This window comes from Onychostruthus taczanowskii, unplaced genomic scaffold, assembly GCF_017590055.1.
Source record: "Onychostruthus taczanowskii isolate IOZ18803 unplaced genomic scaffold, ASM1759005v1 scaffold4, whole genome shotgun sequence".
Taxonomy (NCBI): Eukaryota; Metazoa; Chordata; class Aves; order Passeriformes; family Passeridae; genus Onychostruthus; species Onychostruthus taczanowskii.
In genome coordinates, this window is record NW_024501459.1 from 15,764,346 (window position 1) to 15,836,434 (window position 72,089).

The 72,089-nt window shown below is 40.3% G+C and overlaps 1 protein-coding gene across 1 annotated transcript; it reads left to right on the forward strand.

The window, feature by feature from the left end:
• The first annotated feature begins 37,194 nt into the window (after positions 1–37,194).
• LOC121340283 (carbonic anhydrase 2) lies at positions 37,195–54,133 on the forward strand. The gene is made up of 7 exons (XM_041412945.1): positions 37,195–37,413; positions 37,907–38,104; positions 47,455–47,573; positions 49,000–49,092; positions 49,846–49,908; positions 50,900–51,055; positions 53,276–54,133. The coding sequence occupies exons 1-7, from the start codon at positions 37,380–37,382 to the stop codon at positions 53,393–53,395; spliced, it is 783 nt and encodes a 260-aa protein (XP_041268879.1). The 5' UTR covers positions 37,195–37,379; the 3' UTR covers positions 53,396–54,133.
• Positions 54,134–72,089: the final 17,956 nt, after the last annotated feature.

The window sequence follows — 72,089 nt, forward strand, 5'->3', positions numbered from 1 at the left end:
TGCAGAGGTTACCCCTTGCTTTGCAGCTTTCCCCAAGTACAAGAAAAATTAATCACTGGTATTTCTGAATTCAGATCACATAGTAGTAACATCTGTCATACCTCACTTCTTACCTGCACATTCCCACTATGTGGTCTAACTCTGCACTTCAGGAATAGGGAGCACTGGCTTCAGAACTACCTGGTAAAAAGGAAAGACACACAGTTTTCATCTTGGTGGGGTAGAACACAATGAATTACTACTGTATTTGGCTTCCATGTGTACCTACACTACACTTGGCGACATCAGTGCTAATTAGGAGCAGCCCCTCTGAAACAAAAATGAGACATGCAGCCACACTGCACAGCTCATTTGCAGCCCCATCTCCAAACCACTTTTCATCTACTGCAGTGGTTAGAAATGACATAGCCATGCTCTGTGGTGCTGCAAGTCTTCCCAAAACTTGAAACATTTTATGGTATGGCTGTACCTGCATCCATGTCACTGACAGTCTTGATTGAGCATGAGCAAGAAAGTGCCGTGGAATGAATTGGCAGCTGCAGTAGCACCAAAGATATGATTATGTTCTTCCACAATCAACTTTAGGTAGGATCTCCCCTTCTAAACTTCATTAAACTAAAAGATAACCATGGTAAATGTGTGGGGAGTCCACTTTGTTATGTTTCTCATTGGGAGCATTTTTTCTAGCCCAAACATGCCGATCAAGAAGTTATCTGTGGGTTACCTGCCTGCAGCTGGGCAGGAGACCATCAACCTGCAGTCTCACTTTGTGGAGCTCTCTGAGGTGGGTAAGAGGAGGTAGATATAAACTAAAATTTTATATAAAAAAATACATAGGTTTTAGTGTTGAAGCAGAGTCAAAATTCAGGTGTTGGATATTTCTGAAGAATTTACTCATCAAACCTTTAGAACAGGATGAAACTTGATTAAATCTGATTTATTTCCAAATTTATGCCTATTGCCTATTTCATTAGAGTAATTATAGGAAAATGAACAGATCTTAATACCCTTTGTTAAAATAATAAATAAGACAGTATTTTGCAACCTATATGCAGAGCTGTTAATACCATGAGAAGAAATCAGAATTGTTTTGCTCAAGTTTCAGATCTGGGATCACAAACAATTATTGGGACAGATGCTCTGTCCTGTTGCCCAGCTGTGTGGCAGCAGTGGCAGCTCACTGGAGCTGAACTCCAGTCTAACAGCTGGGGAAAACCACCCATCTGGAAGGACATACAGGAAATCCCTTGTCATGGTCATCAGGATGCATCAAGTTTGGCTTGGTTTGGAAAATGTTTAGTTCCCTTGCCTCAAAGCCTTTTTGCCACTGAACAGACCTATGCCTCAGTGTTTTTACAGCTTACTGTCTGTCTGTGTATATGTATACATATGTGTGTATCAATATAGACACACAACATATGTGCTGTATAAATACACATTCTGCCGCTGATTTTGGTTAATGTGTGATAGTATTTTGACTGAAACTATGGCTAATTTCAGACTCAGGAGAAAAAGCATCCTTCTAGAGAAGTTAGTGTGCTTTTAACAAACCTGTCTTTGTTTGGCTGCCTGCCACACCTAGCTGTCTTCCAGAATAAAGCAGCAGAGGAAACAGCTCCCTTTCCCTCCTTTTCCAAGAATAAAAGAACTCCTTAGTCTGGAGCAGGTATGCTTCTTTCTTAGATCACTGAGGCCATTAATCACTTTGTCTTGCTTGAAAATGCTTGCTTAGAAGCCTAAGAGCACACTTGCTGGTCAGAGACTAGAGCTGGCACTTGGATTCCCAGTTTCAGATAACAGGTCTAGAGACAGAAGTCCGTGAATGGCCTTGAAAGTCAAAGTGAATTATGTGTGTTTAATGTGACAAAAAAAAGACAGCCAGGAGTCATAGAGGTGGTGACACAATCCAAAGGACAGAACAAGAAAATTATGTTAGCAGACAGTGGAAAGGTTATGTTTGCTGGTGCTGGAGAAAGGACATGGCAACAGTGAGGGTATGAGACACTGAAATCCTCAGATGATTTTAAGATGGTTGCAATAACAGACTTTGTACCCAATGTTTTCTAAACACCTGTGCTGTTGCTAAATAGTATTTGGTTCTTTGCTCCCTTTAATTTCAGAGTTGCCCTTCTGACTTGGTTGTTCTTTGGTTTTTTTCAGTTTGTGCTTCTGTTGTAGCAGTTCCAACCTATCCTTCAATTAGATTTTATTATTCTCTAGAACTAAATCTTACCACGCCTTCAAAATACACTTCTTAGGATGTTATTACTTGGCATTACTATACAGAATTATGTTCTTAGGCATCATCTTCTGTTCAAGGAAGTAATCCTTGGTATTCCTTTATTTACTGTTCCACTGCTTTCTTCTGCATTCCCACAAAAATTACATGTAGGAGGGGCATTCAAAATCATGAGTTCATTTAGCCAGTCTTTAAAATACCTCTAAATTACTTTTTCATTCCCATTCAAATGCTGCGAAGGGCATGGAAATACTGTCAGTTGAGAAGGAGCTTCTTGCTTTAATGACTGTATCTGGACCAGGAATACTAGGAGGTAAGTCAGTTAATAAATTGAAAGTCCATGAACCTTTCAACAGTGGTCCTGTTCCTACTTGAAATGCTCTGACCTTTGCTATCATGTTTCTTCTGCAAGGTGCCTTATGAGATAAGTTCCTACTTTAAATCCTTGATGGATTTATTGAAACAAGCAAAGTGCTTCGAGTAGATGTGAACCCTTGACATATCTAGTTTCTACTTAAATTGACTATTTTGGTTCACATGCAGAACGGTATTCCTAAGTGTCTTTATTAAAACTGGTTAAAGTAGGTTGTCTGCTAATGTTAATCCTACAGTAAAATGACATGCAGAATGGTATTCCTAAGTGTCTTTATTAAAACTGGTTAAAGTAGGTTGCAGTTCCAAAGTAATTTGTAAGCTTCAGAAAGAGTAGTTGAAGAGATACTTGCACAGATACAGTAGGAGAAAAACTGTAGCTACCTGTGTATACAATTTGAAGTGTTATGTCTTTATTTTGCCCTTTTAATGATAAAGGCAAAACCAGAGACAGACAAACAGGTAAACACTCTGTCAGTGCTTGCCCACAGTGACCAACCAGCCCTTATAAACTTCCTCACTGCTTAGGTATTGGTTGGCTTTTTGGACATCTTCAATGAAAGCTAACACTATTATTCCATCTGTAAGTAACGCATTTTGTAGTGAGTCAGGGTAAAATCCATCACACACAAATTTCAGAAGCCTCTGTGACCTGTGAGAATTGTCAGTGGGAATGATTGCTCTGTTCTCTTTGAAATGGTTGTGCAGCAAACCCATGGAAAGTCATAGCCCTTCCCCAGAGGGGGCATGGATGGGTCTTCTCCCATCTTCTTGGCTGCTCCATGCCACCTGCAGGAGAGAAAACTTTGAAGATTATTTTTTACTTTACCAAATTTGACCTATAGATTCAAACAAGGAGGGGCCAACTGCCAGACACATGCACATATGGATATGCAAAAGAACATTTTGTTTTGCTAAGCAAAATGGTCAGATAGTAAAAATCAAAATGGCCTTTATAAAGAATAGAAAAATACAAGCCTGTCCACCTGAAATTTCATGATTGCAAATATTTTTCTATCTCTCATAAGATGATAAAGACACTATTTCTGTGGGCTTACTGTTTTACTAAAATCTATGAATAAAGACAGTAATAATACAATTTCTGTAGATATGAGCTGAACACAAAGCATGAGATAATGCATTTAATTTATGACATATAATAAAGAGTGAGCTTGGTTTGCTTAGTGGTTGTTATTTGAAACTAGTAAATTAGTGTTCTTTTTTACTGAGATTTTAAATCACTCTCATCTCCCCTCTGCCTGGTTCTCTTGTAAGGAAATCTCTTCCATTCTCTTTAGAAGAGATTGATAGTAGGCAGCTCTTTGTAGGTCAGTGTTTCAGGAGATGATACTTTCCAATATAGATATTTTTTAATAATAAAAATAAAATCAGTGCAAATTCTTAGCTGAAGCACATATTTCAGCAATATGAAAGTGTGATTGGAATTATTAACTTTTTGTGAGGGTCACCTATTTTTTACTTTTTAATTAAAAAAAAATCTGACTATTTGCGTCTGTGTAAGGCCATTAAGAAAGAGGAATGAATATCAGTAGCTACACTCTTTCCTATTACATGCCTTTCCAGGCTGCTATTTGACCCTCCAATCTGGCAGACCAACTCTTTTATAGCTTTTTACTCATGACATTGGTGTGGGAGGTTTCGGAGGCCAGGGCCCAATGTGTCTGAGCAGCTGTTCTTCTAGGGATCACTGATGATCTTTGTGTGAAAAAAGGTGATTTACTAGAAGATTAAGTGTATATTTGCCCTACATACAAGTCACATAACTGACATCTATCCCTTTGTTTATTCTGGCAGACATAGGAAGAGATGCTGATGGGTTTCACCTCAAATACTTCAGTGTCTCCCCAGTGCCTTGCTCTGTCCAGCCAGGCCAGGATGAGTTTCCCACAGTGACATTATGGAGTGTAACATAGCCCTGAGGCTAACACTGGTACTAGTCTTGCCTTGCAAAAGTATCCAGTCAAGGAGTGGAATCCAGTGGCTCAAGCCACTAAGGTACTTCATGGCCTTTGGCAGGTTCTTCTTTCTGTCTTTCCATTGGAATACAGAAACTAGTCCTAGGAGAAGGCATGCAGAGTTCTGCTGGTTCTTGGCCCAAGCAATTACTTAGGATAAGCACCACTTATAAATGCAGTGTCTCTGGGACTGGGAGGTGGGTCTCATATCCATGTGAAAATCACAACTGTCCTGCTAAGAGAGTTGAGCATCCTTTTTTCTCCTCTCACTCTAGACCCCTGAATATTTCAAATTTTTCTTCAGGAACTCACCAGCTTCAGCTCTTGGAGGACAAAGAATCTCCAGGATCTAGTTAATAGCATATGAACCTTGGCTGGCAAAAATCTTATGTCTGAACACTCTTTGGCCAGACAGCTGCAAGGCTCACATATGCAGAGTGTCCAAGCAAAACTTTTTAAAGAAGAATTTTTAGAGAATTTTGTTCTGCATCTTTTATTAGTTTGACTTGAAAAAAAAAAAAGTTTACTATATGGTTGCTTCTTGGGTCTATCAAGAAATACAGCAAAATTTCGAGCATGGGGTAGGTTTATTAGCTTGCATGCTTTTGAAACATTCGGGGCCAGAGCAGCTGTCAGTCCAGACATGAAGGCTTCTCTGTTTGCTTTGAAGAATTATTTTGATTTAATTTTTTTTTTACTTCTGCAGCTGTATTTAGCAAATATTTGTTGGATTTTTAGCTGTAAACAACAAATATATGAGAAGAAACTTTATCTTGGATCTGATAGCAAATAATCTCATGTACTAGAATTGGAATTGTATTTTTCAAGGTGTTATAAATTTTAGTTAATGGATCTGTATTCAGTTAATATTCTATATTTATATTATATATATATTTAGTTAAAGTTCTGTATGTCTAGGCAAGGTGTGCACTTAAAACTGTTTGCCTCGTGAATACAGTTGAGATATTAGCACCCATTGTTTGGGTCCAACCCCTTTCTCCCGAGCAAAGTCCCACTGACAGTGTAAGTAGAAAAGCTATTTCAGGGTTTCAAGGAGTGTTCTTCTGCTCCACTCTGCAGTAGTGAGCTCTGAAGGTGCAATGAATTTCAGGGATATCCACCCTGTGATCATTTGTTGAAAATAGTTTCTCAGTAACAATAACACACACAGTAGACATTTTCACCTCTAGAAACACTGGGGCTTAGCTTTTCTGTTCCTAGTTTCTTCAGGGGTGCTCTACATTGAGTGGTTTTCCACAGCAAGTAGCAAGTAAGGAATGTGGATTTACTTTCTTGTTACCAGCTAGGCTAGAACTGAGATCTGATACATTATAGCCTTCTGCATTAAAAAAAAAAAAAAAAAGTCATGAATTGGTGTGCTTTTCCGGAAAAAGTAGCTTTTATGTTTGCATATAAATTCTGTGTGTCTCCTGAAAAATCTTGCACTAAAGATTACCAGCTACACTCCTTCTGGTAGAATATACGGATACTGGCAAATTATAGAAATAGGTTAAAATTTCTGATCATTTCTTGAGTGTATAAAAGTATATAATGCCTTCTATTAGTCTCAGTAAGCAGCATGGTATTAAGCCTGTTCTGACAAATTAATTGGTTGTAAGGATTGTGAAGAAATTATAGAAATTATAGCAATTATAGCCTTGCTCACATTAGTAGCCTTGAAGTTTCATCCCAGTTCTTTGCATCCTTAATTTCCTATTTTCTTTAAGCTGTTCCAGTGTGACTCCATATTCTCTTCAGACTTCAAGGCAAAGTCAGTATCTGTCAAACTTAAACTTTGCCTTGGGAGACTCATCAATCTGCTGGAATTTCACAGTGAGTCTGGAGTTGATAAATAAGCTTAGGTCAAACTTTCAATCCTGGATCACTCCAAGCAGGCTGTGCCAGAGCACATTTGTGCAGACAGATCAGATCAGATTTTCATTCTTGACTGGAGACTTGAGTTTCAGCAAGCACATCATTCAAGTGAGTTCATATGAAAGCATGGCAGTAATCACCTAAAGAAAGAGAGTACGCACTATGCACAAGCCCTGCATGCTTTTGTTTTAAAGGAAGCAACTAGAACTGGAGTGCAAAATTGTTTAATAGAAAGGTTGGAGGTCAAGGACCCCCATGGAAGAGAATGAGACTGAATAAATGTTTAACTATAATTTGGGTCTTTGGGAGGGTTACCTGGTACTGACATGTACAGTGATTTATGTAGTGCATGCCATAACAAACCCCAGACATAAATTTTCTTCTCAGACACTTATCAACATAGCAATGAGAGATCATGTTATTGCCAGCAGAATTGCCACATTGGGATGGCAACATTTATCATCTCAGATTGCAATTAAAACATTTAATACAAACATATATATATATATAAACACAGACATGCATATTAAAGCACATAATCTCATTGAAATCCATTATTTTTAAAAGATTAAAAGTACCTAGTACCTCTAGTATCTTTTATAATAATTTTATTTACTTGTTTAAGGTCAGGTTTAAGGTATTGAGCAACAGTTACACCTGCCTTTCTTTCTAATTTATAGATCCCATATCCAGAGAGAGAAGAGATGGAGGGAGGCAAGGAGATTCAAACTCAGATAATTATAACATGTAAGCTGAAGAATTGAATTCTCTTGGATGATTTTCAAGGACCTGGTGTAGCTGGATCAGAAAATGGGGTACCAAAAAAAAAAAAAAAAGAATAATGGTTTTCATTTCCCCGTTACATTCAAAACTCATAAGGAAAATCCAGCAGAGAAACAGAGAAGGTTCCACTGTCTGAGCTGGCTGGAAAGATCATTGTGCAGATGGGATCCGGTGTTTCTTCTTTACACATGGAAACAAAGGGAACCACTGGGCTTATGAGGTCGCTTAGCTGCTAGTCTGAAATCTGTTGCCTGGCATCTCCCTTTTTATGTTCACAGCTTGGTTGTTGCACCACTTTGAGCCCTCATCATTAAGAGTCCCAGCACCAAACCCCTTCAGTCACTAAGATATCCCCACCATGTAGATTCTTTGCATATCACAGTCCTGATATTCCTGCCACATGTGTTGCAAATCTCACTACAGGTCACGTAAAAAAAAAAAAAAAAAAAAAAAAAAAGTGATTCAGATTGTGAGTAGTCTTTGAGCATTTTATCTAGGATGAGGCAGCTAGCTTGAGTTGGTTATTAATTACTCACATCTGTTTCTGCAATATGTGGACCTACCAGAGGTCTCCAACACTTGAATATGAGAGGCAACTTTCATGCCTGCTTGCCTCCAGTATTTTGGTTAGGTTCATGCCATCTCTCATTTCTCCGACACAAATAATTGTATCTCAAAACAGAAAATTCCATCTGCTGAATGGAAAACAGGATCATAAGGTAATGTCAATGCTATGGCTCTTGTCCATATTCAGGGAGGGAACTACCATTTGAGAAGTACTGTTGCAGGCCTAGAGAAATCCAGATAGGCTGGTGGTACTTCTCAGAATCCTGTGCACTAAAAGTTAGTAACAACAGAGGAAAAGCAGTTGGTACCGCCACGAGTCCCACGCAAGCACCCCTTTGGGACCTCTGATGTCCCAGGGGTATGTGGCCAGGCAGGTCCATGGAGTGACTCTCACTGACTTCAGAAAATCTGGATCAAGCCTGAGCACTGTGCACAACGTCCCTGATGATCAGTTTTCCACAGAGCTGCCTGGAGGAGACAAGCATGCTGGTACAGGACAACACAAGGCTGTCCTAGGGACTTCACTGCAAAAGCTTAGACATTGCACTTCTAAGAGCTCACCAAAGGAATACAGATCCCACACTGTGATAACCTCCTTTGGTGACTCACTTGTAGCAACAGCTCATTAGTTTGTCCAGTATTTTCCATTTTCTGCACTCCCAGTCTCTCTGGCTCTTCTCACTTGCACACATCTACCCAGACACGTTCCCACAGAGCCAGGCATGAGGCTGCTGTGAGCTGGGGAAGCTGGTGGTGGGGAGAGGGTGCCATGACCATGTGTCAGAGTGGAACGGCCTTTTCCCTGCCCCTGGCAGGCAGGAGTGTCTGGCAGAGGGGGGCAAGATGCCAGGAGTGGGCAACACACGGAGCCTGTCTGGGATGTCAGCAGTGTGCTGGGTCATCAGGGAAAAAACCCTACAGTTGCAGGAGTAGTATCCCCTCAATAAATTAATAAAAAAAGCAAAACCCCTAAATCATTTGTTACCATACTGCAGAACTAGACAAAGACTCCACAGGATTCAAAGTAAAGGAGCTCAAACCAAAGAAACCAGTAACTAGTGGAGATCAGCTGGGAAATAGACCTTTCTGCAAACACAAGATGAAGAATAAATCTGACAACTTAATATTTTATTCCAGGGCTTCAAGAAACCTACCTAGTGCCTGACATCCAAAATATTAAAAAACTTAAGAGATTTCAGATAAAACAGCAAAATACAATCAGTGAATTTTTTGTCAGAATATCAAAGCTGCTTTTTAATAAATTCCTTGACACTGCAGCATTTTTATGATCCTTTTAGTGACCTTGTATCTACACTTGGGTTTTTTCTTCTGGTGCATATCTGGGAAGAGATGAGGAAAAAAAGCCTCTACGTTCACCACATAGCTCACAAGGTTTACTAAGTACTACTGTTACTGTAGAAACAGAAAAAGTACCAGATTTCCATTTTCCCTGGTTTAAGAAAAGTACATCAAGAACACCAAATAAATACTTAATTTGTTACTTTTCTTAAATTAAGATTAATGAGAAAATAGTTTAGCGCATGAAAAATTAGTTTTCAGGCCTTGACAGATACCGGAGAAATTTCTGTTACCTTATGAAAAGCTTTCTTCATTGGTATTCTTGGTATAAATTTTATTTCTTAGTATTTTCTCTCTTTTATTTCTATGTAAAAAAAATGATGGTGAGATGAGGGAATCATACCATCTTTGGTAGGCATTATTAACCTGGACTTTGGGAAGCTGCAGATCAGTCACTGAGCCATCTCTCATCTGTTCATGGAGCTTTTGATTCAGCCAGCTAAGCCTCCTGCCAGGGCTGGGATGCATTTTGCAACCCCGGCACCCCAGTACAAGGCAGAGGACAAGCAGCTCAGGCTTCAGTGCTTCACTCATTAAGTGCTGAATGAGGAACTTTTTTACTCTTACACATGAGTGGACCTGAGGCCAGCCTGGGCTGCCCCAGAGTGACAGAAGTTCCCAGCTGCCATGGCCAGGGGTGCCCTTTTTCATTACATCTCAGTCTTGTGTGAGTGAAATCTGCTGGCAAGGACACCTCACTTTCCTCACCTCTGCCAAAAGAGATGCCTGGTCCACATCATATCCCTGGTAGCCCAGGAGTCACAGGCCAGCAGGAAATCCAGCCAAAAAAATAAACTGGCACTTACAGTGATAAGAGTCACAAAGCAGCAATGGAACCATAAAGGCAGGAATAAGCATGATCCTTTTGCCCTTTCAATTTTGACTGCTGATCCCTGAAAGGTATTTTCTCTTTTTTTCCCTCTCTGTTTCCCAGGTTTCTATTCAGTCCCCTCTTCACATGTCTGTTTTATCTTTCTGTTTCCGTGGTTTCCGCCTTTCTGAAAAGAGCCTGCAGGCCTTTCAACAGTATTGTTAGATACATAAAGCCATGGTAAATCTCAATTACTTCTTATTTTAGTCAAAGCTATTCATTTTACTCTCTTTCTGCTGGTAAGTAATTCAGTTCAAGACATGTGAGGGAGTCTGCCATGCCTTCTGCAGTGACCCGAGGCAAAGCTACAGGGATTTAAAAGGAAAATATAGAAATTAGCTGGTGGCAAAGACCTCTCTGAAGTATGATTCTGCTTGCCAAATTCCTACCAAGCAGATCACCTGAACTGGTCTGCATTATTGTCATTTTGCACAGTCCTATGTCCCAGAACAGACTTCCTGAAGCTCTGCTGAAGTAGGATTTCAGCTCCATGTTTCTGAAGTGGACAGCTGTGAACAGCACTGTGGAAAGAGCAGAGGCAAACCTCCAGGAGCCTTACTCTGAATGCCTGCAGAGCTGAGATCAATGGCTTTGTTTGGTCAGCAAGAATGAAGTCAGTCCTTAACACAAGGGCAAAGCACCATCTCTGCAAAGGACTGACTGTTTCTGGCCCATGTTTTTATTAACGTGGCACTTAGACTTCCCAGTCCATACTCTTCTGTTATCTTTGTGTTCTGAAAGCACAAGTTTGGGCCATTCAGCATCTCCTCTGCCAATGTAAATGCTCATTTTCTACCTCACTTTCTGCGACTTCAGCAACGACAGACACCCATCCCCTTCTTCTGAAGGGGCCTCACTTCAGAAATATGACCAGACCTTAAAAAGAGTCAAGTGCAGTGCGTGAAGGGAGCCCGGGCGTGCCCCGAGTGTTTCTGTGACGGTGAATGCCCCGGTGCCCGCCCAGCCCGGCTGCCCTCGCTCGCTGCCCCGCTTCCCGCAGCGTGTCCTGCCCCGCTTCCCGCAGCCCGTCCTGCCCCGCTTCCAGCAGCCTTCCCGCTGCCCGTCCTGCCCCGCTTCCCGCAGCCCGTCCTGCCCCGCTTCCCGCAGCGTGTCCTGCCCCGCTTCCCGCAGCCTGTCCTGCCCCGCTTCCCGCAGCCTGTCCTGCCCTCTAGTGCCGGCCGGTGCTCCTGTGCCCGCCTCGCCCGCTGAACCACACACTCCCCGGGGCTCTGCGCCGGGACGAGGAGCCAGAAACATCGGGAAGCGTCCCAGCAGAGCCCAGGGTGCGCTGCTGTGAACCCCTGAGGGGTGCTGTGAACCCTGGCCCAGGAGGATTGTGGCGTCTCCATCCTTGAAGCCATTCGAAAACCTGAGCGGACGTGGTCCGGGACAACCTGCACTGCCTTGTACGGCTTCAGCAGGGGGACTGGACTAGATGGTCTGAAGAGACCACATCCAACCTAAATGATTCTGTTCTTCCTGGCCTTAAGCGCGCTAAATTTATCAACATCTATTAAAAACAATTTCTCTAATTCCATTTGCTTGGAAAAAATCTATCAGCAGCATTTGTATATTTGTAGATGCCTTTGACTTTTTGTGCATGCTTGTATATTTTTGAGACACTCCTTTTAGCTTTAGACTTGGTGAAGTATGAGGAAGCTTTTGATGTCTTTTCTTGATTATCTGGTTTCTTTTGAGCTTTGTACTAAAGACATAACTAAGATCAAGAATTTTAGTGGAGAAAATCAACATTATGCCTTTAGGAACTAGAATAATTTGTTTGGGGATTTTTTTTTTTTTTTGGTTGTTTGGTTTTTTTTTTTTTTTTGGGATTTTTTTGGGGTTTTTTTTTTGGGGGGGGGGGGGATGGGTTGTTTTTTTCTTTTAATTGCAGGTTTAATTAATGAGGTATTTTCATCATTGATGGCTGCAGTATCTTCCTCATGGGCTACAGCTGAAATCACTGTAGAAGGATGCAGCTCTTCAGCCTCATGACTCTATGCTGAGGCAGGAGCAATCATACTTTTTTTCTTCAGATTAAAAAAAAAACCAAAAAACCTCCAGAACAGATGGATACAAGTAGACCAGACTATTTGGATCTTGTTGGATAGTATATTTTTATTTTCCCCCCTCATATGTCAGACATTGGGCACATCTAGGGATATGATGACAGATTTGATGTATCACTAGTGTTTTGGTGAGACACAAACAATTTCCAGTGCTGTCTCTTGAGCACATCCATTTGAACTATATCTGTAATCTGTATACAGTGCAATAACCCGTGAAACAATCACTATAAAGCTATAAAATTATACAACATTACACCAAAATCAAGTCTGTAATAAGGATTTTTTGTTGTTTACAGCTAAGAAAAGCAGTAATCTCAAAAACAGGTCACAAAGTCCTCAGTAAACCTATATTGCTTTTGTCTGAAAACAAAGTAAATAGTGGCCCATGAGGAGTGAGTAAACACATACGCAAGATGATTAACCACATAAATAATTTGTATCATTCTTTGCACTTTTTATCAACAGCAAAATTTATATCTAGCTAGTGTTGCTTGCATATGATCAGTGGCAAAAAAATACTCCATTATCACAGGACACAAGGTCATGTGTTCATTTCAATGGAACAGTGTATTATGCTCATTTGTTCCTGCTTTGATTACTTATGACCCCAATGCAGCCAGGGCCATACTGAACCAGAGGAAATGTGAAGAATTGCATTTACTCCTCTGACTTTTCTAGTTACTTTATCTTTACTATCAAATTTTTATAATAACTTTGTGAGACAAAGTGCCTGCTCTGTGTTCATTATTACAACAGAACTATGGTGAGTCAAAGCTTATTAATTTCTACAGTTTAATTGTACCACATAAATTTTTTAACTCCACAGCTTCTTTTTCATATGGAACAGCACAAATACAACATTTAAGACATTGAATAATTGGGATGTTTATTTCAAACTGTGAATTTGAAAACTCCAGCTTGCAGAACTGATATCTGCTGGGAGTTTTAATGCTTTCTCATAAGGACAGACACTGGTTTTCAAGTCTGCTTGACATCCTTCTACTGCTGCTGAACACTCAATATAGAAGGCCACTAAGGAATCCTGTCTTTATTGTTTCACCTTAATAAATCCTTCTTTTGGGAACATTGTTTTCTGCTACCTCAAATGCTTCCTCCAGATGCTCAGAAAACAACTTGCACTGTCCTTGCATGGCTGGTGTGATCTCATCAGCTTCTGGCTACTTCTGAAGCAATAAATTCTGAAAGCCATTTCTAGGCACATTAGGGACAAGAAAATAATCAGGAGTAGTCAGCATGGCTTCACCAAGGGGAAGGCTTGACCAAGGAAGGGCTTGACCAACTTGGTAAAGTTCTACAATGACTCAAGTGACCTGACAGATGAGGAAAGTGCAGCAGATGTTGTCTACCTGGACTTCAGTGAGGCTTTGACAATGTCTCCCATAAGATCCTCACAGAAAATCTGTTGATATACAGGCTGGATGAGTAGACATTAAGATGGAACAAAAACTGGGTGAATGGCCAGGTCCAGAGGGTGGTCTTGAGAAGCATGTCACCTAGCTGGAAGCCAGTAACTGCTGTGAGTTGAGACTGTGTTCAGTCCTATTTAACATCTTCTTTAATGATCTGGATGATGGGCAGTGTACCAACAGCAATTGTGCTGATGACTCAAAACTGGGAGGAGTGACTGAAACACCCAAGGGTCATGCTGCCATCCAGAGGGACAGAATGGGTCAATAGGAATGTCATGAAGTTCAACAAGGAGAAGTATGAAGTGGTGCCCTTGGAGAGGAACAACCCTCTGCACCAGTGTATGATGGGGATCATTGTAAGCAAAGGGTTAATGACATTTGCATTTTGTGCCTTAAACAAGCACTGGATGGGGATATCTGTTGCAGAAAATATCATGAGTGCCTATGCACAAGCTGCAAGTGGAACAAAATCTTAGATCTGGCCTTGCTGAGGCAGGACCAAAACTGGCGTTTTTCATCACAACTTTCCTTGAAACCCTCAGTGTAGATCCCTCACAACCACCAAACTGAGACCCGAGCAGGCAGAGAAGTAAAACACATTCTCTCACCTCTCATGCTAATGAGGGACTGTATAAAGAAACTCAGGGAATTAACTGGGTAAGACCCCACCAGCAAGAAGAGCAGGAGACTGAAGGACCAGTGGGATGGTACTGGATCTACAGTGGTGATTATCTTCTGCTTACAGTGTCTGTCTCCTACTCCCTTTCTCTCACTATTTCTGTCTTTTTCTCTTGTCTCCCTGTAAAAACATTTTTACAAATAAAGCAGGTATTGTTGAACCACCATTTGGTCTCACTTATTCCCTAATTTAGACAGAGGATTTTAACACTGAATTGCAGCCATTAATCTGAGAATACCTAAAAATACATGCAGGACAGAGTGTTTCAAGGTCTCCCATGTTGTACAAACTACTTTGCATTTTCTACCTAAGTTAACCCAACATATCATTAAAAAGCAGGAGCAATAGTCTTCAAGTCCTTTATTCCCTTTATTAATCCCTGAGAAAGACTAATGTAATTTTCAAGAAGATGAAATTTTGTGATTAAAAGTGGCCCAGGGACTCTAGTGACATCTGCCTGAAAATTCATGATTTGTGATAAAATAATTATTGGTCCCAGAAACTGGGATAAAAATACAATCTGTGATCAGCCTTGCTGATGTCCTAGAGAACACGAATCTGTTAGAGTATGTCCTTGGAATACACATTCCCTAATGACTCAGTTAGGACTCACATCTCTGAAACCAAAGATAGAATTGACAGAACTGTCTTAGCTATATGGTTTCCCTACCCAAACCCAAGATGTAAGGATACAGGAGAAGAGAAAAGCCAATGTTCCCACAAAGGAAGAGATAAGGCCATTACCCAGCAAGTCCTTAACTTCAGTGGTGAGAAAAGACAGAAAATTTTTATACTGCAAGGTAGCACATATATCCATGATTACTGATTACAGCAAAATGATTATTTGATCCACCCTTTGAGCAGTTATAAACAGAGATACCAGTTTATTTCATTGTTATGAGACAGCTTAAATTTCTCTTCCTGGTATGATGGAAGCCACAGGTAGCATTCTGCATCTGTCTTTTAAGATTCTTGCAGTGTTTTTTATCAAGCTTGATTTTCAGTGTGGTTCATGCCTGTTTTACCTACCTGCAACCACACGTCTCTGTATCCATGAGTGTGTGCACCTGCCCTTGCCATAAACGCCACACTCAGAGGTGGAATTACAAAGCCAGCCTGAAGGTTGTGTTACTGTGTGGCACTGACTCACCAGCTGATGTGAAGACATGATTCCCAGAGCATCTGTTGCACGGTCCTGAAAATCTGCCCCAGGGTCCCTGCCCTACAAAAAAGGAAGGACATTGTTTTACTCTCTAAGGCAAAGTCCTAGGTACTTAAAATTTTACTAGAATGTCTGCTACTAAAAATCAGTCAGAGCTTGTGATTAGGTTGTAGATCCTCTGAGGACAAAGGCCATGTATTTATTTCAAGTGTCTGCAGTACCTAAGTACCTGCTGTTGCTGGGTAATGTCTCATGATTGAACGTGTAGCCACCATACATGTTAGGTGAGTTTATGAGTGGCGAATAATTACCTCTGGAATAATGAAACCCCAAATCAATGTGGCACTGCCAGATTCATTAAATGTCCATGAAATCCGTAATTTTCCTCTCTGTACCAGGCCAAGTGTTCTTCGGAACAGTATGCACAGATCTGTCCAACTGTCAGATGAATGATCCATTCCTCTTTCAAAGCTAGTGATGATAATTCTGAAAAAAGAACCTGAATCCCAGCTGAGATAAAAAAAACATGCAGCAAAAAAAAGGGACCAGTGAGACAGCACTTATCTTTCATATTCTAAATTAATTTCATACTAAAATGAATATACTCAGGTGGGCAAAATAACAGGATCTTGGCATTTTTGTCCCTGAGGGAACAGTGACTCAGTAATGATCCTGCTTTCATCTGAGGCACAGATAAATCTGTAACTGATGCTATGCAACGTAGAAAGCTGAGTCAGAAATAAGGATCTGTATTTTGCAGCCAGAAGCTGATGAGATCACACCAGCATGCAAGGACAAGTTTCAAAATATCAAATAACTTTAGTATCACAAACAAAAAATTGAGAAATGCCTTCCAGGCAGCTCTACATTCAAATGAGCTGGTCAATACTAGTACTTAAACACAGCTGTGCAGAAGCTTGTGTTAACTTTAGCTTAAGACTTTGGTTCACATCATGTTTGCACTCAAGTGAAATAATGGTCATCCATTAAAAAAAAACCAAAAAACCAAAAACCAAAAAAAATCCCCAAAAAACCCCAAACCAAACCAAACCAAACCAAACAAACCAAAAAAAAAAAAAAAAAAAAAAAAACCCAAAAAAAAAAAAAAAAAAAACAAAAAACCCAAAAAAACCACAAACAAAAAAAAAAAAAAAAAAAAACCCCAAAAAACCAAAAAAAACCCCATACCTAGTATTATGGCATACTAACTGAGCAAAAATAATGACCTTAGCTTAGTTGTACAGTATCCATTAATTATCATGAAACATAAGGAGTTTTGTAAGTGATCATACAAAACAACATACAACAACTTCTAACTGAAAGAAATGGAAGTTTACATTCTGACTATACTACACAGAGTACTTAAATTTTGAGCACTTATGCAGTACTAATGTACACAAATTATCTGACTAGAAAAACAATTGCTAGAAGTTGAATTTATCGAAGTGTCAGCAGTTTTAGTATCACTACACTATCTATGGAGAGAGGGAATGCCCTTCAAAATTGACCTAAATTGCTGTGTGTGAAATACTGAGATTTGATAGTACGGAGAGTTAACTTCATTTGCCAGCAATTGAGTTGCTGGATTAGTTTTCCTCCCCATCACTTGTCATTGACTGCAACTCTTTCAATGCAACCATTCTTATCTCAACTCAGACCCTCTGCTTTTAGTCTCCCTCTGACCAGGAGGGAATGGGGGAAGAGAGCAACTTAAGTGGGACTTGATTTTCCAGCTGTGTTTTAAACCAACGCTGCCATGCAGAATAGTAATTTTCTTCTTGAGAATTATTGCTTTACACAGATGGACAGGACAGCTTTGAGCAAGTCCTTTGATTTGTGAAGTAGTTTGTGACAGTTAATTTCTATTTGTTTTATGTGCTGACAATTTGAGCTTCTGATCAGGCCTTGCAATTCCTAACGTGGGCACCAGTTAGAGAGAACAGAACTTGCTATAGACTGAGCTCACAGCACAGTCACGCAAGAATGGGCTCTGGGCAGCCCGAATTTTCCACAGAAAGAGATAAAAAAGGGGGAGGATTCGTGTCGTGTCCTGATGCTGCCATGCTCAGCGCCAGCGCCCCGACAGAACCCCGGGCGGGAGGAGCCCGCGGCCCGCCGGGCAGCGCCGCGCTCCGCCCGCCGAGCGGCAGCAGCGGCCCGGGGCTGCGGCAGCTCCCGCTGGGCGCCGGCTGCCCCCTGCGGCTGTCCGCTCTCCCGGCGCCGCTTTCCTGTCTGCTCACGCGCAGTCTGAACGCAGGAGTTGCGGGAGCGCCAATGCCAGCCCGCCGGGCAGCGCTCCCCGCGGTGTGTGAACAGCACCGGCCGCAGGCTGCGCCAGTGCGGCTCATCAGAGGAGAAGCGAATGCGGGGATGGGAGGGGTGAGGCACTGTCACCTCGTGTCCCGTTCTGTCGGTCCTCACTACATGTCCCGGGTTACCCGGTGCGAACTGTGGCGCTGAAGCAGGGGTAAGCCCTTAGGGCCTCTGCCGAGGCGCAGACTCTGCCCTCTCCCACCGTCCCAGCCTGGGATTTGGGAGCAGCCTGGGATTTGGGGAGCAGTCTGGGATTTCGAGAGCAGCCTGGGTAGCCCATGTCGTACTGGGCTGATCATACCCCATGGCACAGCCAAGCGTGTGGGCTGAGATGTGGAGCATAGGGAGATATAATCTGGTTGTGAGCTGCAAGCAGGGAGCAGATTAATGTGGATTTGAGCTCCCTGCGGAAGGAATTGGAGGGGACGTGTTCAGGCATTTGCAATGTGTTTGTGTGTGGTATAAGCTTTCCTCCCCCGCATATACACATTGGATTTAATAGCACAAAGGCAGACCTTTGCCTTCGCCTTTCAGAGGAACTTCTCATCACTACGGAGGTGTCATCACTGATACAGCTCCATGCAGTCACAAGACCCAGTGCAATAGAGACAGAATATAAACCGCATTTATATGCATATGTGAATGGCAGCAATAATGCAGGCAAACACAGCCAAATCCAGCTGAGATTGTGCCTTCTGGATATGCTGTGGTTTTCAGCTCCGTTGTTTTTGAGGTCTCCTTGGGTCAGCCCTATTATACCATTTTCCTGTAGCCCTTCAGATGCCCTCTCCTCCTTGGTATGCCCTGTGCTAGGCACACTGTATTAAAGTAGTTAAATTTCCATGACGCAAACAGAAACAAACCTTATAAGCCTTGTCAGAAGCAGAAGAAAGACTCACTGGTGTTAGATGGCAGCATTTAAAATGCAAAGCCTGAATCAGCAGAAAAGCTTGAAAGGCTTTTCTCCTACAGGTTGAAGGACCAAAAAGTCATAGACTTGTGGTTCTGAGACTCCTGTTTAAGGTCCAGCAGGGCTAGGCTACTAGATCTGGTATGGCATGTTCTTTGCTATGTGAGTAAATGAGAGACAGTTTTATCTGTCACACATATTTAAACCCTTTTATCTGAGGAAAGAAAAAGAGAATAAAGATGAACTCTCAAACAATAGAGGAATTATTTCTATTAGATAAGTCATATTTTCTCTAACTTTGTGAATAATTCAGAGTCAACATCCCTTTGTCACAGTACAGATTGGTTTAAAATTTATCTGACCTGAGGAGGGGCCCTAGTAATACTTAGGGCCAAGAAAATGCTTCTGTCCCTTTGCTCCCTGGAAGACCCCAGGAGCAGTGGCAGGTGATTACAGAAATTTTCTTCATGGGACCTCAGCACAGTCATAGAAAAAGCATTCCAACTTACTTACATTTGCCAGGGCCCTCAGGGTGGGCAGGAAGAAAACCAGAGAGAGCTAGGATGCACCTGGCACTGTCAAAGCCACTATTTTTCACTGTCATCAGAGGTAAACATTAACATTGCCCTGTGATGGCCTGCAGCTGGCCTGTAGGCCTCAAAGTATAAATAAGTATAAAATTATAATGGAAATATGTGATCAGGTACATAATTACCTTACTTATATAATTTGACCAGTAAGAGCAGGCCCAGGCTGTTGGAGACTCAGTCTTGGCTGGCTGAGCAGGAAGTAACTGGCTCAGACAATGAGGATTGACCTCATGGGCTCCTAAGGTATATAAGAGAGCAAGATCTGAATAAAGTGGACTGTTGCTGCATGAACTCAGTGTGTTGTGTCACTGGTCTGTCTCCGAAACTGTGACAATTGGTGGACCCTGACGTGATCGCAACATCTGCCGCCAACAGAGCAGGGAGACAGACGGGGCAACGAGGAGGAGCTGCCCGCAGCCTTGGAGCTGCAAGGAGCAGCATTCACAGAGCCGTGGGGCAACCAAGAGGAGCTGCCCGCAGCCTTTGAGCTATGAAGAACAGCATATAGAGCCACGATTGGTCCAGACCCCCTTTAATTTTTTCTTTTATTTTTTGTTTTTGTAAGTGGAAGACATTGCCAGCATGGGAGCATGGGCTTCAACACTAGAGGATCCCTTCCTGAAGGTATGGACTCCCATTTTAAGGAAAAGATTTGGAAAATATGAGGAACAGGCTTTATTAGCCCTCATAATGTGGTGTGAGAGCCACGGACTGGATGTATCAGAAGGGGCTGCCCTAGATTTAAAAATTTGGGAGCGGGCCGGCCAACATATCCTAACAGCTGCCTCCACAGGAGATGACTCTGCCATTTGTGTTATCAAATCATGGAGACACATAATGAACATGATAAAAATGCTGCAGAGCAAGCGGGTGGTGAGAACAGCAGAGGGATCACAACTGGTGCCATCCACTGATGCAAATGGCAAAAGCAGGGCACTGAGGGAGGCGGTGGGGTAGGCAGATGCTGTGTCAGGTGAGAGAAGGAAAAGGATGGGTACAGAAAGTACAGTGCATCTGGAGGCTTATGGGCAGAGTCACGGGGCCTTCCCAAGGTTGGATGACCTACCCAGGGAGAGCCCTGACACCCTTCAGGACCAGGATCTGTTGACAGATCTCCCTGTGCCTGGGGCCATCAGCTAAACTGCTCCAAGCAGCCGTGCTGTGCTAAATGGGCACTCTGCAGCCCCGCTGTGCCCTGCCGCGGCTGCCGAGGCCTCTGAAACAACTGGCCACTTTCTCGCTCTGCGCTCTGCTGTCCCTTGTTCTGCCGTGCTGGCAGAAACCTCCGTAACCACCCGAGAGCAGCGCGCACTGTCACCAGGGTGCACTGCCGCTGATGCAGAGGGCAGAGAAACCCCGAGCGCACCAGAACCGCTTCCTCCCGAGACCAACTGGACCAGCTGCAAGCCCACAGCCTCAAGCCCCCTTCCGCGGGGTGTGCCTGCGTTTTCTGCCCAGCCTCCAAGGGGTGGGCATGTACCTCCCCATTCCCACAACATGGGGGGAGGCTGGCTCCCGCAACTGGCTCAGCCAATGAGGATTGACCTCATGGGCTCCTATGGTATATAAGGAGCAAGATCTGAATGAAGTGAACTGTTGCTGCGTGAACTGTGTGTCTTGTCACCGGTCTGTCTCTGAAACTGTGACATTGCCCATAGAACTCAAGAGTTGCAGCTTTTTTCTAGAATTTTGCATTTAATGACAATTATTCAGCAGGATTTCTTGCATGATTTTTACCCTGTACAATGTCTTCCCTACCTCCCTTAAATCTGTGATTTTGTGCCTCAGTGAGTTTATTATTACTGTTTCTCATTTCTTTGTTTATCAAAATAGAAAGTATGCTATGTTATGCTTGGATTATCTGATCTCTGTACACCAACAGTTTTTGAAAGCGCACCCAAGATAATTAATACTTGTTGAAGTCAAGGTGAGTTCTGTGAGTGACTGAATATGAACACATATATGTTTGTATTGACAGAGGTCATCTGATGCATTATTTTATCTATGTGTTACTTAGTTTCCAAGTTATGTAGGAGGCCTAGAAAGTGGAGCTGCTGTAACTGTGACTAGGTATGCCTTTCCATTCTTTGCACTGCTGTTGGCATTTTATGGAGAAAATACTTTCTTTTTGTATCTACATATTGTTGTGGGGTTTCTTCTGCTAATATCAACTTGTGTTGAATTCTCTTACAGATTTTGTGTTAATAAAACTAGGTTTATATTTCAAGGCACTGATGTTCCCTTGAATTTACACAAAATTTTATGCTCAAGTATTGATATTTATTTCCTTGTAAGCTTAAAAATGTGCAAGAAAACAAAATATTATAAATAAATAGAGGAAAAGCAGCCAGCAAAATAAGACAAATACAGCAGGACATAGTGAAATAATTAACCCTAATTTCATGAAACTGAGGTTCAACAAAGGCTTGCAGGCAGCCTGCCTAATAGCAGTTATATAATAGCAATAATTTGTAGCTTTTCTGCAGAGTCCTTCTTACCCCCCCTTCTCCCCCCTGATAAAATGTGTAGCACACCTTGTACCGTGCTGCAGGGGCTTGAGCACATGAGCTTATTGTTTTCTGTTTATATCTCCCTTTCCCAAATGCCTGGAATTTCTGGTTCCCCAGCAACCCCAGGGTCGTCCAAATCCTGCACTTTGCACTATGCCATAATGTCTGTATGGCCTGCAGTGGGTTTAGGGCTGAAAAGTAATTGTATTTTAAGTTGAAAAAAAAAAAAAAAAAAAGAAAAAAGAGAGAGAGAAAAAATACCCCAAGCAGTGAAACCTGCAGACTGTAGCACCTGAATTTCATAAGAGTGGGTCACAGGGAGCCATGGTGATTTATGAATTTGAAGCCACTTATCAACTCTGTCTTGCTTCTATTTATCCTGTCTTCCCAGACATTATTCATGCAACACAAGACTGTGATCCCTGATAACTGTGGAAATGAAAACTGAAATATTAAACAGACTTATCATGGTCTGAGGTTTTCTGCATCCACTGTCTCTCACCAGTTTTAGAAAATTATTACCTTCATCTACACAGGGCTTATTAATGTAAAATTGCAACAGTGGTATTATAATGCAGAGGTAGCGTAATGCAGAAAGGGCTTGGCTGCTGAATATTTTTTCCCTTTCTGGTAGGAAAGTATGTATATTAGAGAGGCATCAGCAGGGTTATGAAAGGAAAGGCAACATGGGAAAGTACTTAGCTGTCTTTTCCTCATAGTTAAACTAAGTGTTCCATTTGGCAAGCAGTAATCTTCATGAAAATAGCCATTAACTATGCTGTCACCTCTTTGGCACCAAAACTTTTTGTACAGAAATATAGACACATCTTGTAAAAGCAGGGAAGTTGGCTCTATTAACACTACTCCTTAGAGAGCTTTCACAGTCTTGTGGTTCTTCCTCTCCCAGATAATCTCAAAGTTCAGTCCTGCCCTCCAAAAATTGTAAATCATCCATTTTGGAGCATAATGTTGGAAAAAACTTCACAAAAAATTGTTCCTGGTTAGATGTATAATGATCTCATGTGATTGGATGCTACTGTTCAGAAACATCCTCTTCTTGAAATCAGATTTCCTAGAGACTGATTATGAGGGAGTTTAAGGCTCCATGCTTTGGATAGGACCTTACTGAAAAGCTGTCAAAGGGGCTCATTATGCAAGAGACACACTTTTAAGAGACATCCTTAGCCTCACCTTGCTGCAGGTTGATCTGCTAAGGTCAATGATAGAGCAACCTGTAGATACCCAGCTGCATCTGATGTCACAAGACCATGACACAATGATGCCTGAAACTTGTGCAAACATCACCCTTCCAGGGCTATCCATCAGCCTGTGAGAAATGTAGTATGCTTCCACCATCAACGAGTGTCAGGGACTGTTCCTTGATTTGAGAGGACAAGAATTAATATTAATGATGAAAGTCTTTTGAGAAAAAAAATTAAGATTAACCAGCAGTGTCATATGTCTATAAAATTTTTGGAAAACAGGAGTGCAGGGGGAAATGAATACTCAGTTTGTAGTAGCACTGGAAGACACAGGAATGTGAATAGCCTGCCTGGTCCTGGTTCCTTCTCTCTCTACTACACTTTACCTTAGAAATTATGGGAGAAAAAGAAGGTAAGTTTTCTAAGTCAGTTATATTCTCACAAGATTATTTTGCTAATTCAGGTCTTACTATCCCATAAGGTAAGTCTGCTAGCTCAGACTGCTATCATTGCAGAATATAAAGGACTTGAAATCTTAATTGTGTGGTTGGAGTATGGATGTCATTAACAATAAAAGGGCTTGTGATGCAGTCAAAGATTTTATTGGAAGGGTTTAGATGTCCTCCAGAGGAGTCAAATACTGCATGTGCACTATGGAAGATGTAAGGGACAGAAAAGGTAGAAATGGTGCATTTAGTTTGAGCAGTGCTCTTCAGGAAGCAGTCAGGAAGATCAAACAACAAGCTGAGATGCTTGAAAAATAAGGCATGAACTGATATTGTCAGAAATCCATCAAATCACAATGGACAACAGATGAATTGCTGAATATTTGCAGAGAAAGAGAGAAAAAAGGCCTGGATAATTTCCATGAATTAGCCACAGAAGCAGACTCAAAGTGAGAAAGGAAAGAGAGGCATTCCTAAAGGACAGAGATAACACTTTAGTGGAGAATTTGGGGAAGGGAAAAGTCAGCTCCAAAACTGGCCCTTTTGGATAGCAGAATTAAGATAAGGCACATCAGAAAGATTGACTCAAGAGTGGACCAAGACAGAGACTGACATGCTTCAAAAGAAATGTGGATATACCGGGGGAGAAATAGTGTTTACTGAAATAACCATAACTTATAAAGAGAAGAAACTTGGACTAAAGAATAATACTCATTAAAAAATTACATACTAATAATACTAGCATTTAGTTCACGAATCCTGGAAACTAAAGTAGGAGCCAGTTAGGAGAAAAGGTAAATAATGTTACATTGTGAGTCTATACTATTACCTTAATCAGCCTGACTTTAATGTTAAGAACATTTAAGCTGGAAAAACCGGTTCCTCTCCTCTAAAATATTAGCATAAAATAGATGTCTCAGATCAATACCACATCCACAAGGCATTAAAAACCTTGTAATCAAACAAAATATTTAGTTTCTTTCAAAGCAAATTCCACGCAATCAAGTTTATTTCTTGTTTTATTAGCACTGAAGGATACCCTGTCATGTCTTATCTATCTTCTCAAGGGAAAATAATTCCTTTTTAATTAGGTCATAGCAGTCATGTGCTGCTGTTATTATATAGACTCTTCCTGGTATATAATGATGGATAAATACAGCATAGCATTTAAGGAGATTTGATGCTGGCATGGATATATTAATATGAAGTTTGTAGAGCAGGTAGAGACAATAGACTTTGATAATACAAATTCCTTTCCTGAGTTCTGTACCAGTTCTGAGCAAACCTAAGGCTGGCAGATAAGTTAGGGTCATTTTTACCAATACTGCCAAGCTAGAGGACACAAATTGATATGAAAGGCCTACACTGAAGCCATTGAATAAAATCTACTTTTCAAGTCTGTTATCATTCAGTGCTTAGAATTTTAACAAAAATCAAGATATGATTTTTCCCATATACATAATTCTGAGCTATCTGCACTTACTACCTTATTCTTTTGTAAGGTAAAGTCAGACAAGAGAAGTGTGAGGGATTTAATAGTGATGTTGATTATTGCTCACCTGGATTGGAGATGGGTGATATTTTTCAGAGAAGATTCAGTTTGTTTATAAGTTAAAGGATTTTACTGGCAAAAAGTATACAGCTAACGCACAAATATTTTGTCAAGCAGAAAGTCCAAAAAATATTGAATTAAGTCTCATTTAAATTTAGGTTTATTCTGACAAAACTATTTTAAGAGGTATCTTAAAACACCTTATTTATAAGACTGTTTAAATTCTGAAATGCCACTGTACGTTTTTGCCCTTAATAAAGTTTAGACTGAGTTTTCATTATGTAATAGTCATATGAAAAAATCCATGGATTTTGAACTTGGCTCAATTGCAATTTTTTTGCTAGGAACAATTGCAGATTCTTCTAAAGACGGTTGATTGTGTGTGTCTAAGGCTGCCTCTGGAATGTTACTGTAACTGGACAAATTATATAATTGAAAAAATAATAATTTGCTAGTGAAGTTCCATGTAGTTGCTGTCCAGAGTGACTTTCAATTTTCTAGTAGCTTCTTGAGTCTGGAACAGTCCTACTACAGGTGAATCCTGTGTAACCTTTTCCCCAGAACCTGTATTGTGGGAAAATACTGTCAGACTGCTGTTGTACATCACTTGTAAAGAACAGAGGCAGAGAGGGGGAGTTAACAAGGTCAGGGAGTGTACAGCTGACTGTGCCAGCCTATATGCAATAAATGCCCTGTATTGCACAACTTGCAGTGGTGTTCAGAGCTCTTCCGTTTGTAGCTGTTGTTTCTGCCAACACGATTGATTTGCCTTGTGTGCACTCCAGTCTAAAATAAAGCTATTCCTGCCCAGAGGGGTTTTTGACTTATCCCAGCCTCAATTATTCTGTGCAGCATATAATTGATACGAATTGATGATAACCACACCTAGTCAATTGTCTTTTGGGATAGAAATGGCTGTAATTTGGCATGTAAATTTCTTGTAATTTGTCACACATTCAGGCACAGCTCCCACCCTAGAGGAGTGTTCCATTTGACTGACAGGGGTTCTGTGCTAGTGTAGGATCTCATGAGTAGCCCCTAGCTGCAGGAAGAAGTGAGCTGCAACAAGTTGATGAATCCAGCTAGTCACACCAGCACTTGGTGTACATGCAGCGAGCACAGCCTGGCTCTGCTTCCAGTGAGAAGCTGCTGTCATGTGTCAACTGTCCCCAGAGTTCTTCCTTTCCTCAGCTTCTCAGCAGATCTGGTTCTTGTCTCATGACCAGTCAAATGAAGCTTTGGGTTGAGCTCACCAGTTCTGGCTCTTGCTCTTATCAGCTACAGGTCTTCTTTTCATGTTGTTTCCCTGTCTAGAGCTGCTTAGTCCTTTACACCTCAGACTGTGTTGTGAGTTCTGCCCATCATGGTGGAACTATTATCAATAACGTCTTGATGATAATGCAGTCAGTGTGCTGCAAGGCTTCTTCACAGATCAGCTGGTTATATCACCTTATAAATTAGCCCATGTTGGTTGTGCGAAGTCATCTTCTGTTAAATGGCCAGGTTTTGTGGTAGTCTGGCAGAGAGGTAGGTACAAGAGCTTGGTACAATTTTACTCTAGCAGAGATCTTGATCCTGTGTTGACCATATAGTCACTGTGAAAATTCATCAGAAATGATGGTTCTTTCCTTTTGTAGAAGATCACCTGTGTGTCTTTAATGACAATGTGCTTCTAAATTAAGCAGATTATTGACTTAAAACTTCATTCTATTGATGGATACAAAATGAAAGATACACTTTTTTCCAGAGCTTTCTGATAAACAGCCTTAGTAATTTGTTCAGAGGCATTCAGCAAGCAAATCATTAGCATGAACAGTTCCTATTAATCCCTCTACAAAGGTGTATGAAAAAGCCCCAGCTTCTGCAATCTAAATTGAGTCTGAGGATGTATTTTGGAGGTTATGGATCATCATGCCTCATGGTCTAAGCAAGACAAGCAGGATGTGCTTCAAGATGCATCCTGTTTTAATGTTCCTTATAAAAACAAAGTGCTTGAAAAGGCTTGATTGATTTTTACCTTGCATCTCATCATGGAGATACTTCAGAATTAAGAACTGCTCTAGGACAGGAGAGACTTTCCAGGAATCTTCAAAGTCTGGGTTTCTGATTGCATCAGAGGTTTTAATAAACTCATTAAAGCGATGTAAACGTCTTAAGTTTTACTTCTTCCTTTTCCTGTCTTTCTACGATGATAAATGCTATAAAAAAATTTCTGATGTTTGCCTGAAAACTGCTTTTTGATTTCTTAAAATAAGAACTGGCAGTGTATGAATACTGTTAACACTGATGCTCTACCACAGAAGTCTTTAATGTCATACAACTTGATCTGGATTCAGTGACAAATGGCCTTTAATCCAGTTTGTCAGCAGATATGTCTGACCAAGATAACAAGTCTGAGAAGTGCTTGTTTCCTTTTCAAACAGAAGCTGACTGACCTTATTACTGCTGGGAAATCGGTTTGAATGCTTCCAATTCATACTGTCAAACCATCCCTGTGTCAAATGACAAGCCCCATCTGAGCTATTTCTTCAAATAAAGCAGAGTCTCTATGACTTTTCACAGTCAACCTCACTAGCTATTTTTATTCAGCACAGCAGCTTGTGCCCGTTGCCCTTCAGTGTTACTTTGCATTCAAGAAGGAAGTTTCATAATTTTCTCCTCTGTGCATAGAAATTTCAGATGGTAGCTGTAACTGACTGCAGTAATGCTTGGTTTTGACCACAGCAAAAGAAAAAAGCATTCAGCAGACACAGCATGTGCTGTCTTTCAGGAAAACATGCAATTTTTAAAAGTTTACCTAGTAGTCTTAATTCCCAATTGCAAGTTATCTGTACAAGCACATAAGAGTGCTGTTGTCTTTTTATTAATTTTTTTTTTTTTTAAAACACTCTGTATTCTAGGCTGGCTGTATACAGCTTTATCCTCACATTAACCCCCCTCTGCCTGCATCCCTTTATACAGGATTTGTCCCCAGCACTGGCAACTGCAACACATCACTGACACTGAAAGAGCTATAAGAGCTTATACAGGACCATCATGGATCTTCTTCTGGGTCAATACATCACTGTGCTAAGTGTCTCCACTTCTGTGAACTTATTATTTCAACATTTTTGTAACCCACAATTTGCTTGTGAAAATTAAACTTATCCAAAAAATGTCAGCTGTGCATTCTGACAAACCCACATACATAAACTGGTCAGCCAAGGCTGTTTCCCAGGGAATTGCTGACATACAAAATCATGACTACCAAAATCATGTTCCTGGTAAAATCAGCTTTTGTAAGCATCTCTTTCTCCTCTAAACTTTGGCAATGAGATGTAATTCATTTCTATGTCTAAATTCAGTTTGAGTTCCACTCTTTGGAGAATATTCAGCTCAAAACAAGTGGTGGGAAAGGCATTATATCCTGCTGCCAGTCCAATATAGAAAGCCATTTAGAATTTAAAGGCCAACATAATTTCTGTACTGCTTTGCTATAAAAGAGGTGGTAGCTGCTCATCATTATTTGCACTTGTTACCTGTAATAGCAGGCAATTTGGTACATAATGCACAGTTATTTGTACATTTTGAAAGGCTTTTTACAATGAGCTGCATAATCAAACCAGTTTTGTGTAGTGTATCAGTCCTGGGAAAATGTTAATCCAATCAGAATCCTTAAGAAGGCTGACTAATGCTAATGCTTACTGAATAGAAGTTTTCAGAGTTGCATGTGAGAAACACCGCAAAAAATGAAGAAATATGAAAACATGTCTGAACTTTGTTTTCTGCATTAAAAGGTCAATTTTGTGAGCTATGCAATACATCAGAATATGATAAATTAGAAGTATTCAGGTAACATTGCAATTTTAAATTTCGATTAGTTTAGAGCAATCCAGATTCAAAGCATCTACTTTCTAGTCATTCTTTTTGAAGACCAAGTCCTGCATTCCATCTGCAAGTAGGGTCTTCCTCTAGCTGTAAAATGGGCAGGAATTTGGATTCTTAATATTCCTCCATTTTCTACTTCTTCTGAAAAAGAAAAATGTACAGCTTGTACAGATAGGAAAAACAAAAGGAACTCTGTAGAAGCATTTTACAATCCATTACCTTGTAAAGTGTCTAAAACTCTGATGAACTTCTAACACTAATATTTATTTTTTTTATTTTATTTATATTGTGCTAACCCACATGCCCAAAGTAAGCATCTTAAAATGCTAAAACCATAAAAAGTCATTAATTCTTATTTTTTCTAGATTGTCCTATGCTTTTTGAAAATACTGTCACCCCACTGCTTGTTTCTGAAGATAATTACCATTTTCCTCTAATAGCAGCAGCAAGCCAATTTGACTTTACCTAAAGCTATCTTTTCCAAAGAAAATCTATGGCAAAGCTAAGTTCTGTCACTGATGTGTTTTAATAAATTGCAGGGTGACACTAATATTTTCAGTTAGCCTGGTTGTTTTCAAGGTTGTTGCATCCTAAGCAAGTAGAAGAGATATTCCATGAAGTCCACTCTAGGATGGAGAAGCATGTAGATTTTCATGGAAGGGAATAGAGTGGAGAGCAGACAATATCCATTCCAACACAAAGCCTTAAACATGGCTGGGACAACCAGTGATGCTATCCACTGACACGGGCTGAGGTTTTCAATGACTTTCTGACTAAAAACTGGTTTAGCCAGCTCTGTACTGCTTTTCCTTTACCACCTCAGGCTTTAATCTGCAGAGGACATTCTGGGGTCAAGCTCTGACATGAGTAGGAGATGAAGTATTATCCCCAGTTTAAACTGTTTGCAAGATAACATATCTGAAATACTTACCCCAGTACCTGGTGTCAAGGGGTGAGGAAGCTATCCTCACTCCATGGGAAAACATTCAAAAAACTGACATGAAAGAACCTTTTATTTATTTTTTCACTTTGTGCTGAAAACAGCATAGCTAGTCCTAGAAGGCTGGCTTTACAGTTTGCTTTGATTGAATATGCCAGGGAAAAGGTTGAACTGATTTGAACTGTGTGAGATGGATAGCAGCTGTTGTACTAAGCTGTTTAAACCCACCAATTTGGGCTTAAACCTTGGCTGAGTAAATACAAAGCCTTAACCATATATAGTACCCGAAATGAGCTTTCCTCTTTCAATTTCTGTGAATGGAAATTATTTTAAAATCAACAATATTTTACTGCCAGATTTTCCAATAACAAATTTTCCATTGCCAGATACTGAAGTATCTTACAAAAACAAACAAACAAACAAACAAACAAACCCCCTAAAAATAAAACAGGTGAGTTTATTTTAGTTTTTCATTTTTCATGAGTGAAGTTACTGTTCATCACTGCTGAATGCAGTACAGCTCTCTCCTCCCTAAAAAAAGTTTTAAAAAGCCTAGCATTGGAATCACGCAAAAATCTGAAAAATTATGTCCTCGTGTATGTGTGTGCATGTCTAATACGTTTCTGGAGTAGGAGAAAGGAAGATAAAGTGGATGAAAAGAAATGTAAACAAAACCAGCCTTTGATAGTGTGTGCACTTCCTGTTGGTTTCTGTAGCCTTTAAAATCTAAAAATCAATATATGCATATAATAGGAAAAGTTCCAAGGCATTCTTTCTGAAGTCATGAGGTTGTTTCCTTATCACTGAGTAAGGTATCTAATGCTGACACAAGTAGGACAATAATGTTAATTTTTTACCCAGGCAAAACCCAGGAATGAGTGAGCAGTTAATAGTGTAGAAAAAGAAACATTATTTCTGAGACACAAGCTTGTTACAATTCAGAATTATACTTAACCCCAGAAAAGCTGAACGTCCTTTGCCCAATATCTCAGCCTATCACAGAATTTCATAGGGAATGCAGAACTTTTCATTAATGGCAACTTGATGTAGAAATGTATAGCAAAAGAGATTTCTCAGTATCTTACTGTATTTCCTAGACAGAAACGTAAACAAACCAACAGATATTTTGTCAAAATAAAACTCAACTATTTTCCCAGGAACCAAAAAAGACATATGCATTATGTGACTATTTCATTGATTTATTAAGTATTTTCAAACCTTGGCAGGTTTTATTGCTGCTTTTAAACTACCTCCAATACAGTGACAGATTGACACAGCTGCTAGGATTGCCCAGTTCAATTTGCCGTATTTCATTAGAACCAGAGGCCTCAGGTATAGGCTTTGGATCAAAGGTTAGGGTTTGTATCCATCCTTCTTCTTTACACCCATTGATGGCAAAAGGCATAGATTCATGTGAAGGGATTTTGGGCAAAGCAAGGTGAAGGTCTTTTGTTACTAAGAGGGTTCTGATATTTCCTGCTTGTTTGGTTGTGAAATTAGCAAGAAAAACTAAAAACAAACAACCAATATTTATTCCCTTGTGACATGACACTTGGAAGCTCTGCACAGTCATTGGTCATTGGTGGCAGTCATTGGTGTTCAGCCACCATCTACCTCCCATCCTGGGGGCAACTGAGAACTCCCATGGAAGCCCTCCTTGGTCACTGCTCTGCACACAGCTCGTAGTCCCTCTGTGTGCTTAGCACTGCTTTTCCCATCCCACGAGAATTTTCGTTACATTGTCTGCAGCTGGAGTAGCATCTTCTTTCAAAGAGTAAAAGAGGATCTTGTCACCGTTCCCTCATACCCTGGGAAGCAGCATTCCTGTGTTCAAAGTAGGAGCTTTGTGTAGGTTCTCATGAAAAGTAAATCTCAGAATGCCCATTACAGGGATCTCTGGTTGAATACTATATTCAGTGCCTTCAATTTACACATTTAGCAAACAACAGCAGAGCATGGCATGGTCTCTAATAGCAAAAACAGAATACGTTCTCAGAGTGTGCTGTCTGTTTTTGTTTGTTTAATTTGAAATTAAGAAGTTGTCACAGAAGTTCAAATCTCATTTCTTCCTAAATTTTACATTTTTACCTGCAATGAAGATGAAAGTGATATGGCTGTTTGATTTTGGTGGGTTTTTTAAGCTCAGGTAATTTAATTGATCTACATTTTGCAGGATAGATGTCATTAATAAACTCATCAGAGAACCCAATAGAATTACATACATACAATTACTTATGTATATGAACATTTGTATGGTAATAGTTGACACCAAGGTAAATACTAAATTTTCTCACAAATCTATTTTCTGTTACTGCTTTCAGCTGTACTTAGAGGTAAAGTTCAATCCTTTTTCCATAGATATCTCTCAGGATGTGTAATTAGGTACTCCTCTTTTTTTGTTTCCATTTCTCTCTTCTTTAGTTCAGTTTCATAAACTGATTTCCTACCTTTTCTTTTGTTTTTGGAAAGATACAGAAGTTTACTTTGGAACTTTCTGTTGTCTTTTGGGAATTCCCTTCTCATTCATGCTGCACTCATTTTAGTGTTTCTAAAGCTGTAATATTTGGTGAGTCTAAATATGAGTATGTGCTACATCAACTATTTTTCACTACAGCAGAGGACTTTCATTTTCATCAGTCACTGTATCAGTACAATAAAAATGTTTTATGTTCTATCCAAATGTAACATTTTTCTTCCAGAAGTTACTGAGGGTATCAGAAGCAAGAAACATTTGGAAGCTAGTAACTTTTTAAAAGAAGAATCTATAACTTGCTGACCTTGGTGGGCAGGAACTCTAGAATTAACATTATCTTCTCAATCTTCCTAATGGTGCCGGCACCTCTTGGCAGAGGAATTGCGAGTGACTTCCTTGTGACCAGCTGAAAGCTGATGGCTTTGATTATTTTATAAACCAGTCTTAAATCCTTTGCACATGCAGTGTTGTACTGTGTCAGACTGGCGAGCTGCTGCTGCCCCCGTTGCCTTGCAATACTCTCACGTGCATCCTGGTAATAGACTTCCAGTGGGAGTTGATGTAAGTTTACCACATGGCAAAATGCCAGTTGCAGGAGGCAGAGGTTTTCAAAACATTATGGAGAGTATTTGCAGAAAGATACATAGTAAGAATTCAGGATGATGACCACAGACACGTTCATGTGAGGAAGGCACACTATCACATGAACAAGGAAATAGCACCTGAAACTGTAAAGACCAGGCTCCTAAAGGCCTGTGAGACAGTTCAAAACATCACGGCAGCTAGTGAACCAATACATTAGCCTGGTGTGAGAAGATGCAGAATGCAGGACTTTAAACTAAAATGTCCTTATTGACATTAATTTTACAATGCACAGGGCTTTATCAAGTGGATGTAATTCCACTGAATTGTGACAAATAGCTTTTGTCTGGAAACTAAAGTCTATTCATGTAGGCAAGCTTGTTCATTTTTACAGCAGAGATTACTTAAATGTGATATATTTCAAAGTGTATATATATATATTTCAAAATGCATTGAAGTGGCTTGTATCGGCAATAGTTAAACTCGGCAAGAGAGGCAGTCAGGCATTTCCCACTTGCACTGACATGTCATGAAGCTTGTAGTACTTGCATTAGTCTCCCATTAGAAATTAGTAGTAAACCATCATTTTTGCAATGATGGTTTACAAGAAAGGACTCTAACCTGACCGAGGACCAAAAATTACTTTTGTTTTCGTAACTGCATTTAACTTTCACAGAATTGCTAGAATGAATCAGAACACTGCATGTTTCTTCTGCATCTTGCTCAGCACTGAACAGTAACATGACTGTTAATGCTAAAAAAAGACTGCAAATAGATTTTCAGAGTTGAAAAATCTACCATGAAAATTAAAAGGTAGATTAACAACATAATCATTGAATGCACTTCTGCTGAAAATGTCAGCAGGTTACAGCCTGTGTGGCATGTCATGACTCCTGCAGCCAGAGTACTAGAAGCTGGTAATTTATTAAGGAAAAAAAGACTTTGATATGGAAGCATCTGTGCCATTTTCCATCTGTACTGACATTTTCTGTGCTTCACAAGTAATAATAATCACAATAAAAATATATTTCAGGAAATTTCATAAAGCATACACAAACAGGATATGCCCTTCCTGTGTACAGAGTCAACAACTATTCTGTGACGTGTAAAACTTCAAAACAGAATTCAAGTGGGACCTAAGTGATGTACAGGCTTTGTCCTGTCCTTTGCCCATGAATGAGTACCATAAACAGCATGGAGGTATCTGGATGAGTGAAGAGTTTGCACTTATGAAGCTATTGATGCTGCTTCTGTTTGTATTTAATATCATTCAGAAGTACTATCAAATCTAGAAATACCAGTTTGTTTACCATATTTGGATGTGATCTGACTCTAAGAAATTGAGGAGAGATGAAGAATAGCATCTGGTTTTATTAGTTTATAGAAACCTTCACAGTATGTGGTACCAGTATTGACAGAAAAGGGAGACAAGATTGCACTGGCACCTTTTCTACCCAAAATGTTAATGTCAATCATGAGTAATCAAATGGCTATAGTAGTTAACTAATCTGTTCCCTGTATTTGTATTGCTTGAAATGTATTTATAATGCTTCTGTTGTCACAAGATTTGTGAACATGTGCTTTAAGAACTGCTCCTACACATTCTGTACATGCAAGCAGGCCTCACTGGTGTGCGTCATTCCACCGTCTTCATCACAACTGTGGCAGGGAGGAGCAGCCTCACGGAGCATAGTTTGGATTTCTGAACTGCTGCAGGCACTGAGCTGATGTGTATTGTGTTCTTCTGCTGATGCTGACATGCCTTGCAGCTTCACCTGTGTGCACTGTTGTCAATTGTACCATTTCTAGTATCCACCTTCCTCTCGGGGCTAGCTTTTGGCTTTGCCTGAGGCACTGCATTCTGCCATAAAGCCACAGTCACAAATTATGAGTCTGATGCAGGTGGGAGAGAGAAAAGAAAGAGGCTGGAATCCACAAGCCCAAGTCAATGCCAGGCTCTCATTAGTTCCTTGGCATGGGCTCAAGCCTGCAAGTACTGCTGAATGATCAAGGAAAATAGGCACTTAATTTTATGAGCACTGGACTTTCTATTTGTGGACGTTATGTCTGTGTGCTTAGCATGCACCACTTTTATCTACTGATAAGACAATGAAGATCCAAATAATTAAAAATCCCAGTCCCTTGGTGATGCTGGTGACTTAATTTCTGTGGTAAGAGCCCTGAGATCTTTTAGGAAGCCTACCATGCCAAATATTGTGTCATATTTAATCCTGTACTTGTCCTTTATATGGTACTCCTGTTGACGTCAGTGGAAACTTGACTTGTGAGAGTACAGAAGAATCAGGCTGAATGGATTTTTTTCAATAGTAAAATTGAATGGAAGGAAACCTTCTGAAAGGTACCAAAAATCTTATTCCTTCTTACAATATAAAGGGATGCTTTTTGCTTTGTTCTTCAAGGGTTCTTACTATTAAGTGTTTTTCTGGGGCCAGTTCTCATAAGAAACTTAATACACCCAAGGATAGCTCAGCTATTGCTTTGGGGGCATAAAATAAGCAGGATGGCTTCTGCTGCAGCGTTAGAAACAAAAAAGGTTTAATAAAAGGCAAAATAACAAACAGAAAAACTCGAGCCAGGTGCAGAGGTCTGCTCCTGGTAAAAACACTTCACAAAAGCCCCTTTTCTCTTTTGTTCTGTTCTTTTCTATCTGATGGTTCAGGAGGGACTTTTGGCTTCTATCCAATTAGATGTTCTCTAGTGTTTGGTGAAGTCCCTGAGGTCCTATGAGGTGGTTTTTCACCTAATTGTTGAGAGAAACTTCTGGGCTTCTTTCCTTTTTTGGGGGACAAAGGTTAGTTTTGCCACTCTGTCATTAGGGGGCACATTCCTACATCTTACCTATATGGATTTGTGTACCTCTGCATTTACTGACTGTTGATATGCTGGATAGCAAGACTGGCAGACTTGAAAGTGATTGATGCAAAGTATCTATAATGATTGAACAAGGAATGACTAATAAATGTGTAACCTGCATTTCCGTTTGTTGTTCTACATCACATACCACAGCCATTTCTAAAAACTTCTGTGTATACAGTTTTGCTATCACATTTCCATTTTGTGGTTGCTAAACCATACTGAAGCATGCAAATGTGAGGACACACACTGTGTTAATCACTAATAAGCTTTAAATATTTTCTGCTTATACTTGAAAGGGTCTGAGAAATGCCTGTAATTTTTGTAAGCAATTTCCAGCTGGTTATGTTTGCTGTTACCAATAGTACTCATTACACAAATAGACTTTTCTCCCTCTTACAAATACAAACAAAAGACAAAGATTTTACAATGCTGAACGTAAATGATGAAGTCATTCTGGTGTTGTTATTCTAGATTTACAATGACCTCACTGAAAACAGAACCTAGACCCCTGTGGTTAAACCACAACAGAACAATATTAAAACCAGATTTTAATAAACCATCTTATTATGAAAATGGGGTTAAGTTACAATGTCATTTCCATACCGAAAACTGCTCAGAGCAGTAAAAGACAGACACAGCCTTCGAACAGGACCATCTGCAAGCTCACTCGGGCAGGAGCTGCCCCTCGGGGCCAGCCCCCCCCACCGCAGCGCCGGGCCGAGGGAAGCGGCACGGAACGGAACGGAGCCGCCGCTGGAAGGGCTGCCAAGGTCCGATCCCTCCCGTCCTGCCACAGAACACCGGAGCGTTGCGCAATAGGAAAACATCTAAAATATGTATTGCACAGTTTCGTTCTCGCTAATCCAGCCTCCAGAGCGGCTGCTGAGCTGCACTCACAGTTAAACGTGTAATGCCTCAATGATAAGAATTACACGTAAACGCAGCTCGACCTGCAGCTCCTCCGGAGGCGATCGGGGAAAACGCACTACGGAGCAATAACCGCTGACGTCCCCGTTCTTCTGAAGCCCCACCACAGCACCGCTCCGCAACTCCGCCGATCTCCGCCTCCAAAACCTGGCACCTACGACAAACCCCGGCTGCCGAACTGCGCTGCCCGGCTGCCCTCTTCCCTCTTTTCCCTTCGCTCCCGGCAGGGAGCAGCACCCGACCGCCCTGCCGAGCCGCGCACCCGCACGTACACACAGTCACAGACACACACACAGACCGAGGGACACACGGACGCACACCCGCTCCTTCTCTCACACCGCACTGTCGCATCTGCCGCCCGCCCCGCACCGGCTCCCGGCGCGCTGCTCGGCCCGGCCGCCGGCACCTCCCAAGGTCACTGCGCCTCACGGCGCCCTGCAGCGCAGCGCCCGCAGGTGCGAGATGCGCGGGAGGAGGGCGGGAGGAGGGCGGGCGGAGGGGGCGAGGGGGCCCGGCAGCCCCGGCACCCCGCCCTGCCTGCGGCCGCTCCGAACGCCTCGCACCGCCCGCCTGTCTGCTGGGGGCGCTCTGCGCCGGGCCAGGCGCAGCTCCGCGGCCGATGGCGGGTTATAAGGGACCGCTCTCTCCGCCCCCAGCGGAGTTTCCCTCCGCCCTCGCCCGCACTCCCCACCCCTCCTCTGGCCGCAGAGAAGGGCATGGAGTTGGCGGGAGCCTATAAAAGCTCCTGAGAGCGCGCTGGGGCCACGGTGCTGTGACAGCCTCCACGGGCAGAGCAGGGCCGCGCATCATGTCCCACCACTGGGGATACGGCAGCCACGACGGTGAGTGCCCGGCGGGGCAGGACACCTGCCGGCAGGTCCCCGGGAGCCGCGCCCGGAACGTGCCCGCTGCTGCTCCGCGGAGCCCTTGCCTGGAGCGGCAGTGAGCTCGGTGGCGCTTTCTTCTCGTAACCTTGAAATGCACCTGCGCCCGGGCAGCCTCTCCGGCGCTCCGCACGCTGTGCCGGAGCATCTCCCGCTTCCCTGCTGACATTCCTTTACTTCGGGAAAGGAACGCGGGCGCTACTCCACAGGACGGGGTGTCCCCGAGGACTCCGGTACAACCCCGCCTCGCCGCCGGGGCTGTGCGGCTGCCTCGGTGCCCAGGTGGGATCTCCGCTCGCCCCTGCTGCCGCTACCGCCAGCCCGCACAGGTGGTACGCAGTTAAAGGCTATGCTGGTGTTCGAACATCCCGATTTCCAGAGGGAGGGTTATCGCTTGTATCCCCCGAACTTTGTGTATTTTCCCACTGAGTTGCTTTCCGCTGTCTTACAGGACCCGCTCACTGGCATGAGCACTTTCCCATCGCCAATGGAGAGCGCCAGTCCCCCATTGACATCTGCCGCAAGTCCGCCAAGTACGACTCCTCTCTGAAGCCTCTTAGCTTCAGTTACGATGCCAGCACGGCCAGAAACATCGTCAACAACGGGCACTCCTTCAACGTGGAGTTTGATGATTCTTCTGATAAGTCAGGTGAGACCTCACCTTCGTGTGCAGGAGGGGAATGGCAGAAATTGCTACTAAAACTTACTAAAATATATACTAAATCCGTAAGGGTTTTTTAAGGATGAAAACATACCAAAATATTCTGGCTTCTGTAAGGTGAGGATTCAGCAAACAGGAAACTGAGATCCCGTTGGAAGAAAACTAAGGCTGTCTAGGTAGCTAAACTTCAGTGAGGTGAATTGGTTTATTTTTGTATAATCAGAAGGAACTGGATAAGGGCTTGGCTGTGGAAAGAAAAAAAATTAATAGTATTTGACAGGAATAATTTTAGGCATAGGTTACCATAAGCTATTGATCAAATGGTTAAAAGAAGAGGCAAAATACATTGTAGGAAAAAGATGGCCTTAAAATAGCAAAGGATTACAGTTAACTTGAAGTGGAAATAGTTTCTTTGGTTATCAAAATATTATTTCATATTTCTGAAGCCAATATGCTCCCAGGTTAGTACAGAAACAGAGGAATTATTAGGAAATACCTCTTTGTTCTTTTGTAAGTCAAAAAAGCATTATCCCTGGTATTTCTTGATGCTGGGCTTTCTGGATGAAGTGTCTGACATGTTCCTAAAAAGTTGCTAGCAGGCAATCAGGTCCACAGTCCTTTGGTGTTAATTGTGCTCTGTGGTGAAATTAAGCATGGAATCCTGCAAAACCTTAGAAATCCTTGCTGAAAGGAATGGCCTTTCTGATGGGCAGGCTGAATCCAAGCTGTCCTTGCAACAAGGGTTCTGTATGTTGTCTTTGATTGTAGTTTTTCATATGGCTGCATTTGCAGAAGTCATCACCCTGCCACAATGAATGTGCCTTTATTTTTTAATTTGGACAACAAAAACAGTCCTGTTGTAAGTCACTGCCTTCTCTATACACTGCCTGATTTAACTTGCTTGAGCAAGTGTCCTATTTTTCCTAAGTGTTTTGTTGGGCATGTCATTTAAGGAATGGTGCTGAAACCAAATGATCTGTGCCTACTAAAAATACAAGGTTTTTGTAACTAATGTAACACAGCGGTATAGCAGACATTCAGCAGCGCTCTAAGAATTTGACTTTGTATTTTAACTGTCATTTTTATGCTGGACAATATTAAGTGGTCACAGCTAATATAAGTGTTTACAGTTGTATAAATACATATAGGTCCACAGGTAATTTACAAAAAGTGTCAATGTTGATATTTGTACATTTTAAAAAGGAGAGGAAAAAGGTATTCTGACCTCTGTTTATTTTTTTGAAATACTGGGAAGCTAAAGGAGCTGCATCGTGTTCAATTTAACCATGTCATGGAGAATAAGGTAAATGATCCAGAGTACTAAAAAAATATTTTCTTACCAGATACATGCAAGTCTACTCTTGCTGCCATCCTGCTCTCACTGAGCCCAAAGGAATCAGGTTCAGGTCTCCACAGTGTAAAAAACTATTGTGTTCACTTGGTGTGTACCTAAGTCTGGAAAGAACTGTGAAAATCAGGTTGTGAGGAAAAAATGGCAGGAACATAAAATAATTTAAAGAAATGCCTGCAGGAAGAATGATCTTTATGAGAAGTCATTGCAGAACCAGAACATCTGTGACAGGGATCCTTTGACAAATATGCAGTGACACAGCTTTCAGAGTGGGAGGATAGGAGATGCAAGTAGAAATATTCTCAGTATCTCTATTAGTGAAGCAAAAATTATTATTCTTTAGGAACAAAAACCACTAAACAGATTTCTGTGAAGCTGGGTAAGGGTGGATCATTCACTACTAGACTTCCTATTGAAATTTACACTGCATGGAATCTACCTGGCAGCACACTTAATGGCTTCATTTGTATGCGGTTAACTAGGTAACCTACTTTCCTTACACAAAATAGAGCTGTCTTTGACTTGTATCTGCTTGATTCTGAATTTGAGACTCAAATGTGCATACCCAGTTCTTGCATAGACGTCACACAACAAACACAGGGAGAAGCTATGTGAGGTTATGTGATGTGCTGGTATGTTTTACAGAAGACAATGGAATAATATCTTGTAAATACTTCCCACAGGCTGTATTGCTTGTCTCTGTGAGCTGTCCCATATGTGGTAATGAATTATCTGTAGTAGTAGGCGCAAAGTGAAGTAATAAGATTATTGTTTGTGAATAGTCTTCAAGATGAGTAACTGCACGCAAAGTAGATCCATTTCATTAAGAACCGTCAGTCTCAGAACTAACGACACTGAAGCAAACTGAACAGCAGTTCTAGGTCTTAGTGTCTGATCACTCCTGCTCTTCTGAGTACACAAAATGCAAGTTAAAATATAATAAATAAAATATAATAATAATATAATAAATAATACAATAAAAATATACAATTGTAATTAAAAAAAAACCCAAGCAGGTAGTAATAGCGTAATAAAAATAGGTATTTTCTATTTTGTATGCTTGGAGCCTTTTGGAATGCTGTCTTGGGTTTGTATGTAGAAACTGAACTCTGAACTTCCCCATTCAGTTGTTACTTAGTCAGTCTTTGCCTTCAGTTCTTGCATTGCTTTCTTAATTTTTATGTCCACTGTCTTTTAATAGTAGTGGAACATAAAGTATTTGTAGGCATTCATCTTTAAAATTTTCTAATTTCAAAAATTTCTTCTTCATTTTGACAGCAAGAAGGCATTATGATAAAAGTGTTGCTAGGAATAAAACTTTAATTCTGGTTCATCCACTCTTGTGATGGAACCAGACCCTACATGTATGAGTGAAGAAGTGATGATGATAATTCTTAAAATAAGATGTGTTACTATAATACAGGAACTTTACAGCAAAGGAGTCTCATTAAAAGTACTTCTTTTATCATATTAAACGTTGCATATTCCAGTCTTCTGTAAGGACTTGTCTATCACTTCCCTCACTTTAAAAGACAGAAGTGTACAGCGACCTCTCAGAGTCATAAAACCACAGGATGTGACTCTGCTCAAAAAACCCTCAAGAGCCTGAAAGATTTTGTAACATGCATAAAGTGTGTTCTCTGTGTGAGTTTTCCCAGAGAGTCTTTGAGAATTTATCTAAGTTCTGAAATTCAAGTGAGACACGTTCACAACAGTAGACTCTGTATTTTCTGATCAAGTGTTTGATGAGCTTGTAAAAGAAGTCAATCAGACATGAATTTATTCTATAACAAGAATGTTAAAATATCATATTTTAGCTGTAGAACCTGACAGAAGTGAATTGCAACTATGGTGTCAAACTCTAGAGACTTGACAAAATGTGCTGGTAATTTATGCTTGTGGCTAAGTCTCTTAATTGTTTCCTTCTCCTTGCTGCTGAGCTAAAGTATTGAAATTCAAGTCATGTCCCAAGTAAATCAGACATTTTTGCAAATAGTAAGTCATAGTAGAAATTAAAAATTATGTGAAGACCTTAAAAATGAAAATACTGTATTCACCTTGATGATAGCTCCCCTTGAGAGTCTTTCAGTAGTTGTAATCCAATATATTACCTGATTCTTCTATAATTGTAAGTATTAATGCATACACTTCAGCTGTCTTGAATTATGACTCACTGTAAATAAACTAATCTATTTTGTCACAGTGGTTATTGAAGAGCCAGTGCATTAGCACTGCTCACTTGGCAGTGGGTTTCTTTGAAAACAGTGCAACTCTTACTCTTCTCCTACACTTTCACCTCAGCTGGTAAATGGAAGAAGAAACATGTAGGTCTGCTGTCTTTAAGGGACAACTCTTAATCAAAGTCACTGCTACTGGTCTATTTTTAGGCTTCCCAGATCTAAAGATACAATATTAACCATGCCAGAATAATATTGCATGTCATCAGTGTAGGGTCATGCATTGAAGGTCCACATTGCTTAAGCAAAGAATGTGTTGATCGTTTGGAATCAGAAATCAGAGAACTGTTTGATTATAGATTTAGGGGACTGTATTCAGACACCTGCTTATGTCACAAGTAATGTTGTGCGTGGCTTGACTAAAAAGTCAGAGGTTTCAAGGGCATGTGATCTTTAAGTCATTTTTCCTGCGAATTGGGATCACCAGAAGCTGCAAAGTCTGTATAAACAAGTAACTTGAATAGTTCCACTATTTCCAGGAACTGGAAAGGAAGATGAGAGGGCATGAGATTAGTCCTGAACGTTTCAGGTCTTCGTGTCTTTACAGAAAAGTGTCCTTCATTTTCACTGGGATGGGGTTGGTTTGTTTTTTTTTTGATTTTGGTGTTTTGTTTTGTTTTTTGTTTCTTTTTTTATGTTAACAGGCAATGCTGAGTAGAAATTTGACTTGGATTGTGAATTTAACAATCATGGAAACTTAACTGCCTTCCCTTTTACTACTCCCTCCTCTAGAGGCGCTTTTAATGCAAAACCAGGAGAAACTAGTCATCTCTTATCAGCTGGGGCCACTTGGAAAAGTTTATTTTTAAGCTGTAATGAAGCTGTGTGCCAGATGTCACGATTACCACTCTTCTCAGCTGATAATTTGTTTATTTACTTACAGGCATGAGGGACTGCTGCATACTTAGAGGCAATGCTCACACCTTGAGTTTGCTAGTCCTTCATTAGATCTGAGTGTAGTATGAACACTGTCCAGTACACAATTTTCAGTTCAGTGAGCAGCCACTGCATTAGTATTTAAGTATTATTATTAGAAATTAAATCAGTTGATTCTTTCAAGATAATTTTTAATACTTCCAGCTTGGTTCTTAAAGTTGTTGTAAGCCTATGTAGTGTGAAATGTGAGGGCTGAAGGCTGGTCAGAGACTCAGTACAGCATCTTATGATTCTTAGAGAATTTCTGTTTGAGACTACATGAGAAATAAGCTCTACTGGTCCCAGGGAGTTGGAGGAATGTTAAGAACCTAAATAACTTTGTATCCTGAAGCAGGTCAGAGTCTTCCTGGCTGCTGCCCAGTCTGGATGAAATAGTTCAACTGAGGTGAATTGGAACCACTGACCTGCTGCAGATACACATGTCTTCAGACTTGCTGTGTTTTGGCAGCTTTTTCATTCTGGTCTATCTGTGTGGAACATCCTTGTAGCCTTATCAGGCTAATTTTCTAGCAAGGTCAGAAGTAGGTTTGTTTTGGTTTTTTTTCCTTATGATATACCTTTTTTTTTTTTTTTCTCATAGTGAAACCCATTACAGATGTTTTCTGCAAATATGAGCCCTACAGTCAGATGCTTCAGTGCTGTCTTGATCTTGTTGCTTGTCATGATACAATGTCCTAGGAGGAATGTCTGAAAGAGATAACATAAAGAAGGAAACATCTCACAAAATGTGATTCTCTGTACTCCACATTTCACAGAAGTGACAGCTCACCCTAACTGAACTCTAGTCTGTCAGATGGGAAGCCCATCCTTGCATAAGAACACAAGGCTAATTCCTGAGCATCCTCATAAGAGCCTTTTTCATGTCATTAATAGTACATGGTGCTCAAGTAGGTTTTTTTTTTTGCCTCAAGTAATGCTTCATCTGCTTTGTCTCTTCGTCCTGTTTTCCATTGTACAGATGTCTGTGTATGCACAAAAGCTCACCAAATATTAGCAGTAATGTATGTACTATGCATATGTTTACATAAATATATGCCTAGAGTATTATTTACACATCACATCTACTGTAGGCTGATACAAAATCATGGTTTTCTTTGTGCTAAAGCAGTGTGTGTGTGAGAGGGCTGTTCTCAAAGGTAGATGCTTGAAATATCCTGCTGCTGAGTTTTTGTTTGGTGGAATCTCAATTAGAATTAATTCTCCAAGTTTGGAGCTTTTGGACATCTACTGTACTCTAGTGGACCCATTATTTCAGCTACTGGAAGGAGCTTTGTAGTCAGTGATTCTCATTTGAAGAACATTTTCTCATTCTGCATTTTCTCAGATTAACAAACTTTACAGTAGTTTTTTTTCTTGTCATGCTAATTTGTGTGACAGGAAGGGATTCAGTCAAACTCTTCTGCTCTGTATAAAGAGAACATTCCATAGGAGTTACCTAAATAACAGGAATTCCCACAGTATTCCTGCAAAAATTTAGATGTGGATGCTGCCGCTTCCTGAAAAAGGGTATGAAGTGGTCCACAGTATTTTTTTACAAGGCTGTTCTGTTTTACACTGTTTACACTATAGCTGTTCACCAACCTGCCTTTAAATAGAACAGTGAAAGTGTGTAACCTCAGTAAACAGCTGTGCCAGATGCAGCAAAACGCCCTTTGATTTCTGTGTGTTTTCAGACTCCCAAGAAAGTGTAATGGAGTCAAATCAACTTCACCTTCTGTATCCCACAGTTGGTGTAAGTCACATAAATATAAGAGTTTGTGTGCTTATTTGACTTCCTGAATTAGTGCTGCTAATGCTTCTGTTCACCTAATTTAGACCATGTTACAAGATCGTTTAACAGTGAAATATAGTTACTGGATGTTGCTAGTATAACTTTTCCAGTAAAGGGTAGAAGATAGAATGGTAATGGAAAAAAATTACCATTTCTTAATCTAAGGAAAGTAGCTCCAAATTTGTCTAATAAGTATCTGATAGTGGAAAAGAAGAAAGGGCACTGTCAAACTGTCACCTCTTGGGCTATAACACATACCAGGTTATGATGTAAACTGTCTTGAGTAAACGGAATCTGTGAGAAAATATTTTTTCAGCTCATCTTGTGCTGTCTTCAGGCAGTGTTGCATCTGAAGCTGTGCTATAAAACAGAAAGGATCACAGCTACATATATATTTTCAGGATTGTTTCCACTGATCCTGATTTCAAAAGTAAGGGAGCTAATGATGAAATGCTCCAATATGGATTAGAACTTCCCCATTCTTTTTAAAAAAGGGATGGAAAGGTTGGACTTTTTTTCAATGTGGCCTCGCGTTGATATTCCTGTCAGATGGAACAAGGACAGGGAAGTTGCTGGTATCAATGTGAACTGCTGGATTCTCTGTGAGCTTTTATATTGCAAAAGCTGGTAGGATTTATTTATGGTTTAGAAAGCTTATTCTGAAGAAAAAAACAGTTCTATCATTCCTACTTTGCCTTTTAAGTTTAGTTTTATTTTCTTGGAAAGACTGGGAAGTCTTAAAAATAAAATAACTGCTTAACATAGGCTAGAACAAGAGGGCCATTCTGTAATTAAGCCTGCTGGATTTGTATTCATTCACACTAATCTAATTATTACTTTCTTTGAATGCTCTGCTGTGAGTCAAAATAAGCTAGTGCTGGATTTGAGAACCACAGAATGAGAAAAGTAAGCAAAAACTGCAAAGAGATTTTTCTGCATCTTTTGGGGTTTTGAGACTATAGCAAACTTTGTGGGGAGAAATAACACTGCAAATGAACTCAAGAACATTGCATGGTTCTGCTTTTCAGCATGCTTTCCATTGATTAATAATGGCAGATTAACCTGTGCTGTGCTAGTGCTTTCTGAGGTCAAGGAGCAGTGGAGCCTCAGTCCATTTGTACCTGCAACAACCAGCAAGACCGTGAGCTAAAGGAACTGAAACATTGCAACTCCACGGCATCATTTTAAAATGAAACACAAGATTGCGTGCATTAAATGGTTTTGCATCTGTAAAGACACAGCAACCAGTTGCTTCATTTCCAAAGGAACTGATGCCCTTCCACAGCTGCTGTTCTGAAAAAAGTACTCAAATTTGTAGTCCTGTGCTTGAAACAGTTATGCTTCTTGGCAACTAGCACATGCAGAAATGTAAAAGTAGAATAAGTTCCTACTTGATTACTTTAAGTAGACATTCTTCTTTGGATCACATAGCTTGGGAATAGGTAGGGCAAGTCCTGGTCTGTTGCCTACAGTATTGGAAATTACATATGTTGCAGTGGAACATCTATTCATGTTTTTCAAATAAAAATACATGTTGGGAGACTTCAAAATATATTTACCAAAGGAGGCAAAATCTAGGCAAATGCTAGATTTGTCCACTGAACCCAAATTTTGCATGCGTAGGGAACACTGGTGGAAATGAATGTATATTTTAGAAATCTTACTTAATTTTCATGTATTGCAAATTTTTTGTGAAATCTTTCTCACCTTATAGTTTATGTCCATGGCTGGTGTTGTCCATGCTTGTATATAATGGAACATTTTCAAACCTGCAGCCACCTTTTCCAATCAGCATTTGATGTATGTTTTCACACATGCACGTATTGTGCTAGTGTCTAGACTAACTGCAGACTGAGAAGAAAGCATCTTTACTCCACAGAATCATTTTCTGGCACATACACAGAGCACACTTACATGTAATATCTTATGTCAGCACTCTTCTGTCACTTTATCGTATATATATATATTTATAGAGAGAAATTGGTCTCTTAAAATATCTAACACTTGAAATTACTTATTGTTTTTAAATTTTTAAATATTAACAACTTAAATCTTTAATTTTGAATTTGGATTTGAGATGCTTGGCGGAAAAAAAAAGGAAAAAAACTCCAACCAAACCACAAACTGGTGTGAAACCTTTCTCTGACAACTTAGAAAAATAGCTCTATTTAATGGAACTATTTGTTATTATTCTGTGCTTTATGCTGCACTGGAGGAGACATTGTCTGTGCCCTCAGCGTTTTGCAATGGTAGGGCTTGATCCTGCATATCATAATGGCGATTGGTCACAGTTGGAGTAGAAGGGTAAAACTAACAAGCAGAATAAGGGAGCTTGCCCTTGTGTGGCTGGGAACTTCACTCAGAGCAGTCCAATAGCACGAGTAATGCCAGATAATGGAGAGCATAAATAAACAACTCATTTCTAAAAAGTCCGTCTATGTAGGCATTGCCATTTTTACAACAATGGGAAGGACAAGAGATTTGAATTCACATCTCTGCGCTGTCTTGTCCTGTGCCTAGCACTTTACCTTGCTGCAAGGAGGCTAACCCATGGCTAACAGGTGTTCAGGTTTAAATTGGAACCAAAAACATTTTACTCAATCCAATCTGCCCCAGGATTTGCAGGATTAAGGCCTAAATGGATGAAGTGTCTAAAATGAAAGGATAGACTACATTAGTACATCGAAGATAATTTGGTCTTCAGTGTACTTCCTTAGAATGATTCTATGTGGGCCTCTTACAAAGGGTTTTTAAAATCTATTTGGTGACAGAAAAGTTACATCTTCCCTCATCACTTGTAATACTAGCATGCCTGTTAAATTGCTGATGAGATGCTCACTGTAAAGTCACTTACATTTTTATGCATTTTTTATCAGTATTGGTGTATTGCAGTAATGTACCATTGAGGATGATCTGGAGTAGCATGACAGCATGCAATGAACTGTAAATCACATAAAATACTTGAGATAGCTGTTTCAGTTTGAAGGGAGACTTGATAACAAAAATTATGAGATTTGCTAATTAAGGCTCTTTTATTTTGCAGTGGTGCAAGGAGGAGCACTGGATGGAGTCTACAGGCTGGTGCAGTTTCACATTCACTGGGGATCCTGTGATGGCCAGGGATCTGAGCACACTGTGGATGGTGTGAAATATGATGCAGAGGTAGGACATGCTTTACCTTTTCCAGTCGTCTTTGCATAATGAGGGTTTTTTTTTTTTTAAAGTATTCCACCACAGTAGCGCTTTCACTACAGATCTTCATAGGAGAGGGTTACCATAGACAATTTTGGTATGATGGTATGCCTTAGAATATAGTCCTTGCAAGAGCAGGACATTAGATTTGTAATTTTTCTCAGCTACTCCATGTCAATGAGAAACAGAAAATCCCACATTAATAATACCTGTTTTTTCCCCTGCTTTCTCAGTGACTCTTGGAAATTATGAAAAAAGAGAATTGCAGCACATCTGTACATATACATCCCCTTCTCCTAGCTTCAGTTTTTAACATCAGAGATATTTATAAAAGCAGTAGAATAATTTTGGGGCAGATATTTTCATATTTTGGTAGCAAAGAATCAAGGGGTTATGAAGAGGGCAGACAGTGAAGTGCAATCTTACTGTCTGGCACTCTTTGTGATACCCTTGAGACTCTGGATGTCCCTCAGACCACTTAAGACTCCATATTGCAGTCTGATATAGAAACTGAGTGGCTTTATGCCTTGCATCCCACCTTTCCTCATCCCTTGTTTAGAAATCTACCTTTGGTTTCTGTGACTGACTTCTAAAATATATTCATAAATACACATTTGTGGAACATACCTGTGATTTGCATTGACAGATGAAAGAAATTGCCCCACAAATTCATTGGCTCTGCTGCTTGTTCATGAGGGAAGTAGCTTTTATCTTACCTGAGAAACTTTCAATTACCTTCTGTCTTTCACAGTACCATAATTACTTGTTCAACTTGATTTGCAGATGTGGGAAAACAGCCTGATGAACTTAAATTAGAAATAACTTGGAAATTAAAAAGAAAGTAACATCCTGGCTAACATGACCTGGAGATTAATTTCATATTCTTTTCCATGTCTTTCCAGTAAAGGGCAGGACTCTTTTGTTTTTTTTTTAAAAAAAACCCTTCCAAATTATGAGTCAAATCTGTAGTTAATGTGTCTTCTCTGCTTCTTCTGACACTAGCAATATATGTCAGTATGGTAAGAGCTCCAGGATATATAGCATTAAAATACTACATCGAAATTCTGTGGGCTGTATGTGGGAAACACTTAGGCTGAAGAAAACAGGAGTTTCACCACATGAAAAGCAGAATGATACAGCCACAGCTTGCCTTTAAAACTCACCAGGGACTAGGAGTGAGGAGCAAAATGAGACATATTACAGAAATCTCTTTGAATAAATGAAACTTTAAAGTAGATAAATAATTCAAAAATTCTTAACTGTACACAAAAGTTTTCAAACCTCAGCAGTAAAACACCATCTTGCTCTTAATAAATTACTTCCCTGCCTCTTCATTTGTGAAGTATTCTGGATGGAATATAATCTTCACAGTGCTTCTTTGTTTTCTTGCTCCTAGCTCCATATTGTTCACTGGAATGTAAAATATGGTAAATTTGCTGAAGCTGTGAAGCATCCTGATGGTTTAGCTGTGGTGGGCATCTTCATGAAGGTTTGTTAAGCTTTTTTATTATTTGTCCAGCAAATTCACTGTGTTGTGGGGAGAGCCTAAGAGCAGTAAATAGAGAATAAGGCAGCATTGTGGTGTACCACCCAAATCCATAGCAAACCAGGTGGTGCTCCAAATTCTTACCTTCCTTTATCTATAAAAATTGTACTGGCCATGGAGTATGACTACCATCTATCACTGTGGCAGCCCCTGTAGCAGCATTCTTGCCTTCATCAAGACAGTGATGCTACCTTAAATCTTAGCAGTGAAAGGTGATGTGTATAACTGAACAAGTTGTGTGAATCTGCAGTGTGACCAGCCTAAATAAACCTATTTTCCTTTTCTTGTCATTGTTAAATGCCAGAGTGTTTTGTGTTAGTTGAATTCCCTTGACAGCTAGCTGGAGGAGGTGTCTGCTCCAGCAGTATGTAGTATTCCATCCTGGCCTCACTGAGGGTGACTATTTTATTAGGAGGGTGACTTCCATAAAAGAAGAACAACTTAGGTCCAAAAATAAATCCACACACTGTAAATGAAAATAGCTTCATTGTGTGCAATGTCCTTGGCTGACCCGTTTGTGCTCACTGTCAACTGGCATGATTTTACAGAGCCTGTTTAAGTCACTTATGCTGTAATACTCCTATTCTGTAATGAAATGAGGCTGGAAAAAAAAGTTTCCTTGAGAACTGTAACAGAAAACTAAAGGTGTCATGAGAATGCGTGGTGATTTTTACTTTCATGTGGTTTGTGTTGCAGGTGGGAAATGCCAAGCCTGAGATGCAGAAGGTTGTGGATGCTCTGAGCTCCATTCAAACCAAGGTAATACTTGCTGTCTGTGTTGATGGACACCCATCACAACTGTGCTATGTTATCTTCTTTGGAAAGTAGATTTTTACTTCTTCCCTGCCTTCTGCATATATGAAAGTAAAACAAACTTGCTCCTATAATTCTAAAAGCAAAACAGATAGGAATGAAGTTGAGGTAGAGAGCATGGAGTACTAGAAACAGTGATTATTTCCTATCTATGTTTCTCTGTCTTTTAATTGTATTTAAACCTATAGGATAGGATTCATCTTCCTAATCTAAACTACATTCCTAGATGTCCTTTCTAGTCTGTGGTAACAGATGGAAAAGGCATTTCCCCTCATCTGTGCACCTGTGGGTTAAATTTCCTTTTTCCAAGAGGGCATGCTTCTTGTGGCTATTTCTAGAGAGAGTTCAGATAAAGAGTTTGATCAGGATATATCATTTAGGGGAAAAAAAATCTTCCTGTATCTTAAATATTGTGTGCAGTGTGTGTGTGATTTTAGTGTGCTGAGTAATGAGAAACTGAAAGTACTTAGTAATTAGGTACCTTCATAGTGGGTAAAGGCCAATGAGAAAATGTGGACAGGAAAGGTAAAAAATGAGACTATGCTGTCATCTTTCTCATCAGGCTGCATTTGTGGTAAAGGTATAATGCTGCTTACTGCAATGGACTCTCCAACAGGTCTCACAGGTTCTGCGTTTCCAATGCAATCAGTGTACGTGACATCTGAAATCTCATTGTTTTTCAGACAAGGTTAAATCTTATCTCTAAGATCAAGGAGCATAAATGCAGCAGTATCTTGAAAATCTTGTAAGAAATATATTGCTTGTTGCTGAGAGTATTTAATCCCAAAGGTACTATAGTTGGCATGCAACACTTGATGCCAAATTCCATTTCTGCCTTCCTACAAACATGGAGCTTTCCTAGGAGACTTCGCTACTGCAATCCTAGTGTGTGTGTGTTCATTCCCTGACATCAGCCCATCTGCTTACTTTACTGTAGGGAAAGCAAGCTTCCTTTACAAATTTTGACCCCACTGGACTCCTTCCTGCATGCAGAGACTACTGGACATACCCTGGCTCACTGACAACTCCACCACTGCTTGAATGTGTGATCTGGCACGTTCTGAAGGAGCCCATCACTGTGAGCCCTGAGCAGGTAGGCTTCCAATGGATAGTGCCAGTAGATGTGTACTGAAGTTGCTCTGATGGCTTCAGTTCAGCCCACCAGGTGATCTATGAAGTGGCAGTGTTAGTGCAGAGCTAGCATCACATGTCAAAAATACCTATCTGAAGTGGTAATCCTCTTCTGACAAGACTCTGCTTCTGCCTGTGGATATAGCTTGCTGTAGAATGTAAGGCTGTCTTCTATTTGTGCACTCCAGGGAAGATGGGGGGGAAGTTTAAAAAATTATCAGATATTTTCCGGATACGTGGTTAGAGCTGTCATGTGGTAAAAATCTAGAAAATTGAGGCATGCATGAAAGGACCATTTGCACATGCAGAGTTAGTCCAGCATGTATTGTGAGCATCAGCAGGTTTGCTGTACGTGCAATTACCTCTCCAGGTGTGCTTGCCCTGAAAAGGCCAGGTTTACAAAGCACCTGGGAAGCTGCATCCGCAGTCTCACACTGTAGAGCTGTAGTTAGTCTTTTGATTTTCCAGCATTTCCAGGACACTGAGCTCTTTTTGCAAGTTCTATTTGTCACAGAACAGACTGGGAAATCCTACGCAGTTTTGTGATGATTCTAACAAAACTCCCATTGTTTCGAAGAGGCAAATTTTGCAGATTCCAGAAGACTGCTGCCTAAGAAAATACTCTGTTGACCAGCCTGAGAAGGATAGTCTTCCTAGTAGGAAGAAGCTTATGCAGATTAAATCACTCTTGGCCCCAGCTTTCTGTGCCATCCATTAATGAAATTACGTACAGGCAAGATTCCATTTTTGGGTTCAGATTTGTGTGCTTGAGGGATATAAATAGAATCTAGAGCCTATAAATACAAACCAGGCCTGAAGGGCTTTAGTTTAACCTTCAAATTCCTAAGTATCTTCTATTGATGGTAGACATGCTAACAAGCTGCACCTAATTCTAGGGGGTTTTGGTTATGAAGGAAAATGCAGCTGAGGTGTTTTAGAAGTTAACATAATAAAAGATAGAATATGTGATAAGCAAGAACTATTGGAAGTAATAACTATAGCAGTGATCGATTGTCATTAGTAAACTGCAAGGGAGCATTAAAGTTGACACTACTCCAAACTATTCCTATTACTGTTGATAATCCAAAGTTTGCAAATATGGTTTTATTATGGTTTTTTGCAAATATGGTTTTATTATAAGGCAGGAGCACACCCACCAAAATAGTGGGTTTTTTCTATTATACCTACTCCAACCACCTATGAGTGGTAAAAGTTACCACTTATTTCTCCCTTACGCATCCCTCCATGTTATCATCAATATTTCCACACTGTGTGGCAGTTTGCTTTTTCATTCCCATACTGACCAAAACAAGAAACCATATATAAGAGTATTGATTCAAGGTTTAAGGTGGATAGGTTTTCAGAAGCTGAAAAGAAGCTGAATATAACAGCAGGGTGTATAGCAAGCCTGCTATCACTTACTGTGACACAGCAGTTCCTGGCAGAGGTTGAGCTCTGAACTTTCCTCTGGTTGGTCCTGAAGGTGAAGTCCAGCGGACACAGGTCACTGCTGAGGCCATTTTTCCTTGAATGTGGAAAAACCTGGTCTAGAACCTGGGGTGGATTATTATTTTGGCCCAATCTTTCTGTGAGTTTTGGAGATTCCTATTTAGACATGAAAGTGCTTTTTTTACATCAGGTTGTGCAAACACCAATTGTACTTTAGGAACAAGTACCATAACTATACAGTATGCTCCTATAGATGTGAAGCAGTTTTTGCCTCTCACAGCATTTGAAAATCGGGATAACTTGAATTCATTCAACAGCTTTATTTTGACCCAAGGGTAAAGCCATTTTTAATTGTGATTATTTCAAGTGGACGTAAAAAAAACTGAAAAAACTGTATAACTTCCAGAGGATTCTGAAAGGATTTCAGTTCATATCTGGATCAAGGACAAACAGCTCTTTGCTTGTGGAGTTCAGAAAATGTGTGTCTATGTCCTTGTTTTTTGTGGTTTCACAGTTGCTCTTGCCAGGATATTTTGTGGACAGGAGAGGCTATGTCGAGGCTGGAAATGGTGTGAATGAAATGCAGATGTGTGGGTTCTGATGCCATCTCTAGACTACTAGTACTGGCAAAACTTCAGGTTGGAGCTCTGGTTCAGGCCCAAGACATGTAGTTTCAATAAGTCCTGCTGAAATGAGAGAATGCATTTGAGGATATCTCTGCCTTTTCCCACAGATGTGCAAACTCCGTGGCCTTTGCTTCAATGCTGAGAATGAGCCCGTGTGCCATATGGTGGACAACTGGCGCCCGTGTCAGCCCTTGAAGAGCAGAGAAGTCAGAGCCTCCTTTCAGTAACCTCAGTGCTGCAAGTGTTAGGAATTGCTGTGTTTGTGAGGAGCCCCTTTTGCTAAGCCCAAATCTCAAACTTTGCCATGTGTGCCCAGGCAACATCTTGTCTCCCAGATCCATTCCTTCTTTTGCTCTGCATCTGAAATGCCAGCTGTTGAAATGTGAAAGGCTCTTGGCCGAATGGGGAAGGGTTCTTAAGGTGTGGGGTTGGGGGAGGCAGGGGGTGGGTGGCTGTGTGCATTTTGGTGACTATTACTGCGACTGACGCTTTGGTATGACAGTAAGTTGGCCACTTGGGAGAGGATATGGTGGTAGCAAAATAAGCCATTTTAAGAAACCTCATCTACTGGTGTGATAGTACACGTAACTAACGATAACTTGAAGCTTTGTAAGAAGCACAGGAATACAGAATCTAGCTATAATTTAGAGAAAAAAGGTATTTTGAGAAAGTTAAGCAAAATGAATATTTAGAATTAGACTTCTTAGATTTTAAGAAACTGACATGTAAATATTTTTGAGACTATTTTGCATTTTTACCCATATTGTCAACTGCCTTAGTTATGTCTTAATGGTAGTGTTGGGTTTTTTAATTCAAAATGTTCTAAATTAAATGTTATCTTTAAAATTTGTTATTACCATAGAAATAATTCAAACTATCTTTTCATTGAAATAATATATGTTCTAATTTAAAAAGGAAAATAATATTGTATTTTAGATAACTTCTCTAATAAATCTATACTTCTATTTTTGCTTCCCTGCTGTTGTTTTAATTCTGGTAAGGAGTCACTAATCTGTTTACATGGTTGCATAGTAAACAGTTACTAAACATATACCTTGGGAATTGGCTTCAGTGACACTGAACGTGTATGCAAGACTATATGGATATGTTAAGAAATTTTCTCTAAGTAGGTATCTTCTCTCTGATAGCAGAAGGAAGTGTTAATTTTGAGCAATCACTACAAATTATCATCAAAATTGAATGTATAATGAAAGATACCCTCACAAAAGTTTTGAACAAAATTCTACTGAAGAATGGGCTCATTAGACTTTGGTGCTAGTTTTTAAATTAATTTATAATGAGTTTGCTACCCCATCAGGAATCACTTTGTAATTTATAAGGTATCAGTTGGGCAGGCTGTGTTCTGAAGCACCTGGATCTTGAAATGTGTGTGATGGAAATTAAGATATCTTGAAATGCATACAAAGAGCTTCAGAAAGAAGTGTCAAATCACAACCTTTGAAAAGCTTCCACATGTAAAATGCCCACCATCTTACCCTCATAAAAAAAAAAAACAACCCCACAAACCCAAAACCAAAATATGGATTTTAAAACTCTAAACCTATACCTTGATAACTATGTAACCTGAATGCAAGGCAGTAAGACTGCTTAAGGAGTGGTAATCTCATTGGTACATGAACAGCTGAAAAATTATCCAGGCTGATACATGACAGAGAATGTGAACTAATGGCTGGGGTAAAAACCTGGAAATGCCCTTGAAGTTCTAGCCACTGCTGCAATAGAGTGTCATATCTTATATTCTATCACACTTCAAGGTTGCTCCATAAATAATAGCTAACAGCTAGGGCAATCAACATCAGCCATATATTTATCTTGTTTGTGCGAGTCTGTTTCCCTGGAATGTTGCCAGTGCCATATGTTTGCCTTTGCTGAGGATAAAGTACTTCTGTATTCAGCCACACAGTGCAAGCTGGTGTTCCTAGATCACCTATTTGGGCACAGGAAGAGCCTGTATTACGTCTTACCTGTGTGGTCTACCAAGCAGCACTGTTTCTTTTCTTTTTCTGGAAGTAAGCCAAATTACAGAACCCAACCTCAAAATCCTTGCCAAAAAAAACCCCTTTCCAGCCCTCTCCAGAACAAAATAATACATGAACTTACCACAAATTCACTTTTTGCAGTTTGATTCTAGTGCAATGGATAGAGAACCTTTTCCAAGGGAGACATGTATTAAGTCCAACTCTGAAATAAAGAAAACAATTTCCTTGGCATTCATGATTTGTTTCCTGAATTGTGAGTTCAGTTAAAATAATCGTCAACAGCAGCATCCAGCTCTTCTTTCTTATTTACTAATTGCTTATATAAAGAGTTTGTAATTAGGTCTTGCAGAGTAACACCCATTCCAACATCTCCTGTTTTAACTGGAAAACTGTTGCTGAATTCATAATGTAAACTAAGAGACCACTTTGGTCATTGAACCAAAGATGTTCCAGTACACACAATTGTGTTACTGTCAGGTAGGCAGCTCTGATTAAAGGGAAATTCACAAAGAAGGAAAAAAAAAAAAAGGGCTAGTGCATTAATTTGAAATCATCATAGGATACTCAACCAGCCTGGATGTGAGAAAGAGGGAAGCACATTCACTTGCAAACTGTTCATTTTGCACAGTTTGTGATCTTGTCTGGCACTTGTCTGCCAACTCCATGTGTTAGAACATTTTATGATTTTTCCACTGCTATTTCTAAGGCTTGCATGTGTCCTAGATTGACATGGGCGGGTAGAACTGTGATTAGAGATGTTCCCTGGAAGATAAGATTAATGATGCCCTGCATACAGTCAGCAATATTTATAGAAGTCCAGATAGTTTATAGAAGAGTATCACTCACTAAATGACAGCTTTAGGATTTTCTGACTCTCCAAAGGAAAGCCGTGCGAGCAACAGCTGTGTCAAATCTAGTACCACAGAAATAAGGAGTGATGAAAGTACAAGCAGTAGCTTTATTGAAAAACTCCCATGGACCCTCTAACATCCACCACTTCCTCTTCCAAACCACAGCACTCCATATATTCATGTAGCACTTGGTGACAGTTGCTTACACTGAGTGTTTGGTATATTTTAAGTCTATTTGGGAACTGGACATGTCACTTCTGTGCACTTCCTCTTTCTGTATGATGGTAAACAGCTGTGCTGCCTTGATGCCATCAACGGTTCACTCAGACCATGAGGCTCCCCATGAGCCACCAACATCCTAAAGGCAGATGCACAAAACTTTTCAGGGATCCCTAACTAATTTTAGACCACATTTCACTCTTGTTTTTTATCTAAGCCGCAAACCAAAGCCATTTGGTTTGGGTACATCCCCAGCCCATTGTGGGTTACAGTGCAGTGATTCTGACATTCACCCTAACAAGGAGCTCTCCAGAATGCTCACTTTCTTCAGAGCTCAAAGCAACAGAGCTCTGTTGCCTGAGCTGATGGACTCAGATGCTCAGCAGGCTTGGTGCTATCATAGCTGTGCTGCTCCTAATCCCTGATTAGTCAGTTTTGTCCAGTGAGGACATCAGTGCACTCCAGTGTATTAAACAGTAAAAAGATACCCTCAGGTCATTTGGAAAAAGGCAATACATAAGCCTTGTCCTTGCAATCTTGCATGTTGTGAGGTATTCTATGTATGTATAGAGGCAATCACTGCTCTTTTTTGCTCAGTGTGAACTCACTCTGAAAGAGCGAAGAAATGCATTGATACCATGTGCAATAAACAAGTAACAGGTGCATATTAACTACATTGTTTTCCCAAGGAATAGGGTTTAATGAGGCTTGTAATAATAATCAGTGGTCAAAGACCTGGAAAATTCACTGAAAAATATTGATCTCCTTCTGTCTTGGGAAGCCCAAAGTGTGAGGACCCTGACTCCAGTGAACCTGCAGGGTTCATCCAGTAAAAACTGGAGCCCTTAACCATTGAAGAACCCTCTTTGCTCATCTTGTGCCACCCTACCTTAAAGAGGAAAAAGCGAGCTGGTATAACGACTCATGGGATATTCTCTCCCTTTCTGTTCCACAGCTGGGCCTTCAGGAGTCCAGTGCACCTAAGCAGGGAAATGGAGAACCTTTTCCAAAGCAAAGGAGGAAGGATATCCAATGATCCTGGGTTTGCCAAACTGTGTAGCAGCAAAATACTTTGTTGGAATTACTCGAAGGTCAGGGAAGAGCTTCTTCCTTCCTTTGCTTAAATCCCTCTTCAATCAGCTGACTTGAGCTTCATTGAAGAAAAGAAACGATCATATTTAATAGCCTGACAAGTCAGGTGGTGCAGGACACTGTAATTTGGATGGTGCATCTCTTCACCACTTTATTAGCAGTATAAAAAGATGTATCAGGAGTTACTATAAATAGTCTAATTGTTTTATTCTCAAATGACAGTCTTACACAATATCAAAATGAATATTTAAATGTTTCTAGATACTTGCACTGAGCATGTGTTTTGGTTGTTTTAGTGGTTAATAATCATGCTTCAAGAAGGAAGATAGAAGTAAAAAAGAAAACAAAAGCAGCATTTGGGTGGAACAACAGAGAAAAACAAGGCTTGAAAATATACCATCCTCACTCTAAATCTGTTCCTGGGAGACATTTAAAAGGACAGCATTTTGCAGATCAGCTTAAAAGAGGGTGGTAAACATAATTTCCTCCTACTCTGTAGAAGTGCAGGCCCTCTTAAATACTTTCTGACTAGTAATAAAGTCATACCCAGACTGCATTTTGAAATAAAAGTATTTTAAATTATTTTTAGAGACATAAACAAGTGTTCAATTAATGATAATGCCTACACATACAAAATGCACTAGTCCCAGAATGAGTAAAATTCCCCTGCTGTAAGTTCTTAAATGTCACCTTCTGCTCTGCATTTCCTAAGGTTCTCTCTCCCTGGAGATGGACTCGTCACATCATCAAGTGTATGGGGGAAGAAACACCAGAAGTTAAGGCCTGATCATGAAAACTCTGATGTGACTAATCACCTACATGAGTAATCCTATCCATTAATCAAAGTTTAATTGGTTTCCCACACATATTGCACAGGAAGGGCCATTCTCCCTCCATGAGTAGTGCAGGTAGGAGGCTGCATACTTGAAAGGTCAGGCGTCCTGTTCCTTTCAGTTTCAGTTTAGGGATGTATCCTGAGGAATAGTGGAAAGGGGATAGGATGGAGGAATGGGTGTGAGCTAGGCTGTTGGGACTGTTCATGTGAAGAAATCTGAGCATGCTCATAAGTGACTGGCAGGGTCCAGCTCCTAATTTCTGTTGAGTAAAATTCTATTCCCATCTAGTTATCTAATCCTTGTGTAGTCTCCAGGTAAATGGAAGAGTCAGATCATTCCCATATGAAAATTTCCCAGAGGATATTTCAGCTGAGCAGCTATCTAGGTTAAGGAGAGGGGACTGTGAAAGTGAAAGTATCTTTTCAGAAAGAAAAATAGCAAACAGGAAAAAAAAATCTAAACTTGTGGAGCATTGAGATTATTTTCATTTGAAGGAATAATGTCAGAGCAATTGACCTGGTTTGTCATCAATCACCATACTGTGTTTAATAAAGTTATATGATAATAACAAGGTATATGAATAATGTTTTTTTAGACCTTAGGCTTCATATCTAACAACTGCAATATATCTGACTGCATGATAAATGTCAATCCCAATTCATGAGAAGGAAATGTCTGCCCTCCTTCCACATGTTATGTTCTCAGTAATATAAACCTTTGAAGAAGTGTTTATTTTTGTCATTCAGAGACCATTTTTTCTTAGAGTGGATATGAAATAGAAAAGCAATATACCAATTATCACACAAAACAAATAATCCTCATCACGCCAATCAAGTATGTTGTACTTAGAAAATAGTCACTTTATCTTTGATTTCAACCCTTTGTACTTTGATCAAAACTGTACCTTTTGAAGTGCTCACTATCCATAATAGGGAAAAACTGGGTCATATGTCTGCTTGAGTAAAACATAATGTGTATTTCAGACATCACAGATCTGATTATGGTTGCTTAAAGAAACTAGAGATTCCCACAAGGGTTGAAAAAACCTTTATTAAAAGCTGTTTCAAGGACTGAAATGAAACTAATTGCCCAAGAGGGATAGAAAGACAAGAAAGAAGCAGGTCTGACATAGGCAGCCATCACTCCCAGTCATTGCATTCCCGGTGACTGAAGAGCTAATGACACCAGACTCTTAGGAAATTCAGTGCCTGCAAGCTTGATTAGGTAAGACAGCAAGTCTAATCTGCATTTAATGAATGATTCAGGAATAACTTTAAGAGCCTAACTTTATGGTAGCAGAGTGTTGACAGAATTAGGTACATGCTGTATGCTTATCTTGTGACCTAGCTAATTATGGGGTTTTAAAACAGTTATTACACTTCTTCCATCCAGTTTCATAATTTGTTGTCTGTTTATTCTGCCAGCTATGATCTAGCATTTTCTTAAAACTTATGCTACCATGAAAGTAGAAGCAATGCTAGAAAATAATGAAAGAAAAAGGAAAACTGACTAAACCTGATATTTCTGTAGTGCAGTGTAGGCAGACAGATATTTATGCCTCCATGGAGCTCCAGTATTATTAGTGTGTATTCACAGAGATCAGTAAGAGGATTTTGACCTATATTGGTCTGAGTGATGAAAACATAAAAGTAAATGCGAACAAAGAAAGACCAAATATAAAAAGATGATTAGGACATAATTTTTTTAATCCTAATAATATTTTAAAATAGGGAAGAATGACAGTTTACTTTTAAGAGGTGGTTCTTAGATGTATTATTTTTAAAAAATAAATGATTTGTGAATGTTTGCAGCATTGCAAAATGTCACAAAGGTAAAACTATATTGATAAGCACAACCTGCAGCAACACCATCAAGGTATCAGTCCTTCCTGAAGCCTAAAAGCCCTTCAGCATGCACCTTTTGCTTCAGCAGGGAAAACTTGCTGAGGCACATCTAAAGTTGTGTATGCCAGGGCTCCAGCAGGGAGGTGTTGTGTTCAGGAGACAGATTGTCACCACACTTTTCAGACTTTTCTGAATGCCTTGGTCCTTCAGTCACTGAAATGTATGTGCAGAATTCATTCAGCAGGTACCACTGATGCCTCCTGGCATCTTCAGGTGTCATACAACCCTCACTTTCTCAGCTCCCACAGCCTCCATCACTCACCTCCTTCCCTAGCTAGGACTACACCACAGTGGTCTATACTACCACGTGTTCTGAGTGTAGATTCCCATTTTATGTTACATGTCTTGAGAATACAGAGCCTGGGAAAACCAGAGCTCCCAGAGTCCCACTCTGACAAGAAAAAAGTTGCTACCAAAATGATAGTGATAACCTACTGAGTGGCTGAGTAATGGCCACTGGTTCCTTTCTTGTGGTTAGCAGATTAGGTTTCTCCGGTGGTTTTCTGGTTTTGTTCCAAATGAATTTCTGTAGTGCTTTGGACTACAGTGTGGCTAAAAGCAAAGCATTTTGAACTATTACCTGAGTTTTACAATGGATAAAATAAAAGCAAACACAGAAATAAAAGTGAGCTACAAAGTCATCCTTTGTACAATCAGAAAAAAGTTCAAGGTTTGTACATTAACTAATGAGACTATTTTTACTTCTCAGCAGTAAGAAATGAGCCACTGATTGGAAGAGCAATAGAGATGTGCTTGAGAGAATGAGGGCTCTCAGCCCTTTGAAGCAGTCAAGGGAATCTGGGTTAGGCAGTGGCACCACCAGCCATGCAGCCTGTGCTCAAACAGCTTTGCACGGCAGAGCTTTCCTCCTGCAGGCTGCTGTACATACCACCAGCCTCGTGGAGACTGTGACGCAAGATTTCCGCAGACTTATAAGGTTGAAAATATCCTCAAGAGCTTCAGCTCTTGCAAGGCATTTCAAGATGTACGCAAAACCTGCTGTAACAAGCCCAGTCTGGATGTGCAGAGCTGAAAAAAGTGGCACACTCTGCAGTATTTCTGTTATAAATCCTCTGTTCCAAGGGACTGAAATGCAACAGTAATTAATCACTGCAGGAAGGAGCTAGGCAAGAAAACATTCCAGATAAGCACATACTATTTTTCTTTCAGCAAAACTGAAAATATTGCACATGTATGTGAAACACTGGGCAGATTACTCCAGAGCCTTGAAATTATTTCATTTTCCATGTTAACAAAAATAGATTTAACAGCAAAAATTGGCTTACCATGAGATTTTGTAGTAATGGAATTTCACCAGATAAAAATGCTACGACCAAATTAGAGCCTGTCTACCTCTGTTCCCATGTCTCAATCAAAGGTCCTTTATTTAGCCCTTCCCCCAGTTCTGCAGGGGTTTTTTAATTACAAAAGCTAGGCTTTTTCTCATGACCGTAAACTAAACCAGTGGCACAGAGTTTCTTCACAGAGAGCCATTAGTGGCTTTCTGTGAGTATGAGGTTTAAAATGTGGTCCTGGAAATTCATACACCTTCAAATCCATGTTATGGTTGTGGCTCTGTGACTACTCTGAATCCTTCTGGTGTTCTGATAGAAGCTGTGCTGTCAACAATGTCTGACAATATTTTTTGCTGTGCTTTTTTCCACCTGTTTTCTCTGGTCATCTGTGAGGTTTACATCCAGACAACTTAGTTAAATCTCATCCTACAACCACAGCATCAAGAAAAACAAAAGGGAAAAACATCTACGCTGCAGATAGTTCAAACCTTTTTCCCAAGGGGATGGCAGGTAGGAGTATATTTACCTGAGATTTTGTTCTTAGTTCTGGATAGAGAATATCTGTGGAAAGTTCACTGATGGCAAACTGTGAGACAAACATCACCCAGATGGCGTAAGCATAAGAATAATTTCTTTTGTCATATGGTCCTAGGGTGACCAGGACAGGCACAAAATCAGGTGCTGTGCAAGAAGATGATGGTTGACTTTATAATTACTTATAGCAAGATAGACCCTGAAACTGAAGCAACCCTGGCCTCTGATATGTGCTGCACACTATGGACACCAGCAGCTGTAACTGTGCTCTACCAAGTCTTCTATCACTGTTGATGTGCTCTTTGTTTCATTTCACAGAAATGAAATGTCACAAATCATGTTCTTTATCCCTCTACTTGGATAAAACTCAAGGTTTTTTCAACAGATTTGTGACACCCAATGAAAACTCAGTTGTTCATATTTTAACTATTCAAACCCAATGGCTTGTTCTGACTGGGACTCTAATACAAAGTCAATCAGTTTCTTATGCCAAAAATATTTTGAATGTTCATCTCTAAACACTTGTTGAAGAAAGCTTGACATTTATAAATTTTAAAGGGATAATATGAATCATATGTCTTTTTTTCTTTTTAGTTTGATATTCCTCACCTGGATTTATTATGGGCTAGGCCGTGGTTTCATCATCACCACACAGAAAGCAAGAAAAAAGCAACATACATTAGAGAGAGACAAGTAGAAATGTCTAAATATGTCAGTTATACCATGAAAGCTCTTGAGTACAGCAAACCATGCACAGAGGAGCAAACTAGAGAAAAAAAGATGTCAGTAACAGCATTACTTTCTCATGGTAACTGACAGGAATTTGTCTATGCTGAGATTATTCTTTTTGGCCATAAAGATAAAACAGTATCAGAACACTAACTTTCAACAGTTTCCCACTATTTGAAGGCATTTTTCACCCAAAATAAAAAATGAGGATACAAATGAAGTTAATATGCTAGCAATTTTTTAAGAGGTAGCTATAGATTCAAGTAGGAAATCTCTTCTAAAACTATACAGCAGTACATTGCCCACTGTGTTGAGCTGATAACAAAATTGGTAATTCAGTATTGAAAGCAGCTTCTGTTTTCTGTGGTTCTTGGTCTTATCTTTTAGAAAATGCATGAGCTGGAGTAACTGCTGCCCTGAAGTTTGGTCAAGAGCAGTGGAGTCTTGTAGCCTATGCTGAAATTTGCTAACTTAAGTCCAACAAAAATATTGAAAAAACTAAGGTGAGAAAAAATATTATTTGATACCCAAACAGACAGTAAAACCCTTCTCCCCACCCCCCCGCCCCGCCCCCATCTTACTGTCTTGCAGTCTCTTTATTATCACTGTAGACCAATATCCATAATAGCATTCCACATTAATTCAGGTCTATGATGGCCTGAGCTGGGATGAAGCCTGAGATTCCAATCAGGAATTCAGTAGTGTAAATAGGTTTGCGTCCTCACCCTGCATGAACAGAGAGAGAGGTTTAGCTCCTCCTTTCTTGCAATGAACATAAAATCAATTCCTTACACCTCTCTTTCTCCCCAGATTCCCATTCAGACCCCGCAGAGAGCGAAGCTCTCTGAGATGAGGTCTAGTACCTTCCACTAGTACTACACTAACTTAACACCAGTTTCCAGGTTTTCATTTGAAAATGTAGCAAAATGTTGTGGTGGGAGTAAATTACTCTCTGTGAAACTGAACATGATCAGGCATGTGAGGGCTTTTAAAAGGGCTTTGAATCATCTCAGTCATCTTCACGCTTTCCCCACTCTTTGGCAAATGGTACAAGACGTCTCGTTTTTAAAGGTCTTTTGCAGGCTGCCTGGTACTACTTGTGATTCAGCCTCCTTTTTGCAGACAGGTTTTCTTCCAACCTACACACCAGGGAGGCGGTGAAACAACTTCAATTCACTCAGTCTCTGGGACATGGGGTCTAGTGGCAATTTTCAGGAATGTATTGCTGCAGAAATCATAAAAAAAATCTCAGGTATATCACCAAGGATTTGCTTCATTTTGCTACAGAAATAACCCAAAACCCCAAATCAGTTCCCAACTAAGTAATACAAAGTCAACGAGCCTGAGCTTGCCTGTATTATTCTCTATTTATCTTTCACATGCAGCACTGGTGAAAATGATTTTTCGAACTATTAACTCTAGAAACCACAACCATGAGGATGAGACCTGACTAACTATCTTAAAGTACAGCAGCTTTACTCACAGTGGCAAAATTCAGTAGTAAATGAAACTGAATTTATAAGTTTCTCTTTTTCTCTGTTAATATTTTTGCAAGTAAAATTCCAAAACAGAATCCATTACATAGAGGTTAAATGTGTGGGACATTTTACCAGTCCAGGCAATCAGCTCTGTAATGATCATAATGCTTTCACCTGTTTTAAGAGCAAGAAAAAAATATGCTCTCTGGATGCTTCAAACAAACAAGATTGTCTGATTGTGAGCAAAATGAATGAATATGAAACACTTGGAGCCCTTTTGGTCTGGTTATAAACAAAAGTATCAGTTGATGGATTACTGTGAATTTACTGGGATATATTTATCCATAAAATTCTGGAAGTACTTATTTGTTGATTGTGTTAATATTTCATTCAGGTTTTGCCAGATGGAGGTACAGACATGCAGTATTTTCAGAAGCTAATATGGGATATGCCAGAGTGGGGACTTAGACATGGACTCCATGGTTTGTTGGAGTGAAAAACTTCTGCTAGCCACAGGAGGAAGAGAGAGCTGTGGTGTTTTAATGACAGGGATTTTATTCAGCTTCAGAATGAAACACAACTGCTATTGCAATTTGCAAGAGAATAACACTCATAGTATTTTATTATTTTACCAAAACTGACAATTACTGCGTACCTACATTTTGTGATACTGTCAATGTAACTTTTCTTCTTTGACTTAGCGCATAAAAGAAGACGTACATGCCCATCCTGTCTACAGTGGCTCACCATTTGATTGTAAATCTTATGTAAATCAGTACAAAATTCTACTGTTTTACATCTATAAGTGTAATAATCAGGGAAAGAAAGAAACAACCCTACAGAATTCAGCTCGAAGAAAGAGAAAAGGCATTAAATAAGTACAAGCTTTTCTAGTGTTGCTCATTACTTTTTTTTTTTAGAATCCTGATGAAATGGTCATTCATATAATTATGACTCAGATATTTTGACTTTTTTTTCATGTGTATTAGATCATGAGTTATGCTTTTGGGGGTCCCAGTCCCGCGTTTTAATTCTTTTTATTGATCTCGGGAAGCCTATTATCTTCTTCAGGCAGTCTCTACAAAGTTCAGCCTCACAATCAAAATAAGTTCTTTTGTCCTGTTTTGAAATGCAGAACATTTACATCCTAAAGACAGCTATCCTGAGCTAATCTGCCAGTGAACAGATTCTCTACAGACATTGTCTCTGGGGGTTGGGAAGGGTGAAAGAGAGGTTACATACTTCCCAGACTTATTCTACCTGAGCCTCTCACATGCACAGTAAGAGCCACAGCTTTCCATTGGCTATCTGGCAGAACAGAAGCAGATATCTGACAGCTTTGTTGCACAACTGATCACACAATATAAGCTAAACTGATCTCTGATCCAGATCCTGGATCTGGATCTGAAAACCTGCTGATTTCTGAGACCAGCAATACTCTGTGAGACTCGATAAAGCATTTTGGAGAAGAATGGAGGAACACCCCATGAAAAAATTCCAGGTCACTCTGCTACTGACAGTTCACTTCCTTGACCTATGGTTGATTCAACACCTACATCCAGACAGTCCCAAATACCTCCAGGTTTTTATCACCCAACAATTAATCCTTCTGGAAAATATAGCAACAAGAAACCTTAATATATGACAGGACTCTAGGCAGAATCATTCCTCAGGCATGGCCACAGTGGCTTCTACTCAGAGAAAAATGTGCCACTGGCTGCAAAGAGATGAGATTCCCCTGTCTCTGCTATTTGAGAATTCCCTCAAGGGATTTCACAAATGATTGGTCTGTCCTCTAGGGACTCTAAAGGACAGAAAAGGAATGTCATGACCATGAATGTGTCTTTGAAGGATTTTAATTGGAGAGAGGTCTGCCACTCTTAGCAGGTATTACTCAGATTCAAGCTCTAACAGGATATCTGTGATTCTTATATACAGGCTCTAACAGGAACTGTTGCTCAGCCATACCAGCTGAATTCATGCATCAGGCACTATAAATCATATGAGCAAAGACATTATCCTTACATTAAGGTCTGCCAATATTTTAGCTTCAGGATCCAAGAAAATTGCCTTTCAACATATATTACAGGCTGGCTGCTCCCTTAAAAATCGGTACTAGCCAAGGACCTTCTGTAAGAACAAAGAAAGCTACTTCTCATCTCTCAGAAGACATCAAATATTTATTGAAATCTTCATTTATTTAGCCACCCACAGAGAATCACATACAAGAGATCTTAGCTGTTGGTTTGACCTTGACTATTAAATGAGGTGTATAATGATTCCATTGCAGCAAGCAAAGCCTGGCAGGACAAATGCAAGCAGCCACTGCATTAAGATCTCTCATCTTCTACAAAAGCAGCTGTGGGGAAAAATAGTAATATTAGATGAAGGAAACAAATCTCACCATGCAGGATTGACATATGGTGGCACCAAATATCAGATACCAAAAGAACTAATGCTATTTGCTGGCCCATTTCATGCCATAGTTTTTTCTATGTAAGACATATGAAGTATATTTTATGGTGGCTGATAGCAACAAATTTGTTATTGCTCAAAATAAAATGTATTTAAGTAGTGTCTTCTCTCCTATTGTATATTTGTTGCTATTTATATCTGTGCCAAGCTAGTGCATTTTACTCGCAACACAGACATTTTGAGATTTTTTTTAGAGGTAGTAAGTGTTTGTCCAAGGGTTGTATGATGGTGAAGCAATAAATCTCTTTCCAAAAGTCTTTCCAAAAGCAGCAGGGAGTATTAGAGGTCCATTAAGCTTGTCAAGACATAAAAATGCAAGATGTGCCGCCTGCTCAGAAGACAGGTTTGCACTGTGTCCATACCTTTCCATCTGGAGACACTGTGAGGAAACTAAATGTAATTATAGTCTCTTGGGTTTCTTTAATGTACCAAGGGACAAAGCTTTCAGAATATAAGTACAGAGGATGCTTTGTCTACCTTCTGGTTTTTTTTTTTTTTTCAGTCAGCTTCTTTAGGGGGAATATTTGTCACAAATCTGCACACCTTCACTCCAAAGTTTTCACCTATCCAGAGATGAGAATGGCTGTCCCAGTTCCCTGTAAACCTCCTTCTTCGGAGAGTCAGAGGTGCTCTGCAATATCATATATTACACAAGCTATAATGGTACTTTTCAGACGTTGAGGGCTTTTAAAACATAGGCATTGTTATTTGGTACTTAAGTCTGACTGCTCTTTATGCTCGCCCATAAAGATGGCCTGTGTCATGTAGATGTCTTGGAAGAAGCGCATATGAATGAGGGAGCTGGAGGTGGGAAGGTCAACTGCTTTACAGCTCAGGTCAAAGAGACATTTTAGTGAATGGGAAGGGCTGGGTTAAAGAAAGTTCACAGTCTGATAGGGGGAAGGGGACCAGTATCCCTGAGAGAGGCACATGTGTTTAGGATAAGAAATGAATAGGGATTTCCAAAACAAAAACGGATTTATGTTTCAGAAAAAGACCAAATAAACTTTACTTTTTTTCAAAAATCCACTTTGATAATCAGTTTCATTGAGGAACACCTCTAAGATAGAGATAGGTCACTGAGAATTAATGGAGAAGGTGAATTCTCATGTGGGCTCTCCTTTAAGTGCTCTCCCATTGTGTGAACAACCTCAAAGCACACTGTCTAACACAGACGAACCTCTCCACTCTATCTGATCTTACACTCGACTAAAAACATGCTTTTAATGACCAGAAAGTTCACCTTCAAGGCGGAGTAGTAAACCGATCTGTAGGCCATGCCTATCCCACTGGGAGTTGGTGGACTTTCCGACAGGAAGAGCATCAGGTGTAGAGTAGGAATATCCACACTGGAGGACATTCACTCTCCAGCCTCTCAGTGCAGACCTGTCTTTTCTCTTCCCTGCTGAGCCACTGCCCCAGTACCAGCCCCCCTCTCTATCACTTACACAGCCCCTTCCAAATCTGTAATCCCTGAGCCACTGTACTCACCTCTGGGAGCATCATGTACATTATGGACATGATTACAGAGAAGAGTTTGCCAAATCCCAGTATTACTGAGCCATCTGAGGTGAGTTTTTTCCCCAGGCCAGCTCCTACCAGTGTATAATAGCACTTCAGGCCATGGGGATTGCAGTCAAGGGTCGATAGTATTCTTGCTCCTTTTGAACATGACTCCTAAGAAGCCTCTTTCACTTTGGGCTGTCACTCTCAGAGAGGCACAGACAATGCAGAGGGGAAAAGTGTGCCTTGTACATTCTTTTGCCTTGTGTGGCTCTGTAAGCCAAGCCACAGAGATTTTAATTTGCTTCTAGGCCTGTGCAGCTTCATAGTAACAACTTTTCAACAAGCATTGCTGGAGATATATTATTTCTTCTTCAGTAGAAACTGAAAAGTATTTCCATTGTAAAAGAGACTTTTACAAGTACTTTTAGTCAGATTTTTCCCTGATAGCCACTTAAAACTCCAAGTCAATTCTTTCAGCAGAATAACACCACTGTGGTCTTGTTTTCATGTTACATTCACTGTGCCTATCTCCATGGACATTTTACAAACAAACAAAAAGATACTCTGCTCATATCTGTCTGTATTCAGTGGAATTTAGAAGTGCACTTAAGAAGCAAGATTAGAAACTACTTTTCAAATACATTTCTTTGAGTTCTTTGGGGTTTTTTCCCCATCTTGAAAAACAATCTTAGAAGACAGGTCGTGTGAAGTAAGATAAATATATACTGGAATACTATCACTAGCTTCATGAAGCAGTTAATAAGAGGGTTTATAAAGAGTTCTGTTATCATGCATCTGTCAGGAGCTAGTGGTGCAAACCCATCAAAATTAGTTTTCCTAGTTAATGTGTTCTCTGTGCAGTCTGGATAATAATTCCTAAAAGTTTGTTGACAACATAGGAATATCCTTCTGGATGGATAGTCCTTCGTGAGATATCTGTATAACATTTGCTTGGAAAAGTTTTCTTTTGGAAATTTCTTGGTTGTCAGTCCTGTGGCAGAAATCCTCTTGAGTTTAAGAGTCTAGTGGTAATCAGTGTGATCACTTGCATTTTTTGTTATCTGTTGTACAAACCAGAAGACTCAAATCAGAGACTAAAGCATGGAATATTTCTAGAACTAATGTTTAGATTAGGCCACCTAAATCTTAATATATTTTCAGTTTATATGGTCTTGACTTTGAATTATGTATTTTGGAAAAAAAATATATAGACTCAGTGGCCACTTTTTTAAGCAGTAAAATGGAACAAAGAAGACAATATACCATTGGTAAAGCATGGTTGCAAGCCTGGCTTCCCTTCTTGAGGAATTCAGAAAGACAAGCCCAGACTTTCTGTCTTGGCCGTTTTCTTTTCACTTTTACGGCACAAAGACCTAAAGAAAACAATTACACTGACAGAATATTCCTAAGGTTTGAAATTTGGGGAAGAATGACATGAGTGAGTCCTGTTAGTAATACACAAGAGGCAGAATTTTTTCTGATTTTACAGGTAAAGGGGTCAGAAAGTTGTTCAATCCTTGTGTTTCTGGGAATAGGAAGCTCTTGGTGCGCACTTTTCGCAGTAGAGAAGAGGGATGCACACATACACATGCATCTGACCTCCAGGTGCCTCTTCTCCCTCCTGCTCTCACATAAAGACAAAGGTTTCAGGTATTCTAAAATCTTCTTCCTTTCAAGTTCCTTTCAGATTCTCTGCCTGATGCCCCCAGGACATGGTTGGCCTTCCTGGCTGCCAGGGCACTGCTCTTATGTTCAACTTTCCCTCAACCAGGTCCCCCAGGTCCCTTTCCCCTGCACTGCTTTCCAGCACCTCATTCCCCACTCTATCTGTACATCCTGGGTTGCCCCATCCTGGTGCAGAATCCAGCACTTTTCCCTTGTTTATCTTCATATGGTTGGTGATTGCCCAGCCCTCTGATTTGTCTCTGCAGGACCTCCCTGTCTTCGAGAGAGTCAACAGCTCCTGCCAGTTTTGTATCTGTAAACTTGCTCAGTGTCCCTTCCAGTCCTGCATCCAGGTTATTAATGAAGATGTTGAAGAGCACAGGTCTTCCCTGTGAAAGCCCACTAGTGACAAGTGTCCAGTCTGATGTCACCCCATTCCCTGCAACCCATTGTGCCCGACCTGTGAGCCAGTTGCTCACCCATCATAGGATGGGTTTATCCAGCTGTGTGCTGATCATTTTGTCCAGAAGGATTTTATGAGAGACAGTATAAAAAACTGTGCTGAAATCCAAAAAGATCACATCAACTGGCTTCCCTTGATCAACCAGGTGGGTTACCTTGTCATAAAAGGAAATAAAATTTGACAAGCTTTTTCCAATCCAAGCAGGATTGTCCTCTCATGAAGCTGTGCTGGTTGTGGCCAATGACTGCATTCTCTTTCAGGTGTATTTCAATGCCTGCCAGAATAATCTTCTCCATAACTTTACCAGGCACTGAAGGGGGACTGACAGGCCTGGAGTGTCCAGGGTCTTCCTTCTTGCCCTCCTTGAAAACTTGGGTAAGGTTAGTCAGCTTCTAGAGAGTTGGGACCTCTCTGGATTCCCAAGACCACTCAAAAATCATCAAAAGTGGTTTTGTAATGACATCAGCCAGCTCTTTGAGGATTCTCAGATAAATGCCATCAGGCCCCATAGATTTGTAAGGATCCGGCTGGAACAGCAGCTTCAGGATTGACAGGGAGTTGATAATTTTTGCAGTCATGGTCCTCCGGGTCAGGCACCGAGACCCCCTTGATCTGTCATCTCTGTTGAAGGCAGGGATAAAGAATGAGTTAAACACCTCTGCTTTGTCTACATTCCTGTTTTTGAGGTGACCATCCTCACCCTGTAATGGGTTGATGCGGTTTTTATACTGCCTTTTGCCATTAATATATTTAAAAAAAATATTTTTATTTTCCCCCACATTTCTGACCAGCTTTATCTCCAGCTAAGCTCTGGCCACATGAATTTTCTCTCTACAATGGCAAGCAACCTCTATGTATTCTTCCCATATCCACTGAGATACACCTTTCTTTATTGCTTTATTTTCAAGAGAAGATTCCTGTTCTGCCTGTTGATTTCTGACATTTGGGAATTTCCTGCTCCCATGCCCTTAGGAGGTGGTTTAAAAAGTCATCAGCACAGATGAAAAAAACCCTAAAGTCTCTGCTTACAGAAAGTCATGGGGCTTTCAAAAACAGCAACAATGTACCCCTCTGCTCGGGTAGAGCCATCCACCTCACCCACAGACTTCAGAATATTCCGAGTTGGAAGGGATCCGCAAGGATCATTGAGTCCAACCATTAAGTAAATGGCCCATATGGGGGTCAAACCCACAACCCTGGTGTTACTGTTCTCCTGTAACCAGCTAACATTACACCCAGACCACTTTTTAGAATCTCCCACAAAACAGGGAAAGGGAAAAGGAAGATTGTAGGCTGGCTTTTCCGCAGGAGAACAGAATATCATATGACTTAGTAAGCTTTAAGAACATGTGAGGACATATCAGATAATAATTGCATATTTGAATATTTCCATGAGAACATCTTGTCCCAGCTGATCCAGAATCCTTCCTTTGGGGAATGAAATGTCTGAGCCCTGTACGGAATGAAAGGAAAGGAGCACTAAGGCAAAGCAGTGAGTAAGTAAGCACATTTTTGTCAACCTACAACAAACTGAAAAATGGTTTTATTTTCTGCAGTGAATTTTATTTGGATAAGAAATAAAAAAAACCCCAAAAAACCAGAAGCCTCTTTTAAAAAAAAATAAAATTTACAAAAGTGAAACATTTGTCTTTTAAGTGCTTCAGTTTATTATTTTAAAAAGTTTCATAAATTGTGAGATTTTCCATAGCTGTTAATTCCCTGCATCCTGCTGCTCTTTACTTCCTGAGCTAGTTCTATTGCTGGGTGAAACAGAAAGATATCTTAGAAGCAGCACTGCTTTGCACAGTGAGTCACAAGATAGAATAGCTAAAAAGAGCTCTACAATTTATTCCTGATCTTAAATGGGATCTGAC

Coding starts and splice junctions, on each gene's coding strand:
- LOC121340283 (XM_041412945.1), top strand. CDS start 37,380: ATGTCCCACCACTGGGGATACGGCAGCCACGACG. Junction 47,574..48,999: donor GTGTGAAATATGATGCAGAG/GTAGGACATGCT, acceptor TCTTGCTCCTAG/CTCCATATTGTTCACTGGAA. Junction 49,909..50,899: donor TGAGCTCCATTCAAACCAAG/GTAATACTTGCT, acceptor ACTTTACTGTAG/GGAAAGCAAGCTTCCTTTAC.